Source organism: Petromyzon marinus, chromosome 83 (assembly GCF_048934315.1).
Source record: "Petromyzon marinus isolate PM22_M1 ecotype Great Lakes invasive population chromosome 83, UKy_Petmar_22M1.pri1.0, whole genome shotgun sequence".
In the NCBI taxonomy this organism is placed as follows: domain Eukaryota; kingdom Metazoa; phylum Chordata; class Hyperoartia; order Petromyzontiformes; family Petromyzontidae; genus Petromyzon; species Petromyzon marinus.
Window position 1 is genome coordinate 4,939,723 of NC_133748.1, and position 68,017 is coordinate 5,007,739.

At 46.8% G+C, this 68,017-nt stretch overlaps 1 protein-coding gene across 1 annotated transcript; it reads left to right on the forward strand.

The window, feature by feature from the left end:
* Nucleotides 1-6,843: 6,843 nt before the first annotated feature.
* LOC116958807 (uncharacterized) lies at nt 6,844-56,929 on the forward strand. The gene is made up of 4 exons (XM_032981518.2): nt 6,844-7,374; nt 23,490-23,585; nt 54,741-54,763; nt 56,570-56,929. Exons 1-4 carry the CDS (start codon nt 6,889-6,891, stop codon nt 56,694-56,696), a joined length of 732 nt encoding a protein of 243 aa, XP_032837409.2. The 5' UTR covers nt 6,844-6,888; the 3' UTR covers nt 56,697-56,929.
* The last annotated feature ends 11,088 nt before the right edge of the window (nt 56,930-68,017 follow it).

Consider the following 68,017-nt stretch of genomic DNA (forward strand, 5'->3'; position numbering starts at 1 on the left):
CCTCTACGGGGAGGGATTCCACACATCCTTAAGATCATTCAACAGACTTCGGGATAAGAAGGCTCAACTAATCGAGTCTCTCACCTTTCTGAAGAGATGCCGCGACTCTAAGGTAATACCAACCGCATTTACACTAACCTCTGCTGTTGCAACTTCTCTCAATGCAAAACGAATTCTAGCTAGAACTAGCTTCGCTCTTATCTCGGAAAAAATCAGACTTACACGCACCGAACTCGATCAGTTAGACAAGACACTCTACAAATCACACTTAAAATTGACAGCAACAATGTCTACATCGGATTGGGAACATGTAGACAATATGACTACCTCTTCGGCTGCCACTATGTCGAACAAATGTAGGGACAATTTGATTTCCAAATTCAATCACCTCTCCAGCAAAAAATCGGATCCACACACCGAAAAGATAGACGTCAACAAAGTCGTAATTATTCGCAGTAACAGTTCCATTTCTGATGGTCTGAAATCCGTTTTAGCTAAAGGTCTAAACTTTGCCGTCACACCGAGACACTTACCGGTTAATGATATAATTGCCCATGTCGACGTTGCACTCAAGGGCTTGAGTCACATCTCTGCAGACGTAGCAAGATCTGAAATCGCTGCAACCCTCAAAAACGCTAAGTTGCCACCTAGCAACATCAGCAAAGACGAACGTTTTGAATTATCTCAATTAAAAAAGAGGGATGATATTGTCGTTCTCTCAGCTGACAAAGGCAATGCCACTGTCATCATGGACAAAACAGAATATAACAACAAAATTCAAGAACTACTCAACGATGGCAGCTATACAAAAATAAAAAGAGATCCCACCAACAGCCTGGTCACCAAAACGAACAAAATTATCTCCGATTCAACAGCATTAATTGATGAGAACAAACAGTTCTTGTTGAAACCCTCTGCTGCCAGACCACCAAGATTATATGGCCTTCCAAAGATACACAAAGAAGATACACCCCTTCGTCCCATCGTCTCTACTATCAGCTCCCCCACCTACAAACTGGCACGTTTTCTGGCTGATATACTGCGACCTTTCACTGGAAAAACCACCTCTGCGGTACTAAACTCTACTCACCTGGTATCGACAATCAAAGACATTTCCCTGTCCCCAAACGACCTGCTTGTCAGTTTTGATGTGGTGTCCTTGTTCACCAAAGTCCCGGTACCTGACACCATCGCTATCATTGAAGACCTGGTTAATCAAGGACTGCATACTGATGTACCCCCCCTGGTGAGACATTGCTTAACCAACACATACTTCACCTGGAATGGAACTTTCTACAAACAAACTGAGGGCACCCCAATGGGCTCCCCCCTATCTCCGGTTGTAGCCAACGTATTCATGGAAAAATTTGAAACTGACGCCATCCAGACTGCCACTCTACGCCCGACCTTATGGAAGAGGTACGTTGATGACACCTTTGTCATCTGGCCACATGGCCAGCCTGCTCTAGACCAATTCCGCGACCACATCAATTCCATACACCCAGCCATCAGATTTACCATGGAGGTCGAAAAAGATGGCAAACTACCCTTTCTGGATGTCTTAATTAAAAGGAGACATGATGGTTCAATGAGCCACTCTGTCTACAGGAAAGCTACCCATACAGATGCTTACTTGAAACCGGATTCCCACCACCATCCATCCCAGAAGAACTGCCTCATCAAGACTCTATACCATAGAGCCCAATGCATTTCCGACCAGGAACACATTACCAGTGAACTCAAGCACGTACACCAGGCTCTCAGGGCTAATGGCTACTCCGACTACACAATCCGCAAAGCCATCACTCCAGTCATGAAGAAGGATCCTCTTGTGGAGCCACTCAAAACCATCACCTTACCCTACATTGCAGGGGTCACTAAAAAGATCTCCAAAATCCTGAATAAACACAAGATCCAGGTCCGATTCAACACAGTACACAAAATCCGTGATTTAGTTCCATCTGTAAAAGATGCTCTTCCAGACATACAGTACCCGGGCGTTTACAAACTAAAGTGCCTCTGTGGTAGTAGCTACATTGGAGAAACCAAAAGACATATCTCGGACCGCATCCGCGAACATAAAGCAGACTTGAAACACGGTAAGACGAACTCCTCTGCCGTGGCAGATCACTGTTACAATTCAGTGGGCTCACATGACATTGACTTCTCCAAGACGGAGGTTATTTGCAAACCAACTGGCTACCATGAGAGATTCGTTCATGAGGCCATTCACATATACAAGCACAGAGACAATTTCAACCGAGAAGATGGATTCAGGCTTAGTAACCACTGGAAAGATGTGTTAAATCATTTCTGTTCTTAATTAATTGTAATTTTACGATGACCTTCAGACCGCAGCTCTTTCGCCAGCATTGCCTCTTAATACCTCTCACACCACGGTTAATGGTATGGTTTACAACATGGAGTATACTAGGGCTTCGCAGCTGTCTCTCTCCCCCTCCTCTGTTCCGACCATGGACGAACTCGTCCGTCTGAACGGGGCCCGTAGCTATCCATATAGCATTGTGATATATAACGACTTATGGTTGGTAGCTTAGCTGATTGGAGAATATAGAGTTTACTGATAACATGAAGGTAATTTATATTTTAGTTTTTATTGGTTCACTATATAGTACTGTGAATAGCTCAGATGGGTTAGTCATTTCTGTGACCAGTCACCAGCAAATCACCCAGTTATTTCAATGCTAAATTCGCCTAGTTATTTCAATGCTAAATTCTCCTGTTTTGATTTGTACTAAGTGCCTCGGTGAATGTGTATGCTCTGACTTCAACGTAACTATTTCTGTAGCAGTTACAAGCGAATGCCTTAATTTAGCTATTTCAATGCTTAATTCTATGCTAATTCCTTTTAACAATGGGTGCCTCTGCAGATGTGTATGCTTTAACTTTTAACATAGCTATTTCTGTGACCAGTCACAAGCTAATCATTCAGCCTTTTCAATGCTAAATTTTATGCTAATTCCTTCGTCAAGGCTCTTTGTTCCTCTCACACAGCTTAAAAATCCGTGATCTGAACGTGGCTCTCTCACTCCAGCGCTGTCCTACCAGACAGTCTCGCTCCCTTCACCTGATGAAGGCCGCTTGTGTTGTGGCCGAAACGTCGTGAGAATATTATTGTGTTGTGTTATTTTATTTTATCAATTTATTATTTTATTCTCATTCTACGTGACTTTACCGAAAGAACCAAAGAAGATGAATCAAAATAAAACACCCTCCACCCCACACAAACGCCCTACCACGTACCTCGTAGCCGTACGCGAAAGTCTACATGTTAAACTGTGTAGAGTTGTCCAAAACAAGTGGAGGAATTCGTTTCTTTTTACAGGTCAATGGAAAGCCAACATGTTTGATCTGCGCACAACAAATAAAGGTAGCAACAGTGGTCTGGACAAAGAGTTGTCAGGCACCAGGAAGCAAGCAGCCGCAGCACTAAGCGAGTAGCTAAACATTGTATTTATTAATGTGTTTTGACATTACGTGGGTTTTTTCGGTAAAGTCACGTTGAAGAGAAACAACAAAATAACAAAATATATATAAAACAATAAAAAATTCTCACGACGTTTCGACCATAACTCAAACGGTCATCATCAGGTGTGTCGGTTTGCATAAATTTATTTTGAAAACGGCATATTTATTTATTTATATATATAACGTTTGCGTCACGCGCAACGATTGGCTGTTTGCCAGGACTAGTCCATCTATTTTTTGAAAAGAGGAGGGGGGAGACGAAATTTGTTTTTATGTATGCTGTCTGAAAGCCACTGTAAGCGTGAACAATCAATCAAGAACTGAAATGATTTATCAAATCTTTCCAATGATTGCTAAGATAGAATCCATCTTCTCGGTTGAAATTGTCTCTGTGTTTGTATATGTGGATAGCCTCATGAACGAATCTCTCATGGAAGCCAGATGGCTTACAAAGAACCTCTGTCTTGGAAAAGTCAATGGCATGTGAGCCTACTGAATTAGAACAATGATCTGCTACGGCCGAGGTGTTGGTCCTACCGTGTTTAAGGTCTGCTTTATGTTCACGAATGCGGTCCGAGATATGGCGTTTGGTTTCTCCAATGTAACTACTACCACAGAGGCAACTTAGTTTGTAGACACCAGGGTATTGTATGTCCGGAATCACATCTTTTACAGACGGAACCAGATCACGGATTTTATGTAATGTGTTGAAACGGACCTGGATCTTGTGTTTATTCAAGATTTTGGAGATCTTTTTTGTGATCCCAGCAATGTAGGGTAAAGTGATGGTTTTGAAAGGCTCCTCAAGAGGGTTCTTCTTCATGGTTTGAGTGATAGCTTTGCGGATTGTATAGTCGGAGTAACCATTAGCCCTAAGAGCTTGGTGTACGTGCTACAATACCATACAATACCCTGGTGTCTACAAACTAAGTTGCCTCTGTGGTAGTAGTTACATTGGAGAAACCAAACGCCATATCTCGGACCGCATTCGTGAACATAAAGCAGACCTTAAACACGGTAGGACCAACACCTCGGCCGTAGCAGATCATTGTTCTAATTCAGTAGGCTCACATGCCATTGACTTTTCCAAGACAGAGGTTCTTTGTAAGCCATCTGGCTTCCATGAGAGATTCGTTCATGAGGCTATCCACATATACAAACACAGAGACAATTTCAACCGAGAAGATGGATTCTATCTTAGCAATCATTGGAAAGATTTGATAAATCATTTCAGTTCTTGATTGATTGTTCACGCTTACAGTGGCTTTCAGACAGCATACATAAAAACAAATTTCGTCTCCCCCCTCCTCTTTTCAAAAAATAGATGGACTAGTCCTGGCAAACAGCCAATCGTTGCGCGTGACGCAAACGTTATTTATATATATATAAATAAATATGCCGTTTTCAAAATAAATTTATGCAAACCGACACACCTGATGATGACCGTTTGAGTTATGGTCGAAACGTCGTGAGAATTTTTTATTGTTTTATATATATTTTGTTATTTTGTTGTTTCTCTTCAACGTGACTTTACCGAAAAAACTAAGAATATGAATTACTGCAGTCACGAAAGCTTTAAATCAAAATTACGTGGGTTGTTGACGCGAATTTTACGACAATTTATACAGCCTTTGTTTGATAAATTAATACCTTGTTATTATTTTATACGCCTGATGGTGTTGCCTGCGAGGATGCGCATTCGAATCCAAACCACCCCGCTGTCTCATTGAGTTTGACACCCCTGCGCTAGGATCCATGTGTAGTGGGTTGTATGGATACAGAGTCCTCCTAGGAGGCAACACGTTTTTATTTAATAATAACGGCAACACACGAGGTCCCTAACACGAAGGGGTAACGGCCCCTTACACCCGATGACCTAAGGAGGTATAGCCTCGGGGCTAACGTGCCTTAGTCACTGGGACCACATATCTTAGCCCTCCGGCTAATGGGACCTAGGGGAGGCTGAACCAACCTAGCCAAGGTCCTCGGGTCCCAACCACTGGCCAACTCAGACCTAGCCCTGATAAGGATATCGAGTCCATGGATCTTCAGGGCCCTATTCCTGAGGTGAGCTCTTCGGTCTTCGGCTTGACGCTGACTGGCGGACCCGCTTAGGGGTCCGTCTTTTATGGGGCTCCCAGGGTCACTCCGCCCCTGGCCACGCCCACTCTCTGGAACTTTCTGGAGGAACCTAGATTGTTGCATAATCCCCCAGCCCCCACTGGGGGCCTGGGGTGTCCACCTCCGGTTCACAACTGCCCTCCGGGTTGCCTGACCCAACAGTCCTACTTGGTACAGGACGGACCCGCTATTGCCCCCTGTTGGCCCATGGCTGGAGCTACAGTAGTGACGGCGTATTACACCTAACAATCACTCACCACACATGCAGTCTAAAGTGAGTGAGTAACTGATGGGCTGTATCAACATCGGCAGAGGAAAAAACTAAAGGTGGCAGCGAGTGTCGTTTGCCACTCCATCCCCTTCTAAGTTACGCCGTGCCGGCCTTCATAGCTGCTCAGGTTACAGAAACTGCCCCAGCATTCTGTTAAATACTACATTGGGGATCTGTGGGTGTTTTTGCCTTTCGGCACAGACCCCCAAGTACTCTGTATAGAATGCAACACTGTTAAATATGTCACTCCTCTGTGGCAGTTTAGCAGTAAACCGCAACATGGATGTCAAAACTACGAGTAACAAACAATTTCGATAAAAAAAATCCAAGGCACAGTTTAAGGGTTGTCTCTTCATGATACGAGGTTGGGGGTATTCAGACCCAGACTCAGTGTACGTGAAGTTTACGTCAAAAGAACTGAGTTATTTTCATTTGTGCTTTTCAACAACTTCATTAGAAGCAAGGGACACTGATACAGGGAGGCTATGAACCATTACAAATTATCCAGTACTGTGTTCCTCTGAACTAGATTCCGATTCCATTTCTCCACTCAGCATCTTAGGAAGCTCCAATGAGTGGATCGCCAAACGAGACTTCCCACTCTCAGCTTCTCCCATCGTGCGATTGGACAGTGAATACAAACATACTTAATGAATAACGGTAACCAATAGTTAACAAGTTGCTAAAGAAACTATTTTATACAAGCACAGCCATATTAACATTTAAAGTGACAGGGGCATGTTAAAATGAGGTATGCAGAGAGATGTTACAGACACATATTTGTATGAGGTGTGTTAGGGTGAGGCGTTTTGAGATCCAGGCATTCGTGCCCTTTCACAAGTCAGCACATTCCAGGGCACACCTCAATATATTCAAATAAAACTGAAAAAATGTGTAATTCCCCTACTTCATATTTACATCGCTTGTTCCTGGTTAAGCGTCTGAGCCACAGCGAGTGACTGCCAAAGCTACAGCCCTTTGCCCATCTCTGAGTGAAGGCACGGTCTATGATGGCGAGCGCGGCTCCCAGTGACAGTGAGGCTCCAGGGGAGTTGATCTGCCTCATCTGCAGGGAGATTGATACATCATCCTGCTGCCCGAAGTGCCGAGTGACCTTTCCTCAGAGGCCCCAGCTGAAGGACGTCGCGATCGCCAAGCTGGCGGAGGAGTGTTGTGCCGGAGGGACGATGGCCACGATGGTCTGGTGTAACTTCTGCAGTGATGGCACAACCGCTGCCACAAACACCTGCTTTAAGTGTAAGCTGTCCTATTGTGCTGCTCATATCCTGCCTGATCTGGGTAGACTCAGCATCAATGACCACATTGTGGTGCATCCAGGAAGGAGTTCTCAAGAACGAAAGTGCAAGGAGCAAAGAAAGGAGCTCGAACTTTTCCGCAAACAGGACAAGAAATTGGTCTGCAGAACCTGCACCACGACAGGAGACCACAGGGGTCACAATGTGGCTACACAGGATGAGCGTGAACCACCGAAGGTGAGGCAGTCTACGTGTGAGCGGGAGCCTCTCCTGTTTAAAGTAATAATTTCCCAACACAAACTGAACAACAACATCCGACTAAATACAATATAATTATCTCTCATCCAGCTGACCAGTGTGCCTTCTCATTTTTACTTTTGTTTGTTTATAAATGTAAAGTATGTGGAGGTTCATATTCTTGGTTCGTTCGGTAAAGTCACGTAGGAGGGAAACAAAATAATTTAAAAAAACGCCACTTTTTTCAAATTTTCTTGCTGTGGATTTCACACCTGATGATGAATGCTTGTGTTGCAGTCGAAACGTCGTGAGAATTTTATTGTTTTATATTTTTATTATTGTATTGTTTCCCTTCTACGTGACTTTACCGAAAGAACCAAGAATATGAATCCCTGCAGTCATGAAAGCTTTAAATCAAAATTTATGTGGAGGTTGTTAGAGTGAAGAAATACATACAATTTCAATTTCAGTATCATAATATGTAAGATGTGTAGTGTTCTAAACTCGAGACACTAGTTGGAGGTACTCTCTCTCTTTATTTACGGCCTCAGCCTTCGGGGATAACTCCATACCGGGTCGGGACAGCCAGCATGCTGTCAGACCCACGGCTTGCAGAGTGGCGAAGATCACAACAATGATAGCAGAACCAGTTCCATTCCCCATCGCAGCAGCCCTGACTGTGAGTTGTAGCTCGTCTTATATCCTGAACAGCGTGGCCAGGCTCTGCCCTCGACCCCGCACCCCTATGGATCCCCCAGATTGCTCCGTGCCTTGCCCACAGGTGCAACTGATAGAACGGGCTGTTACCCCTAATTCTGTCTACCAATCTCCCAGCAGCAAGCACTCCGATGACTCACTCCACATCACTACATAACCCGCCCACCCCATGCAAAAAAAACCCAGCCGTCTCGGCTGACCCGCAATACGTCGCGCGGTGAGATGACGAACACCACAATATCCACGCAACACTTAGAAATGCATGGCAACAATCCAGCCCCCAAATTAAGCAAACCAATGACGAGTAGGGGTGGTCATCTGAACTGAACCATCTTGGAATGGGTCCTTATCGCCGGTCCATCGTATGAACCTGGCATGGGTCCCCCAGGGACCACGGGGGTGACTCGCAGCTGGCCCAACGGGCACAGTCTCTCCCGGGACAAAGATGGAGGAGAGGAAGAAGCGGGTGGCGGTTTTACCGTCCACCCCGGTCCGCCTGTGGGCAGCTCCACCGGCGGTTCCATGGGCGTCATGCCCTGGGATCTGCGGATGGAGGAACAGAGTCTCACAGAGGCGCAACCTCTGTACGTCCATCCCCGTCGGACACATCACACACCTGGCCATCAGATGGTGGAGATTAATTTATCTCATAAGGTTGAAAATATGTTTCCAGTCGTGACGGGTGCACATACCAACGCCTGCGACCAACCTGGATCCGTATGCACTGCGGCCTCCTAACCTCAATTACCTCCACCAGGCCCTGCAATGGCCTAAGCAATTTAGGAGATGTGCCCACGGGCACCTGGGGGCAATGCAGCCATGCCCTCTCCCCAGGTTTCCACGATTTCCCTGATTCCTTAAGCCCGGCCAATTTGTAAGTTGCAGCCTGCCGTTTGGCCGTATTTCCCGAGACGCCTCCTGTGCTTCTGTCAACTGCTTTAGGGTAAGGGTCATCAGTCCCAGCACAGCGACTCTCATTTTGCTTGGCTGAATATTTAACGAAGCTTCCATGGGGGTTGCATTCTCTCCCATACATGCAACAAATGGGAAGAATCTAGTAGAGGCATCAGGGGCCATCCTATAGACCGCAAGAACTCCCAGAACGTGTAGGTCCCAATCGGACTGTGCCTCATTGACTTGTTGGCACAACATGGACGTAAGTGTCCTATGTAAATGCTCTACCATCTCGTCAGTCTGGGGATGGTAGGGTGAGGTTCGAATTTTCTTTGTACCCAACAAATCAAATTCTTCTTACAATAGCTTTGAAGAAAAATGTCGGTCCTGGTCTGTAAGGAGACATTCTGAGGCCCAATTATCTAATACATAACCATGCAGGAACGCGTCCGTAATGGACGCTGCCAACTGATCCGGTAGGGGCCATGCCACCGGCCACCGTGACAGGTACTCCACCCCTACCAACAATAATTTATTTCCCCTCTGAGTGGTAGGAAATGGCCCGAGGATGTCGATGGCTACGACCTCGTTTACACGGGACACCCCAATGGACTGCAGCGGTGGTTGGGTCAGTCTCGACGGGGGCTTCCGGCGGGCAAATTCTACACAACCCTTGAGGACGTTGTAAACATCCTCTGCCATCCCACGCCAAAAGAAGTCCCACTTCAACGGATATGCGTCCACCACGGAGACCTTATTCAATTTCCGAAAGTCCACACAGAACCACAAACTCCCATCCTTTTTAACTAGGACAATAGGAGCACCCCACGGAATACTTGACGGGGAGATTATATTGGTGGTCTACATCTCCTCGACCACCTGATGAACATAGGCCTTTTCCTTCAGACTAAACCAAAATTAGTTCTGACGAATGGGAGCAGCACCACCCGTATCAATATGGTGACGCATCAGGGACGTGCGGCCCACATCGAATTTACCCTTACTAAATACATCAGAGAATTCCCGAAGAAATGCCCGCAACTCGCCCCTCTGCTCCCATGACAAATCTGGATTACCCAGGCACAACGGATCCATCCACGAGTCATCCAACACCGCTTCCCGTTCAACTGCAGCCACGACCCGAGCAGTCACATGATCCATATTCCCACAACATGCAGCCGTCGCGTGGGCCAAAACCGTACCAGCCTGTATGACCGCGGTATCCAGCCCAGCATTTAATACTTGCAGGAAGGGCTCCTGATCCTTCCTCACTATAGTCTGCGCCCCTATCAAAGTGAGCCCATGAACTGCTCTATTTGAAGGGGTTAAAAGAATCCCACCCCCAGTGATTTTCTGGTCGAGCCGCTTCCGCAGCCTCAAGGGTACAAGCGTCTGTGCACCCAAGGGAACTCTAGCAGTTTCATGCACCAGGGCCTGAACCACAACGTTAGCCATACACAACCCACCTCAACCGATGCCCCAACGGTAACTCCACACAACCCTGGTCAACTAAAATCCGGAGGGTCATCCTCTTTAAAAAAATCCGTCCCCGATAAACAAGGCACCACCAAGGAACGTGAAACCAACACCGGGCCCGTCCTTTCAATATAGCCAATCCGTATCGATGCCTTAATTTGGCCCACAATGCCATTAGCGGCAACATACGGATTGCGCGTGCTGAGTGCCCACAGCCCTTCTCCAGCCGTCGGTGGCATGGGATTGTCGTCCTTCACCTGCTGCCCTGCCAGGACCGCCACTCCGTGACCCCCCACCGGGGTCCTGGCCACCGAGGCCACCCGGGAACCCTCATCATTCGAGGACATACTGACGCAGGCCCTCTTCTTCGCGGATTTCGACATCCTACTCCCCCTCACTGAGGTTTTGAAAGGAAAAAAAGAAAATTGCTAACAACCCTACAATATATAAAAAAATATTTTTTCGTTGACACTTCTGACACCAAATGTAGTGTTCTAAACTTGAGACACTAGTACGCTCTCTCTTTACTTCCGGCCTTCACAGCCTTCGGAGATAACTCCATACTGGGTCGGGACAGCCAGCATGCTGCCACGGCTTGCAGAGTGGAGGAGATCACGATGACGACAGCATGACCAGTTCTGTTCTCCATCGCAGCAGCCCGGACTGTGAGTTGCAGCTCGCCTTATATCCTGAACAGCGTGGCCAGTCTCCGCCCTTGGCTCTACAGCCCTCTGGATTCCCCAGATTGCTCCGTATCTTGCTCACAGGTGCAACTGGTAGAACGGGCTGTTACCCCTAATTATTTTGTCTACCAATCTCCCAGCGGCACGACAGATGTATAAGTGTGATATTAGTATTTTTGAAAATAACATGACTATATAGACATTGGTTCATATATAAAACACTAGCTTCATTACCCGACTTCGCCCGGGACTTGGATTCTTGTCTTGGATTAATTTCATATTCCCTTATATTTCACTGAAAAACCCTGAGGAAATTTTATTCTTGTAAGAAAGAAAAAAGCCTAAACAAATCAATTTACCTAAATCGGATGTTTTCACTCAAGGAAATTCAACCTTAACCCACTTCTACGTAAGGTCGATTTTGGCCACTCGGGAAGGAATGACTTGGCGAGCTGAAAATAGTCGCGTTCACTTAGAAATTCCAGACAGCATAAGCTGAAAAAATTTCATGACGCCAGAGCTCAGCGTTGGAGAGTTTTTGCTGCTTCACACAAACAAACAGATGTAATTTCTGCTTCATATTTAAGATAGCAGTTGTACCCGTTCTTCGCACGGATATGTATTGAAACTCCGAGAAGCCAATGGCTTCATCGGCCAGGAGCGAAGCGCCACCTAAAATCTCTCGGCACGCTGTTAACAGCTCTAAGCATTGCAGACCGCTTAACTCAGGTGTGTTGCAGGTTGACGCCACACACTTCATTGTCATCCCCCCCCCCACCAAAATACAAAAGTCTATTTTTATACTTTTTTTCATTGTGAACAGTATGGAACCTACCCACATGCCACATTTCAAGTGTGTAGCATGTTGGCAAGTATGCTAAACATTTAGAACATACACACGTATCTACATTTCCCTTTTATATATATAGACTAGCGGTAAGTACCCGGCGTTGCCCAGGCGACAAAGGCAGACACACACATGGACTTACACACAGACATCGACCCATACACATAGAAACACATCGACTTAGATGCACACACACATATGGACTTACAGTGAGGGAAAAAAGTATTTGATCCCATGCTGATTTTGTACGTTTGCTCACTGACAAAGAAATTATCAGTCTATATTTTTAATGGTAGGTTTATTTGAACAGTGAGAGACAGAATAGCAACAAATAAATCCAGAAAAACGCATGGCAAAAATGTTATAAATTGATTTGCATTTTAATGAGAGACATAAGTATTTGACCCCCTCTCAATCAGAAAGATTTCTGGCTCCCAGGTGTCTTTTATACAGGTGTAGTGGATTAACACGCGCATACAGGGGGAAATGGTAAATACGCGCGAGTTATGGACAGTGGGGTTACGTCGGGCCGGCCAGGTGTGGCGGCGGGAAACTGCAGTAATAACGGGCCAATTAAGCTGGAGAGCGATGTACGGCTGTGATTGTCTGGAGTTGTTGTCAAGGGCGAAGTGGCGCCGGGATGTCTGGGAATAGAGGGGGCAAGTAACAGGTGCGGGGGGCGCGGGGCGTCGGTAGACGGGAAGACAAAGGGGAGTTGTGGTTGGGACTGGAACGACGCAGGTGTGAGAGGAGCGGGGAGAAGACATAGGAGACAGAACAGCTAGCAGTGGAGCAGAGACGAGCAGAGACAAGGAGTGACTGAGAGGAGCCGAGACAAGCAGAGCTAAAGAGTGACTGGAAGGGATAGAGACAAGCAGAGATAAGGAGTGACTGGAAGGGATAGAGACAAGCAGAGACAAGGAGCGACTGAGAGTGATAGAGAGAAGCAGGGACAGAGTGAGACAGAGGGAGACAGAGAGACATAGATATGGAGAGGGTACGGAGAGAGACAGGGAAAGATAACCGGAGTGAGTCGTAGAGAGACAGAGGGAGACAGGGGGAGATAACCAGAGAGAGACAGGGAAAGATAGATGGAGTGAGGTAGAGAGAGACGGAGTGAGAGACGGAGAGAGACAGAGATGCAGAGGGGGAGATGGTGTATATGTAGGTAATGAAAATAATGAAAATTAAATGAAATTTGAAGCTGCATAATTTTTCCGAAGTTATGTTAAGTAGTGTAATTATGCGCATAAATTATGCTAATGAGAGATAATCGTATTGATTTATGCGAGTGGGTGTGGTTATGATAATGCAGGTCGTTATGATCATTAGGTCCAGCCTCGGTGACAAAGGTTGGTTATTAATTGGAATAATGCAATTAATCGTATTATGTGTTATGCAGGTGTTGTGAGCGTGAATGAGAGAGAGTCAACTCGGCTCTGTTATTTGACTCCGTATTATCAATAAGGATACGATTATTCTCAATTTAATGCTTATTGATTATGTGATGGATTGTGTAAGTGTGCTTATGATAGGTCCCCCAGAGTTCAGATCTCAATCGCAGATCAATTATTATGCAGAATCATGGAAAGAATCACACACAACTCTTCTGCTTTAATCAATTTTATTTTCTAGCTAAACTTTAATTTTTGGATAATATGAGAACTCTCAATCTCGGAATTTCAACACAGCATTAACACGGTAACTATCACGATTGCGTCGTTTCACTTCGATAACGGCACCTGTGGTTAATTCCCGACGCGTAAATTCCCGACGCGTAACGCAATTAATCGGTTGTTGAGAGAGAGATTAAGACATGCATACTATTCTACCAAACCCTTAACTATATCATATGCAAATTCACATACTTGAATTGTTACACAACACGACACTCAGTCATTGATCATACGCGACCCTTAATACAAATTCTTGTCACGTTGTTAACCAGTAGGACGATTGATTATTATGCAACGCTGTTCATGTGAAAAGACACTCAAACCATTATTATTCCTAAAGGCACAACTATGCGTTCATGGATTCGTTATGTTCATTCATGGATACCAGCATGATTATGCAATAAAAAAACGAACGACTCAAATACTACCAAGTCACCGTATCCACGCAACGTTTTCCTTTGAGATTCTTATCTTGGATCAATCTTTTAATTAATTGTGTTCGGATCCCTGACGGGGTAACCGGTTGAACATGCTATTCACCCCCGTGGGTGGCGCTCCGTTGAAGGTGCCAATAATTAATCCGTATTGATGGATTAGTTAGTAACTTATGCGATCAGAAGTACAGCCCCAATAAAATATTAACGAGGAAAATTATGAACACTTATAAACGACGGATTGTTCACTCGGTCGTTGCGATGCTCTCACAGTCACGGATGGTTTAATGACTTGAGGTTCTAGGCTTTTGTTAATGACCCGCGTGTGTGTTGAGTGATATGAATGATGAAAGAGTAGGCCAATATTCGGAATCGATTCTTTGCGTCAAGCAGACGTCTGGTTTGTCGTGTAGTGGGGGGGGGGGGGCAGTGTATCATACGTATCAGTTGATTCTCCTTTCAGTAGTTGGTTCGGACTCGGCTGACGTTGGTTGACGAGTTGACAGGTTGATACGTTGTTGCAGTTGTGATGACCCGTCCGGTAGATGGCGCTAGGAGCACGCAACGCTGGCAGCGGCGCGGTTGTTGGTGGGGTTGCTTCTCGTGGGCGCCCGCTCCGTCGGTAGATGATGCTCGCAGTACGTCTGAGTTTAAGAGGTCCGTTTCTTGATTGTCTGTGACATATCCCTTGGTTCTGTAAGGTTCTATAATGGAATATCGTTTAAGGTGAACACTTTATTATTAATGTTATGTGTGAACTGTGTATTGAAATTTCTTTAACTTAAAACCTGCTCGCCTGGTTGTTGTGTGTGGGGTGGGGTGTGTTTTCTCATTAAATCCGTCTGGCTAGCTCCAGATGGCCCCATGCCAGGGTGTAATTCCTGTTTCCCCGCGCTGCGAGAGAGACAAAGGTGGTTGGGGTTTCTTGGAATATTGCTTACTCGTTTCGTAAGTTTTCTCGTTCGCCTCATTCCTTTTCGATAACCTTTGATGTGACTCGGTATTTCTGTCCCCAAGCTTGTGATTTAACAGTAAAAGTATTAAAGGTGAAAATCATTTGATATCGAATTAATAATTGGGTACTGATTCACTGATGTATCTGGTGGCCTGGTCTTAATTGGAGTGAGCGTGAGGACCGCTAATTTTAGCTTATTCTTGTTGTTGCCTTTTAAATTTTAACCGTTGTTTTAATAGCAAATAAGAGGAAAAATGGTTTAACCCGTTGGCGTCAACGTGTCTACCTTCCGGAGGGGCTTCCCTCTGCGTGACCTCTCCTTAGGGTACATCAAACACTTGTTCATCTGGAGATCTTCACAGATAGCTGTTAACATCCTCTCCTCGAGTGTTAATTATTTCTTTATTTATTTATGGCTTTGTTTATGATCGACATCTGGTTTTCCTGCCGCGACTGGCTTACGTGTTTTATTTATTAATTTTTGTCCTAAAAATATCTATATGTATATATCGGAAAATATTCCTATGGATATTAATTGTGGAAAAAGGGCCGTATACAACAGAGAGAGACAGAGACAGCGAGCGACAGAGAGAGACAGAGACAGCGAGTGACGGGGAGAGACAGGGACAGCGAGTGACGGAGAGAGACAGAGACAGCGAGTGACGGAGAGAGACAGAGACAGCGAGTGACGGAGAGAGACAGTTGGAGACAGGGGAGGAAGTGGAGCGAGCGAGACGGGCGGAGCGCGGCGAGCGAGCTACGGCAACAGAGGAACTGTGAAGTTATAGACGCAATGTGGGGAGTTGTAATAAAAGTGGTGTCAGAGAAAAGAATAAAGTTGTCCGCATGAAGTCGACCACTACACAGGTAACGAGCTGAGATTAGGAGCACACTCTTAAAGGGAGTGCTCCTAATCTCAGCTTGTTACCTGTATAAAAGACACCTCTCCATTAAGCAATCAATCAGATTCCAAACTCTCCACCATGGCCAAGACCAAAGAGCTCTCCAAGGATGTCAGGGACAAGTTTGTAGACCTACACAAGGCTGGAATGGGCTACAAGACCATTGGCAAGCAGCTTGGTGAGAAGGTGACAACAGTTGGTGCGATTATTCGCAAATGGAAGAAACACAAAAGAACTGTCAATCTCCCTCGGCCTGGGGCTCCATGCAAGATCTCACCTCGTGGAGTTGCAATGATCATGAGAACGGTGAGGAATCAGCCCAGAACTACACAGGAGGATCTTGTCAATGATCTCAAGGCAGCTGGGACCATAGTCACCAAGAAAACAATTGTTAACACTACGCCGTGAAGGACTGAAATCCTGCAGCGCCCGCAAGGTCCCCCGGCTCAAGAAAGCACATATACATGCCCGTCTGAAGTTTGCCAATGAACATCTGAATGATTCAGAGGACAACTGGGTGAAAGTGTTGTGGTCAGATGAGACCAAAATGGAGCTCTTTGGCATCAACTCAACTCGCCGTGTTTGGATGAGGAATGCTGCCTATGACCCTAAGAACACCATCCCCACCGTCAAACATGCAGGTGGAAACATTATGCTTTGGGGGTGTTTTTCTGCTAAGGGGACAGGAGAATCTTCTTTGGTTCTTTCGGTAAAGTCACGTAGAATGAGAATAAAATAATAAAATAAAACAATGAAATTCTCACGACGTTTCGGCCAAAACACAAGTAGCCGTCCTCAGGTGAAGAAACAGGACTGTCCAGAAGACAGCGCTTTACCGAAAGAACCAAAGAAGATTAATCCTTGCAGTCACGAAATTGGGACAGGACAACTTCACCGCATCAAAGGGACGATGGACGGGGCCATGTACCGTCAAATCTTGGGTGAGAACATCCTTCCCTCAGCCAGGGAATTGAAAATGGGTCGTGGATGGGTATTCCAGCATGACAATGACCCAAAACACACGGCCAAGGCAACAAAGGAGTGGCTCAAGAAGAAGCACATTAAGGTCCTGGAGTGGCCTAGCCAGTCTCCAGACCTTAATCCCATAGAAAATCTGTGGAGGGAGCTGAAGGTTCGAGTTGCCAAACGTCAGCCTCGAAATCTTAATGACTTGGAGAAGATCTGCAACGAGGAGTGGGACAAAATCCCTCCTGAGATGTGTGCAAACCTGGTGGCCAACTACAAGAAACGTCTGACATCTGTGATTGTCAACAAGGGTTTTGCCACCAAGTACTAAGTCATGTTTTGCAGAGGGGTTAAATACTTATTTCCCTCATTAAAATGCAAATCAATTCATAACATTTTCGACATGCGTTTTTCTGGATTTTTGTTGTTGTTATTCTATCTCTCACTGTTCAAATAAATCTACCATTAAAATTATATACTGATTATTTCTTCGTCAGTGGGCAAACGTACAAAATCAGCAGGGGATCAAAAACTGTTTTCCCTCACTGTACAAAGACACACATATGGACTCACACACACACATGGATAGACTCACACACACATGGATCTACACACTACAAAAAGACAAAGATCACCCGTATAGCCTTGACAGACTGTAGGGGCAAGTTATGTTAGCGAGCACCTATGAAGGCCAGAACGGTACACGAGGGGATGGGTGGCCAGCACCACGCTCGACCGCCTTTGTCGCCCCAGTGTCGATGTTTACACACCGCACCAGGTACTCATTTGAGGCTGAGTCGACCTACGGGAGGTCCAGGACCGGTTCAGATAATCGTCACTGGTGTTGGCCGTGAGCTGGAATCGAACCCGGATCGCCGAGTTCATAGCGCAGCGCGCTAACCGTTACACTATCGCTCCCTACACACTACACACATATGGACGTACACACACACATATATCGACGCGCGCACACACACATGGACTGTCACACATACACACATTGGCGTACACACATCGACTGACACACAGACTCGCACACAAATACACATGGACTCACACACGCACATAGAGCCACACACATGGACTGACACACACACACATGGACTTATGCACACACACACACGTACGTACACATACACAACAACAACCGGCATTCGCCACTAAGTGGCGTTGACGTGACCACAACACTTGTGCCAGGCTATGTGCACCTTGAGGTGATGTGAAGTGTCGAACGCCCGCTGGCAGGAGGTCACGGGCAGACCCAGTGCCACGGGTCGACTGACCGAGATTACTGGCTGATGCACCACCTGTGCCTTCTACTGTGCTAAATTGCTGTGCGTTAGCCACCTGGCGCTCCGCTCGTTGTTCTGAACGTCTCTCCTCCGCCCTCCGTTGTTGTTGGAGGGCGATTGCCTCCAACTGGCCAGTAGCGTCCTTCACGAGCCTCCTCCACAGAGGCCGATCTTGACACCGCTGGTACCAGTCATCGACAAGTCCACTCAGCTCCACATCATCCTGTACCACATCACTCCATCTCTTCTCCAGCCTGTGCCGTGCCCGTTTAGCCCCCTCGATCCAGCGGAACAAAAACTGTTTAGGCGGTGGCGGGTATGCGGGCTACATGGCCCAGCCAATGCAGCATTGCCTGCCGTAGGAGGTCACCAATGGGACGTTGTGCAGATCTTTCAAGGATTTGTGAGCTCATCACACAATCCAGCGTGGTCAAAAACAAAATGGATGGTAGGCAGGCCAGCCTAAATATTTCTAACTGGCGAAGATGTTCCATTAGGAGGGTCCAAGTTTCGCAAGCGTAGAGAAGGGAGGGAATGACTGTGGTCGAGAAGACCTGGAGCTTCGTGCGGAGCAAGAGAGCAGGTAGCTTCCACACAGTGTTACGCAGCCGATGAAAAGATAATGGCGCTCGACTGATTCGGAGTGAGACCTCTGCTGTTAAACTGGAGCCGGTCATGAGCACACTGGCCAGGTATGGGAAACTCTGCACTCTCTCCACAATTGCCCCATCACCAATTGTGAGGTGCGGGGGTGGATTGTCCGATGGGACAAAATACCCAGGCAGGTGCTTAGTTTTGGTGGGGCTGATGGTAAGGCCCCATCTCTTAGTAGCACGCTCCAGTCTCAGCAGCAGCGTCTCCAACTCCTCTTGTGAGTGAGCATCAATTACCAGATCATCGGCATACATAACGTGGTTGACCAATAGGGAGCCATCCCTTGGCTGCACCCGGGCATTGATTAGCCTCACATTGTTTCTGTAGCAGACGGGAATTATTCGGGTACAGCCATTGAAGGCTTAACGAACTACATGGTCCAAATATATGTAAAAGAATGTGGGAGCCAGAGGACATCCCTGTCGCACCCCAAGGTGTAGAGGGAATGGCTCTGACTCATGGCCACGTAGTTTGACGTGGGGCCGCTCACCATCATGAATCTCCTTAAGGATCGTGAGCAGAGAGTCAGGGACTGGGAAAGCACGAAGAACAACCCGCAGGCCAAGCCTACTGAGGGTAGCATAGGCCTTGAGCAGGTCAAACAGGTCCCTGCAGGGTGGGCTGGTAGGACAAGTCTCTGCGCTGTCTATTGCTGAGTTTACACCCAACAGCACGAGATTTTACTTCGTTAAAGTATTGAAAGGGGACGGACGGACGGACACATTAATCTATTGCAGGCTGGTACACTCAGTTTACAACTTCGTTCCTACCAGTATAAAGCACACACATGGACTAACACGCACACATGGACCTACAGCCACGCAAATAAATGGACATAGACTGACACACACATTGCCGTATACACACATATGGACTCACACACAGACATATACTTTAGATACACACACATGGAGTTACACACACATATATACACACACACATCGAGTGACACGCACACATGTATGGACTTACACACACATGTGGACTAAAACACACACATATGGACTCACACACATACACATGGACGCACACACACACATTGACTGACACACATAGACACACAAACGCACATTGACTTACACACTGACATGGAGCCATGCACACACATCGACTAACACACACACAGCGCCTGATACACACAGCGACTGATACACACACATGGAGTGACACGCACACTTGGACTGACACACACGCACAAACACATCGACTAACACACACACACATCGGGCGTTCTCGGTTCGAAAAAGGACACACACATGGACTTACACACAGACGCATGGACCTACATGCACACACATATGGACTGCAACACACACATCGACTCACACACAATACATGGACGTGGACAGCAATCCCCGATGATGGCACAGCTATCAGCATCGCAGTACTACGTATGAGTAAATAGCGGGACGTGAGCAATCGAAACAATAGAAATGCATAGAAGAAATGTGTAGTTAAAGAGCAGCAGTACGCATAGGTAATTTGTTTTGCAGGCTACAGTCTAGATTATAGACTGCCAGTACGCCGACTCAATTACATAAGCATTGCTACAGTCGACATGAAAATCTGTCAATATAGGCAGCAGTTGAAAAAGGAGGATACAATCGACATGAAAGGCTGGCAGTACACTGAGTGAGGTAAAGAAGCAGGCACCAGATTTTAGACTGGCATACACTCATAATGGCCAAAAGGCAAATTAGCAGTGTAGATAATAGTGCGAGTGCACTGACGTTAATTAATGAGCAGGCAGCAGGCGACATCACAGACTGGCAGTAGACCATCGCAGCACCATAAAAGCACAGCAAAAAAAGGGAATATTTAGCAACCTATAATGCAAAATTAATTTTGTGCACACAAACATTATTATTGTAATATCTGCCAACGTATTTGTTTAATAATAGAAAACAAGAATACTACAATAATGATATCTAAGCCTCATGATAATATTAATATCTACTGACTTTATAGCAGTAACTGCACGCAACTTTTTTTTTTGGGGGGGGGGGGCGAAGAGGACATCACACTGTGAAGAAATAGGCGCAGCGTTGTGTATTTTTATTGCATGTGAAACGCGTAAAAGAAAATGTCCCTCGACTGAACGCGCATCACTTGGCAGGGTCCGCCCCCCCCACCCAATTGGCGTGAGCTGGTTCGGCCGATGTCGCGCAATAAATAAATATAGCTAAATGCCACTAAATCGCTAATTTAACTAATTTAAAGGTGACGGACGTGAAAAAGGAATAGCCTATTCCCACCGCGGGTCTTAGGGCGTGCCGGCCGGCACATTTTTTTCGACGTAAAGCCCACCGTTCAAGAGCCAAATCCCTCGCAAGCGCGTGCGCACGGAGACTTTTGTATATAAGAAGAAGACCAGCAGGAAGTACCCGGCATTGCCTGGGTAAAAAATATATTTCAAAACTTATCTTAAAAACCTTACATACACAGATACTAAGGTATTGTGAAAGCCCGGTGGGCCATTTGTCCATTTCTCCACCAACAAAATTATAAGAGGCTTGCACAAGTGAAAAAAGTTATAGAAAGTGTGGGTTAAATAGGTGATCTCAAAGGTTTCTGAAAATTGTCTACCCACCCCCTCAAAAAATATATTCATCCCCGCGTAGGTATATATACCTACACACCTTACATACAACAGAGTAAGTATTATCGATTGACTCTGTAGTTGTATCTACTGACTGTACAGTAGTATCTACTGAGCCAGTAGTAGCTACTGACTGTTTAGTAGTATTTACTGACTGTAGTAACTGCTGACCGTAGCAGTATTTACTGGGCCTACAGTAGTATCTGCCGACTCTATAGTAGTAACAACTAACTGTATAGTAGTATCTGCTGACTCTATAATAGTATCCACTGACTATAGTAGTAGCTACTAACTCTATAGCAGTATCTACTGACTCTATAGCAGTAGCTACTGACCGTAGTAGTATCTACTGACTGTGTAGTAGTATTTGCTGACTGTAGCAGTATTTACTGACCGTAGTGGTATATACTGACTGTGTTAGTATCTACTAACTCTATATAGTATCTACCAACTCGATGATTACAGCATCTGCTATGATTACAGCAGTGCATACTGACTGTGGTGGTATCTGCTATGATTACAGCTGTGCATACTGTGGTGGTACCTGCTGTGATGACAGCAGTGCATACTGTGGTGGTACCTGCTATGGTGACAGCAGTTCATACTGCTGTGGTGGTACCTGCTATGATTACAGCAGTGCATACTGCTGTGGTGGTACCTGCTATGATGACAGCAATGCATATTGTTGTGGTACCTGCTATGATTACAGCAGTGGAAACTGCTGTGGTGGTACCTGCTATGATTACAGCAGTGCATATTGTGGTGGTACCTGCTATGATTACAGCAGTGCATACTGTGGTGGTGGGACCTGCTATGATTACAGCAGTGCATACTGACTGTGGTGGTACCTGCTATGATAACAGCAGTGCATACTGACTGTGGTGGTACCTGCTATGATTACAGCAGTGCATACTGTGGTGGTACCTGGTATGATTACAGCAGTGCATACCGAGTGTGGTGGTACCTGCTATGATGACAGCAGTACATACCGAGTGTGGTGGTACCTGCTATGATGACAGCAGTACATACTGTGGTGGTGGGACCTGCTATGATTACAGCAGTGCATACTGACTGTGGTGGTACCTGCTATGATAACAGCAGTGCATACTGACTGTGGTGGTACCTGCTATGATTACAGCAGTGCATACTGTGGTGGTACCTGGTATGATTACAGCAGTGCATACCGAGTGTGGTGGTACCTGCTATGATGACAGCAGTACATACCGAGTGTGGTGGTACCTGCTATGATTACAGCAGTGCATACTGTGGTGGTGGGACCTGCTATGATTACAGCAGTGCATACTGACTGTGGTGGTACCTGCTATGATAACAGCAGTGCATACTGACTGTGGTGGTACCTGCTATGATTACAGCAGTGCATACTGTGGTGGTACCTGGTATGATTACAGCAGTGCATACCGAGTGTGGTGGTACCTGCTATGATGACAGCAGTACATACCGAGTGTGGTGGTACCTGCTATGATGACAGCAGTACATACTGTGGTGGTGGTACCTGCTATGATTACAGCAGTGCATACTGTGGTGGTGGTACCTGCTATGATTACAGCAGTGCATATTGTGGTGGTGGTACCTGCTATGATTACAGCAGTGCATACTGTGGTGGTGGTACCTACTATGATTACAGCAGTGCATACTGTGGTGGTGGTACCTGCTATGATCACAGCAGTGCATACCGACTGGTGGTACCTGCTATGTTGACAGCAGTACATACTTTGGTGGTGGTACCTGCTATGATGACAGTAGTACATACTGTGGTGGTGGTACCTGCTATGATGAGAGCAGTACATGCTGACGTTATGTATCTTAAATGTAAAAGGTTAATTTGTGAATGTGTTTGTCTGTTCGAAATGTTAAGCATACTTGGCGACATGCAACCAAGTTTTTAAAACGGGAATAGGCCGATTCTAAAGGAGCCGTCACTGCGGAGAGGAATATGTGGAGCGGGGGTGAGAGGGGGTGCTCAGTGAGTGGAGTCTCTCCTGGTGATGTTTTTTTACAGAAACAAGTCAGGGAGGAGAAGCGAGCAGTGGAGGAGAAGAAGTGGAAGGCGAAGGAGTACGTGAGCCAGATGGAGGCCGCTCGCAGGGAAGTGAAGGTACCGTGCCTGGGCCGGACTCTCACCCCATGTCTTTACCACCCCGAGTAGGGTTTTTGATGGAGGACAACTCCCTTAATTCACATAGACTTCCAAAAGCTTGAACCCATGGTGGGACTAAAGACAATGGTCAATGCGATTCAATACCTAGACGAAAGCAGCGGATCTTATCTCCAATGAGGAACTAAATCGATTGTGGAAATTCTACATGCCATGCAGTCAATATCCCCAAACAAACAAACATTTCAAATTCTATATTGGCCAGAGATGGCACATACCTCAATTTCAACACAGATACCTCCGTTAACAAATACACTGGGAATCAAGCTCCTTTGTAACGAAGTCAGCTGTGGAAGGATATTTTTTGCTAAAATATTGAAATAAATATCTTTAAAAAATTTGCAAAGCGAGTCAAGAGTAAAAAGTCTAATGCTGCGGCATGCCCTGTAAACACGACTGAGTGGATAAAGAATTAAAGCTTTCGTGACTGCATAAATTACTCATTGGTTTTTTCGGTAAAGTAACGTATGTAGAAATACCATAAAATTATATTAAAATAAATCAATCACGACGTTTCAACCACAACACAAGCGATCTTCATCAGGTGTAAAAAACAAATAGCGAGGGAGCATATAGGGTGACATCAACGCAACACATAGAGAGCGTTAAACTCCACGGTGGTAAACACAACAAGAAGATGAGAGACGAGAATTCAGCAAACCTAAGAAAAAATTACGTGATGCAAAACCAGTCAGGCCAACAACACAGTTAGACACTTGTCTGGCGGACCACGAATTTCAGAAGAGTGATAAATTTCGTGTTCATCCTCTTGGTTGAACATACCAGCATAGACATAGTGAACAAATACGAGGTACAAGTCAGCAGAAATACATATACAGGGAAAGACGGACAGAGAAGCAAGAAAAGTGGGCCAGAGGGATGAACAGACAGAGGCTTAATATAAGCAGTAGAGGTGGGGGAGGGGCCGAAGAGTAGATGTTGCGGGAGGGGGAGAGGCCGAAAAGAGCAAGCGACATGGTAGCAGAGGAGGGGGGAGGGGTAAGAGAAAGCGAGGGGCGCAATAAGTTTAGTACAGAATTGTAAAGGTAACTTCCCCGTATAAGTGTGTTAATAAAGAATTAAAGCTTTTGTGACTGCACAAATTACTCATTATTTTTTTCGGTAAAGTCACGTATGTAGAAAAACCATAAAATTATATTAAAATAAATCAATCACGACGTTTCGACCGCAACGCAAGCGATCTTCACAAAAATCCGTGACCTGATCCCATCCGTGAAGGATGTGGTTCCTGACTTACAGTACCCCGGGGTTTACAAATTGAGCTGCACTTGTGGTGATTGCTATATCGGGGAGACGAAGCGACATGCCTCTGACCGAATTCGCGAGCACAAATCAGATTTGAAACACGGCAGAACGAATTATTCTGCCGTAGCTGACCACTGTTACAACGCTGTGGGTGATCACGATATAGTTTTCTCTGATACCAAGGTTCTCTGTAAACCCACGGGTTTTTATTAGAGATTTGTCCACGAGGCAATTCAGATTTACAAACACAGACACAATTTCAACCGAGAGGATGGTTTCAAATTAAGCAATCATTGGAAAGATGTTCTAAATCAAACCAAACATTAAACTAAGTTTCAAAGGTACAGTAAAAAAATTTCAAGTAGTGGTATCCCAAACTTTCACAGCTTCTTATTTCTCTCCACTCACTCACTCCACTCACTCACTCCACTCACTCTACTCACTCACTCCACCCACTCACTCCACTCACTCCACTCACTTCACTCACTTACTCTACTCCCCCCCCCCCCGCTGCTGGTCCGTCATGGTCCCCAACCGCCCCTGGTCCATCATGGCCCATGCACCTCCTACGCACATCGTGCTCATTTTTATGCTAATTCCTTTGTCAAGCGTTTTGCTTCCTCCCACACAGCTTAAAGGACGCGACCTGAGCTTGGCTGCTTTCACTCCAACGCTATCCTCATGACAGCACGGTCCCTTCACCTAGTGGTATCCCAAACTTTCACAGCTGCTTATTTCTTTCCACTCACTCACTCCACTCACTCACTCCACTCACTCACTCCACTCACTCACTCACTCCACTCACTCACTCCACTCACTCACTCCACTCACTCCACTCACTTTACTCATTCCACTCACTCACTCACTCCACTCACTCACTCCACTCACTCACTCCACTCACTCCACTCACTCACTCTACTGCCCCCCCCCCCCCCCGCTTCTGGTCCGTCATGGTCCCCACCCGCTCCTGGTCCATCATGGCCCATGCACCTCCTACGTGCATCGTGCTCATTTTTATGCTAATTCCTTTGTCAAGCGTTTTGCTTCCTCCCACACAGCTTAAAGGATGCGACCTGAGCTTGGCTGTTTTCACTCCAACGCTATCCTCATGACAGCACGGTCCCTTCACCTAGTGGTATCCCAAACTTTCACAGCTGCTTATTTCTCTCCACTCACTCACTCCACTCATTCACTCCACTCACTCACTCCACTCACTCACTCCACTCACTCACTCACTCCACTCCACTCACTCCACTCACTCACTTCACTCTTTCCACTCATTCCACTCACTCACTCCACTCACTCACTCCACTCACTCACTCTACTCACTCCACTCACTCACTCTACTGCCCCCCCCCCCCCGCTTCTGGTCCGTCATGGTCCCCACCCGCTGCTGGTCCATCATGGCCCATGCACCTCCTACGTACATCGTGCTCATTTTTATGCTAATTCCTTTGTCAAGCGTTTTGCTTCCTCCCACACAGCTTAAAGGACGCGACCTGGGCTTGGCTGTTTTCACTCCAACGCTGTCCTCATGACAGCACGGTCCCTTCACCTGATGAAGGCCACTTGCCGATACGTCGTGATTTTTGTTGTTTTATTTTTTACCTACGTGATTTTAGTGCATAGAACCAAAGAATATGGATCCTTGCAGTCACGAAAGCTTCAAATCTAGAATGTAATTATTTCTTAGGTTTGCTGAATTCTCGTCTCTCATCTTCTTTTTGTATTTACCTCTGTGCCATTTAACGCTCTCTATGTGTTGCGTTGATGTCACTCTATATGCTCCTTCGCTATTTGTTTTTTACACCTGATGAAGATCGCTTGTGTTGCGGTCGAAACGTCGTGATTGATATATTTTAATATAATTGTATGGTATTTCTACATACGTGACTTTACCGAAAAAACCAATGAGTAATTTCTGCAGTAACAAAAGCTTGAATTCTTTATCAACACACTTCTACGGGGAAGTTACCTTTACAATTCTGTCCTAAACTTATTGCGACCCTTGCTTTCTCTTACCCCTCCCCCCTCCTCTGCTACCATGCTGCTTGCTCTCTTCGGCCTCTCCCCCTCCCGCAAACACCTACTCTTCGGCCCCTCCCCCTCCCCCCACCTCTACTGCTTATTTTAAAAGCCTCTGTCTGTTAAACCTTCCAGCCCCCTTTTCTTGCTTCTCTGTCCGTCTTTCCCTGTATATGTATTTCTGCTTACTTGTACCTCGTATTTGTTCACTCTGACTATGCTGGTATGTTCAACCAAGAGGATGAACACGAAATTTAGCACTCTTCTGAAATTCGTGATCCGCCAGGGAAGTGTCTAACTGTGTTGTTGGCCTGACTGGTTTTGCATCACGTAATTTTTTCTTAGGTTTGCTGAAATCTCGTCTCTCATCTTCTTGTTGTATTTACCTCCGTGCAGTTTAAAGCTCTCTATGTGTTGCGTTGATGTCACCCTGTATGCTCCCTTGCTATTTGTTTTTTACACCTGATGAAGATTGCTTGTGTTGCGGTCGAAACGTCGTGATTGATTTAATTTAATATAATTTTATGGTATTTCTACATACGTTACTTTACCGAAAAAACCAATGAGTAATTTATGCAGTCACGAAAGCTTTAATTCTTTATTAACACACTTCTACGGGGAAGTTACCTTTACAATTCTGTCCTAAACTTATTGCGCCCCTTGCTTTCTCTTACCCCTCCCCCCTCCTCTGCTACCATGCTGCTTGCTCTTTTCGGCCCCTCCCGCAACATCTACTCTTCGGCCCCTCCCCCTCCCCCCACCTCTACTGCTTATTTTAAGCCTCTGTCTGTTAATCCTTCCAGCCCCCTTTTCTTGCTTCTCTGTCCGTCTTTCCCTGTATATGTATTTCTGCTGACTTGTACCTCGTATTTGTTCACTCTGTCTATGCTGGTATGTTCAACCAAGAGGATGAACACGAAATGTATCACTCTTCTGAAATTCCTGGTCCGCCAGGCAAGTGTCTAACTGTGTTGTTGGCCTGACTGGTTTTGCATCACGTAATTTTTTCTTAGGTTTGCTGAATTCTCGTCTCTCATCTTCTCATTGTATTTACCTCCGTGCAGTTTAACGCTCTCTATGTGTTGCGTTGATGTCACCCTATATGCTCCCTCGCTATTTGTTTTTTACACCTGATGAAGATCGCTTGTGTTGCGGCCGAAACGTCGTGATTGATATATTTTAATATAATTTTAAGGCATTTCTATATACGTGACTTTACCGAAAAAAAACAATGAGTAACGACTGTGTGGAGTTTGTTTACTGTACATAGCCAATCAGTGAAGAGCTTTGCGAGTCTGCCTCTTCTGCCCAAAATTGAACGAGCTCCGTATGGTGGTAAACTTTTTATTGGGTTTTTGGCATTGAGTTATTTTATTACCCCTCTAGTGAGTTCAACTGAGTCACAGATGTATATTTGGAGGCAACACATTTATTTAACTCCAATACAAAAGGGGTAACTTTCCCTTAACAGAATAATAACCTATGGTGGTGACCACCAGGCTAACTACACTAATTACAACGTAACTGCTACTGTAGACCGGGACCACAGCTCGGATCCAGGTCTACATGTTGGAGACTCGTTGATCGGTGAATGTAGAACGTAGACATAGACGAAGGTTTCTTCAGGATGAACAACAACGCCAGTCTTTCTGGGGACCCAGCTTATATTCTCTGTGGCATGGCTGGCTCCACTCTTGGCCACGACCACCTTCCAGAATCCTGGAGCAGGATCTGGTCCCCGACCACGTGACCACCCCTAGCCCCCATTTAGGACCCCTTTGTAGGCTTAACGGGTCACGTGTCCTCTAGGGTCAACCAGAGTGCCATGGCCTTTAGTAACTTCATTCCTATGGCCGACACTCCCACACCCTGTCCTCTAGGGTTGGCACTGCATGTCAAGCGTGGTGCCATCTAGCACTATCAATCAGCGCTCACCAGGCCCCTCTAGGGCCAGTACTACACCCACACCATTGTGGTATGCGCGATGTCATTACACCGCACGCCGTGCCTTTCTAGGGCCAGTACTACACAGTGACATCCCGCGATGTCACTACAATTTTGCACCGATCAGTCAAAAGACGCTCAGGGGCACCCTTGTCCATCACATCGCCATTGAGAAATGCCTAAGTGATGGCCGCCGCCGACTGGTTGGGAAGTGGCCAGGCCATCGGCCAGCGTGAAAAATATTTGACGCCCACTCGTAAATATTTATTCCCATGAGGGGTAGTAGGAAATGGACCAAGGATATCAAGCGCGACCAGCTCATTTATATGGGAGACCTGAATGAATTGCAATGGTGGACAACAGGGTTTTGATGGGGGTTTCTGCCACGTGCACTGCACACACCCCTTCAATGAATTAGCGACATCAACCATGCCAGGCCAGAAGAAGTCGAGCTTAAGTGTGGCTAGCATATTCTTAGTTCTTTCGGTAAAGTCACGTTGAAGGGAAACAACAAAATAATAAAATGTATATAAAACAATAAAAATTCTCACGACGTTTCGACCATAACACAAACGGTCGTCTTCAGGTGTGTTGGTTTGCATACATTTATTTTAAACGGTGTATTTATATTTTTTATTTATTTAAAAAAAAACGTTGGCGCCATGCGCAGCGATTTGACAGTTTATTTAGGACTAGTCCATCTATATTCTGAAAAGAGGAGGGGGGGAGACGACATTTTTTTTTAATGTATGCTGTCTGAAAGCCACTGTAAGCGTGAACAATCAATTAAGACCTGAAATGGTTTATCAAATCTTTCCAATGATTGCTAAGATAGAATCCATCTTCTCGGTTGAATTTGTCTCTGTGCTTGTATATGTGGATAGCCTCATGAACGAATCTCTCATGGTAGCCAGATGGCTTACAAAGAACCTCTGTCTTGGAAAAGTCAATGTCATGTGAGCCTACTGAATTATAACAATGATCTGCCACGGCCGAGGTGTTGGTCCTACCGTGTTTAAGGTCTGATTTGTGTTCACGAATGCGGTCCGAGACATGGCGTTTGGTTTCTCCAATGTAACTACTACCACAGAGGCAACTTAGTTTGTAGACACCAGGGTATGTATGTCTGGAATCACATCTTTTACAGACGGAACCAGATCACGGATTTTATGTAATGTGTTGAAACGGACCTGGATCTTGTGTTTATTCAAGATTTTGGAGATCTTTTTTGTGATCCCCGCAATGTAGGGTAAAGTGATGGTTTTGAAAGGCTCCTCAAGAGGGTCCTTCTTCATGGTTTGAGTGATAGCTTTGCGGATTGTATAGTCGGAGTAACCATTAGCCTTAAGAGCTTGGTGTACGTGCTTGAGTTCACTGCCTATGTGTTCCTGGTCGGATATGCATTGGGCTCTATGATACAGAGTCTTGATGAGAGAATTCTTCTGTGGTGGATGGTGGTGGGAATCCGGTTTCAGATAAGCATCCGTATGGGTAGCTTTCCTGTAGACAGAATGGCTCATTGAACCATCAGGTCTCTTTTTAATTAGGACATCCAAAAAAGGTAGCTTGCCATCTATTTCGACTTCCATGGTAAATCTGATGGCTGGGTGTATGGAATTGATGTGGTCGAAGAATTGGTCTAGAGCAGGCCGGCCATGTGGCCAGATGACAAAAGTGTCATCCACGTACCTCTTCCATAAGGTTGGGCGCAGAGTGGCAGTCTGGATGGCGTCAGTCTCAAATTTCTCCATGAAAATGTTAGCTATAACCGGAGATAGGGGGGAGCCCATTGAGGTGCCCTCAGTTTGTTTGTAGAAAGTTCCATTCCAAGTGAAGTATGTATTGGTTAAACAGTGTCTCACCAGGGGGGGTACCTCAGTGTTTAGTCCTTGATGAACCAAGTCTTCAATGATTGCAATGGTGTCAGGTACAGGAACCTTGGTGAATAAGGAAACTACATCAAAACTGACAAGCAGGTCGTCTGGGGACAGGGAAATACCCTTGATTGTCGATACCAGGTGAGTAGAATTTTGTACCGCAGAGGTGGTTTTCCAGTGAAAGGACGCAGGATTTCAGACAAAAAACGAGCTAGTTTGTAGGTGGGGGAGTTGATAGTAGAGACGATGGGACGAAGGGGTGTATCTACTTTATGTATTTTTGTAAGCCGTATAATCTTGGTGGCCTGGCAGCAGAAGGTTTCAACGAAAACTGTTTAGATTGATCAATTAATGCGGTTGAATCAGAAATTATTTTGTTGGTTTGTGTGACGAGGCTGTTGGTGGGATCTCTTTTTATTTTTGTATAACTACCATCGTCGAGTAATGCTTTAATTTTGTTGTTGTATTCTATTTTATCCATGATGACAGTAGCATTGCCCTTGTCAGCTGAGAGGACTACAATATCATCCCTCTTTTTTAATTTATATAATTCAAAACGCTGATCTTTGCTGAGGTTGCTAGCTGGCATCTTAGCGTTTTTGAGGGTTGCAGCGATTTCAGACTTTGCTACGTCTGCAGCGATGTGACCCAGGCCCCTGAGAGCAACGTCTACTTTGGCAATTATATCATTAACTGGTATGTGTTTAGGTGTGACTGCAAAGTTTAGACCTTTAGCTAAAACGGATTTCAGACCATCGGAAATAGAACTGTTACTGCGATTAATTACGACTTTGTTAACGTCTAACTTGTTGGTGTGTGGGTCCGGTCTTTTGTTGAAGAGGAGGTTAAATTTGGAAATCAGGTTTTCCTTACATTTGGTCGACATAGTAGCAGCTGAAGAGGCAGTCATATTGTCTACATGTTCCCAACCCGATGTGGACATTGTTGCCGTCAATGATAAGTGTGATTTTTAGAGTGTCTTGTCTAACTGATCTAGTTCGGTGCGTATAAGTCTGATTTTTTCTGAGATAAGAGCTAAGCTAGTTTTGAAAAGAATTCGTTTCGCATTAGAAGAAGTTACAGCAACAGAGGTCAGTGTAAATGCGATTGGTATTACCACAGAGTCGCGGCATCTCTTCAGGAAGGTGAGAGACTCGATCAGCTGAGCTTTCTTATCCCGGAGTTTGTTGAAGGATCTTAAAGTTACGTGAAAACCCTCCCCGTAGAGGCGGTTACATTTTGATTCAAAGCTTTCGTGACTGCAGTAATTCATATTCTTAGTTTTTTCGGTAAAGTCACGTTGAAGGGAAACAACAAAATAGTAAAATATATATAAAACAATAAAACATTCTCACGACATTTCGACCATAACACAAACGGTCGTCTTCAGGTGTGTTGGTTTGCATAAATTTATTTTTAAAGGTGTATTTATTTATTTATTTTAAAAAAAAAGTTAGCGCAACGCACAGCGATTTGGCAGTTTATTTAGGACTAGTCCATCTATATTCTGAAAAGAGGAGGGGGGAGACGAAATTTTTTGTTATGTATGCTGTCTGAAAGCCACTGTAAGTGTGAACAATCAATTAAGACCTGAAATGGTTTATCAAATCTTTCCAATGATTGTTAAGATAGAATCCATCTTCTAGGTTGAAATTGTCTCTGTGCTTGTATATGTGGATAGCATCTTATGCAGATCCAGGTGCAACAGTCGCTCGTGCACCGCCCAGATGACTTTACCCCACAGGGCAGTGGGCATGACAATGTTGTAATGGCGCAACCCTCCATCCCAATGCATGAGCAATCCGCCTCTGAAGATGATAGAGGCTACACCCCGTCGATCCCCACCCCCATATGCCTCCTTGACATGGCGTCGTAACTTAAGCAGGGAAGCGTCCTCAACCTGGAGGTGCCCCTACTTTGCAAGGTCCAAGCCAATGACAGTGTCACTTGCCACCGGATCCCCAAACAACTCAGATGTGACACCGTCGGCCGATGCTGTGAAGGAAGGGAATGAGGGCTCGGCGGCCAGCTTACAGCGTCCGGAGCCCGAAAAGCAGGCGCATCCGCCGCTCGTTGTTAATCGCGACAGAGCATTGGCGTTCGTGTGACGGGAGCCCTTGCGATAGGTAACCTTAAAGGAGTAATTCTGGAGGACCTCCAACCAGCGTGAAAGCTGGCCAGATGGCTGATCAACATGCAGCATGTACTGTAGCGCTGCGTGGTCAGAGCACACCTCAAAGTGTCAAATAGGGATGATACTGTTGCACAAAAACCACGATGGCCAACAGTTCCTGGCGTGTGACATAATACCGTTGTTTGGCCAGAGACAGCACCCTGCTGCCGTATCCAACAACACCCTCGATGCCATTGATGACTTGGGACAAAACGGCTCCAATTCCGGTGTTACTAGCGTCCATATCAAGGACAAACGGCAATGCAAAATCTGGGTAGCGGATGGGAGGGGCAATCACCAAGCCATCCCGGAGCACAATAAATACGGCCTCCTCCTCCTCTTCCCAATGGAATTTATGACCCTTAGCCATCAATGCGTGGAGAGGCTTAGCGATGGTAGCAAACCCGGGGACAAAACGGTGGTAATAGGATGCGAATCCAATGAAACTGTGTACTTCTCCCACCAACGTGGGGGTTGGCCTAGTTCGAACACACACGGTTTTGTCCGGGTCCGTCGCAATACCCGATTCACTCACTATGTGGCCAATATACCAAACCAATTTCTGGAGGAAGTGACATTTCTGCGGTTTAAACTTCAGGTTTTCCACGCCCATTTTGAGAAAGACATCACGTAGCCGTTGCAAGTGTTCGTCAAATGTACGGCTGAAAACGATGACATCGTCAAGGTATATTAAGCACGAGTCCCACTGGATGCCAGCCAGAACCAGTTCCATCAATCACTGGAACGTGGCCGGCGTGGAATGAAGACCCATCGGAAGCTGATTGAATTCGAACAAGCTTAGAGGCTTCGTCTAGTGGCAACTGCAAGAGCCCGGGTAGGAGATCAAGAGTGGAAAAGAACCGCGCTCCGACTAGAGTATCCAGTGAGTCCATTCGAGGTAAAGGGTACGCATCAGCGACAGAGACCTTATTAAGCTTATGGAAGTCCATGCAGAATTGTAAGGTACCGTCGTGCTTTTTACAATCGGTGCTCCCCATGTGCTGGTGGATGGCGAAATAATGTCCGCGGCTAACATTTCGTCAACCGCTAGCCGAACGTGTTATTTTTCTGCAGGGCTCAGCCGGTAGGGATTCTGCCGGATGGGAGCGGCGTCACCCATATCAATGTGATGACTCAATAGCATAATGCTCCCAATATCAAAATTTCCTTGACTAAAAAATTCGCGCAAAACCGCCTGCAGTTTCTCCTTTCTAACCACGTTCAAGCTGATGTCTTCAAAAGACGTTTTATTTATTTATTATTCAATCACTTCACATGAAGTCATCTCCACTCGACGTCCTCCCAGGTTCCCTGTTTAAGCAATGTGCTCCGGAACTCGCCATCATGATCAGGAACATCGCAAATGCCTCATTCTCTATGGTGTATTTTCCTCCAACCTCAAATCTGGCCTGGTTTCCCTCTTGTTAAAGAAACCAAGTCTCAACCCTGATGGCCCGTCTAGTTATCGTCCCATCACTAATCTCTTGAACCTCTCTAAACTCCTCAAAAGGCTCAGCCCTCGCCAAACAAAAACCCCACATCACCTCCGCCCCAAACTACTGCTCCTTCCAGTCAGCTTACCGTCAAAATACTCCACAGAAACAGCACTCACCAGAGTGCTTGATGACATTTTAATGATTATTGACTCCGGCTCCATCATTGCACTTGTAAGTCTGGACATTTCATCAACCTTTGACACCATCCTTACTTCCCTCCTGAAGTCCGACTGCGGTATATGTGGCTCAGCACTCAAGTCGATACTGTCGTACCTTTCTGATCGGCAATCCTCAGTCAGGGTGGGCTCGTCCACATCTCCTGAAACAGAAGCATTATGTGGCGTCCCCCAGGGCTCCCTCCTCGGTCCCTTGCTGTTCACAGCCTACACTTCCCCGATCGGCCGCCTCATCCCAAGCTTCGGTGTTAAGCACCACTCATATGCGGACGACACTATTCTGTTCACCGCCATCAATTCTACCAATTAATCTGGATTTGAGATGCTCTCGGAATGCACCACTGCCTTGCAACAGTGGTTCTCTGCACACCCATGCCCTTGAATCGTCAAAGTCAGTGGCCATCATGTTAGGGACCAGGCAAGGTCTCAACTCATCTGCGCTCCCAACACACATATACACATCTTTGGTCACAGCATCAGGTTCACCAATCACATCAGCTACCTCGGTATCATCCTAGATTCAACTTCGACCATCAAACCAATCATATCATCAGTTCATGTAACTTTCACCTGAAGGCTCTCAGACACCTATGTCCTCTCATCTCCACTGAAACTGTCAACACATTGGCATGTTGCATAGTTGGGTCTCGCCATGACTATTGCAACTCCGTCCTAGTCCGTTCATCCTCTGGCAACCTCAAAAACTGTAAAGACTATAAAACAACCTGGTATGCTTCGATTTAAAGATTTCGTGACTGCAAGGATTCATCTTCTTTGGTTCTTTCGGTAAAGTCACGTAGAATGAGAATAAAACAATAAATTGATAAAATAAAATAACACAATAATATTCTCACGACGTTTCGGCCACAACACAAGCGGCCTTCATCAGGTGAAGGGGACGTCCCTCTTATTCTACGTGACTTTACCGAAAGAACCCAAGAAGATGAACCTGGTATGCGTCGTCATCGGCCGCACTCATAACCGTCTCGATTCACTTGTTTGTCTCTGTGCCCTCCACTGGCTACCCATTGCCAGCAGGATCACATACAAGATCTCCTGCCTCTGCCACCATGCCTTCACATCTGTCTGCCCCCCGTACCTCTCTTCATTATTGACGACTTGCAGCAAAGCACACGACAAATGCCTTCGCAGTGCGACTCACGACCTCCTCTTGATACCAAGATCCAGGATGGCCACGTCTATGCGCCGCTTCTCGGTGGCTGCCCCAACAGTCTGGAATCCCTCTGCACATTTGCAGCATCACCTCAATCGTCTCCTTCAAGAGACACTTAAAGACTCACCTCTACTCACCTCGAGTGACTCTGAGCTTGGCTCCACGCCTCTGAGTTGCAGCCATTACGTCCACAAATTTGCGCCCTTTATAAATTGCATTATTATCAGGTTTCTGGTGCGGCCGCGCATTCGCCGCAGCACCTACGTTCCCAACAATGCTTCCCTCAGGAAGCGCTGGCGACGCATGAGCTAGCACGGTGCCTTCCTGGATGACCGACGTGTCGAACCCTGCATTAAGGACTTGAATGAAAGGTTCTTGGTCATTGGAAACCAACGTCTGCGCCCCCACTAACTTCAAACCACGACTGACTTTATTAGCGGGACCCAAGAGAATTCCTCCCGCCGTCGCCCCTTGGTTCAGCGGCTTCCGCAATCGCAGGGGAACAAATATTTGCTCGCCAGGGGGAATCCGCACTGTCCTACACGCAAGTGCTTGCACGGTAGCATTAGCCGTGACTAAGTGAGTGGGGGAAGGCAAACATGCTATTCGACGGCCGGATGATAATTCTAGGCACCCCTGATCAATCAAAATTTTCAGAGGCATTTTTCCCAAAAAATCGGTCCCGAGCAAATAAGGAATAGCAAGGTGACTTCGAAACAAGGACCCGTCCTGTCAATTTAACATCCCCAATGCACACCTCTGCAGTAATTTTCCGAATAATGCCCAATGAACCCCCGTTTGCAGTGAAGCACGGAGCAACAACAGGGCATAAGGAACGACATTTAGGGGGTAAGATGTTGTAAATCAGTTAATAAATGGTCGCTGATGCACCATTGTCAACGAGCATCCTCATCTCCACCCCTTCTATTAGCCCAACAACGTCGGATGAACCCGCCTCCCCCCTCACCCCTCACCCCTCACCCCTCCCCCCTCCTCCCTCGTCCCAATGGAACTTCTGACCCTTTGCCATCAAGGCTTGGAGAGATTTGGCGATAGTGGCAACCCCGGTGACAAAATAGCGGTAATAAGATGCTAAACGAATTAAACTGCGCACCTCCCCCACCGACGTGGGGGTCGGCCAAGAATGCACACACGCGGTTTTGTCCAGGTCCGTCGTTATCCCTAATTTACTGACTATGTGATCAAGATATTGAACAGATTTTTGGAGCAGGTGACTCTTCTGTGGTTTAAATTTGAGGTTCTCCGCACGCATTTTAAGAAAGACAGCACGTAGCCATTCCAGATGTTCTTTGAACATACGGCTAAAAAGGATAACATCTATAGGAATAGGTTTTACCCTTTTAACTGGCACAAAAACTGACAAAAAATACAACACTCTGATGGTGCGCTGTTTTTGAGTTGTACGCCTTTTGGCGTCTTCTGGTCCAACACCAATGGAGACTAGGCTCTAAGAAAAGCTGTCTCGGGTGTGGACCAATCAAATTCAAGGACAGTGCATATTATCAGATTTGTCTTTTTTGTTTGCATTCTGACTGCTTGTGTTGTGGTTTTTGCACACATGATGCCTTGAATAAAGGTGTCAGTTTTTGTGCCAGTTAAAAGGGTAAAACCTATTCCTATATCTTGTTTCTGGCAAAGGAGGTCTCATAATGTAAATGCTCACCCCGAGCCCTCAATACTCTGATGGTGCGCTGTTTTTGAGTTGTACGCCTTTTGGCGTCTTCTGGTCCAACACCAATAGAGACTAGGCTCTAAGAAAAGCTGTCTCGGGTGTGGACCAATCAAATTCAAGGACAGTGCATATTATCAGAGTTGTCTTTTTTGTTTGCATTCTGACTGCTTGTGTTGTGGTTTTTGCAAACATGATGCCTTGAATAAAGGTGTCAGTTTTTGTGCCAGTTAAAAGGGTAAAACCTATTCCTATATCTTGTTTCTGACAAAGGAGGTCTCATAAGGATAACATCGTCGAGAGATATCAGGCACGAGTCCCACTAGAGGCCAAATAGATCCAGTTCCATCAATTGCTGGAACGTAGCCGGCGCAAAATGAAGACCCATCGGAAGATTAAATTCAAATAGGCCTTGTGGTGTACGAAAGGCTGTCATGGGCTTAGATGATTCATCTATCGGCAACTGCCCAAAATTCGGATAAGAGGTCAAGAGTCGAAAAATAACGTGCTCCTGCTAGAGCATCAAGGGAATCGTCCATCCGAGGAAGAGGGTAAGCGTCAGGCACAGAGATCTTATTAAGCTTATGGCAGTCAACACAGAAGCGCAAACTACCATCCTGCTTTTTAACCAGAACAATCGGGGCTCCCCACGGGCTGGTAGATGGTGAGATGATATCGGCGGCCAACATTTCATCAACCGCCAGCCGTACGTGTTATTTTTCCATAGGGCTCAGCCAATAGGGGTTTTGTCGGGTGGGAGTGGCGTCACCCGTATCGATGTGGTGACTCAAAAGCATGGTGCGGCCGATGTCAAATTTGCCCTTGCTAAACACATCAGAGAATTCACGCAAAAGCGACCTCAACTCCCCCCTCTGGGACTCGGACAATTCCCCATTCTCGGAACAAAGCTTCCCTATCCATCCCTCAGCATCGCCAGCAAGTGGGAGCTCGACATGTTACATTCACTGTTGCATTCACTGTTCAACACCATTTTTCATCAGAAATCTGTTGCGGCTTTGTATTTGACGCGAACCCCACACCGCCAACAATTGTTAACCTCGCGAAGCGCGGGTGATGTGTGGGCTAGCACAGTGCCCTCCTGAATGACATACGTATCCAACCCTGCATTCAGGACTTGAATGAACGGTTCCTGGTCATTAGATACCAGAGTCTAGGCCCCCACCAACGTCAACCCACGAATGGCTTTGTTTGAGGGTCCTAGGAGGATTCCTCCCTCAGTCGCCTCCTGTTCTAGCGGCTTGCACAATCGTAAGGGAACTAACTTTTGCGCACCGGGAGGAATCTTTACGGTCCTACTCGCAAGCACTTATACAGTAGCGTTGTCCATGCACATTCGAGTGGTAGAAGGAAAAAAGGCCATTCAAGGGCCCGATGGTAACTCAAGGCAACCCTGATTGATCAAAATTTTCAGGAGCATCTTCCCCAAGAAGTCAGTCCCGAGCAAGCAAGGAATAGCAAGGGACATTGATGCAAGAACTGGTCCCGTCAATTTGACATCCCCAATGCACACCTCCGTTGTTATTTTCCAAATAATGCCAATTAAGCCACCATTCACGGTAAAGCACGGAATCCTGACGGAACATAGGGTACGACATTGAGGGGGTAGAATGTTAAAAATTAACTCAGAAATGATAGTCGCGGACACACCAATATCATCCAAACCACCACTTGCTGCAGTCGCCTTACTGTGACAAATGTGCAGAATAAATACATTTTTGGAAACTAAAAGTGCTGACCAGGAGAAACTAAAGTGTACCTTTCATTGGAGTTCGTTCACTTTAAACCAAGCAAACAAAGTAAAGGCTACTGCGCAGCAATGTTTTCCTATTGTAACCCCTTTCTTTGTCCAGGAACGCATTCTTATCCCTCTGTTATTACCTCTGGTAACGACGTTTCTTGTAACGAATTTATGTCATGGAACGTATCTACTTTATTAAATGAGGAATGACTGTACACTGGTGGCAGAGGTGATAGATCAGACAATATTGTATGCCATCATACTGGGTGGCCAGGTTGGTTCAGGATCCCTTCTATTTTGATGTGGGTTGTCACATTCAAAACTAATTTAAAACGGATATTGCAATGCAATATCTTCATGAAAAGGCTCATTAAGGCTTTACTTGAAGGCAAATTAGAAAGTTATCTTGCTTCTAGTACACTGTGGTAGAAATAGGTTTGCCACCTACGTGAAATCGCATTAACCTAACCACATAAAGGGAAACCAGTATTTATGAATTTAATATTCCATTTGGGAAATCATATATCACATTTGCAGGGCACTGCAGGTTAATGGGGTCAGTGATGGAGTGGATGACCTATAAGCTTAGTCATACATGTTCGAGTCCATGCCATGACTTACGTTCAATCATGAATAACATCTGCACATTTGTAGTGTACTAATTCAGAGATACTGGTAGGAGGCGTAATCCCTCTTGTTTATTCCGGCTCTCACTGCCATAGGGGATAATGCCATACCGTGTCGGGACAGCCAACATGCTTCCAGACCCACAGCTTGAAGAGGAGAAGACCACGACGACAGCAGCATGATGAGTTCCATTCCCGATGGCAGCAGGACCCGACTAGGATTCGGAGCTCACCTTTTATTCTCCCCAGTGTGGCCAGGCTCCGCCCTCGGCCACGCATTTTTCTGGATCCCCCAGAAGGGTCTGGGCTTGGCCCATGGGTCCAACTGGCAGAACGGGCTGCTACCCCTAATTCCATTGCCTACCAATCTCCCAGATCCACGCGCTGCAGTGACTCATTCAATGTCACTACATCACCCCCACCCCCCCATGAAAATAAAACAGCCGTCCAGGCTGACCTTTATACATCGCGTAGCAGGACGACAAACACAACAATATCCACGCAACATTCACAATGCATGGCAACAATACAGCCCCCAAAATAACAGCAACCGAACAGCGAGTAGGGGCGGTCATCTGAACCGAACCGTCTTGGAACGGGTCCTTGTCGGTGGCCCCTCGTTTGGGCCCGGCATGCATCCTCTGGGTACCTCGGGGGTAACCCAAGGATGGCCCAATGGGCGCGGTCCCTCCTGGGATGAAGATGGAGGAAAAGAAAAAGCGGGTGGCAGTCGTCTCGTCCACCCCGATCAGCCTGTGGGTGGCACTGCCGGCGGTTCCACAGGTGTCAGGCCCTGGGATCCTGCAGATGGAGGAACAGAGCCTCACTGGGGTGCACCATCTGTAACCGTACGGCCATCAGATGGTGGAGATGAAATGCCCTCATAAGGTTGAAAATAGGGCTTCAGTCGTGACGGGTGCACATACCAACACTGGCGACCAACCAGGAATCGGCACACTGCAGCATCCTCACCTCAATTACCTCCACCAGGCCTTGCCATGGCCTATGTAATTTAGGAGACGTGCCTCGAGGCACCTGGGGGCAATGCAGCCATTCCCTCTCCTCAGCCTTCCACTGGTTTCCGGACTCCTAAAGCCCAGCCAGTTTTTCATTTGCAGCCTACCGCTTGGCCGAATTGCCACGGGATGCCTCCCGTGCTTCCGTCAACCGCTTAAGGGTGAGGCTCATAAGTCCCAGCACAGCTGGCTCTCTTCTTGCTCGGCACAATATTTAACTGGGCTTCCATGGGGAGTCGCATTCTCTCCCGTACATTTAAAAACCGGGGAGAACGTGGTAGAGCCATGATGGGACATCCTATAGGCCACAAAAACCCCCGGAAAGTGTAGGTCCCAATCGGACTGTGCCTCATTGACTTGTTGGCACAACATGGATGTAAGAGTCCTATGTAAACACTACCATTTTGTCAGTCTGGGGATGGTAGGGCGAGCTTTAAATTGTATTTGTACCCAACAAGTCATGTACTTCTTGCAACAATTTTGAAGGAAAGTTTCGACCTTGGTCTGTAAGGAGACGTTCCGGGGCCCCGTTAGCCAACACCCAACCATGCAGGAATGCGTCTGTAATGGAAGCCGCCGACTGATCGGGCAGGGGCCATGCCACTGGCCACCGCAACAGGTACCTGACCCCTACCAGCAAGAATGTATTTCCCCTTGACCCGAGGATGTCGAGGGCAATGAGCTCATTTACAAGGAACACCCTGATAGATTGCAACGGTGGTCGGGCCAGCCTCGGTGGGGGCTTCCGGCGAGCACATTCCACACAACCTTTAAGTACGTTCTGGATGTCTTCTGACATCCCGGACCAAAAGAAGTCACACTTCAACGTCGATAATGTTTTCTGCACCCCTAGGTGCATCAGCCACACATGGGCAGCTCTCATTACCCTACCCCGCAGAGCAGTTGGCACAATGATTTGGGGGCCTCCCTAAAGGTGAAATAGTTTTAGTGGGTGATCTAAATTGGAATTAGCTAAACCCGCCGGCCGTGGCCACAAATTTTGCAAATGAATTTAACCTGTTTCAATTAATAATTGTCCCCACAAGACCCAACCTAAAAAATCCGGGACAGTAATCTCTGCTTGATGTCGTATTGACAAATTCCCCTCACAATTTCACACTGACTGGTGTTCTGGGTAATAACCTTAGTCATCACTCCTTCATTTTTGGGGTAAGATCATCAGCCAGACCCAAAGCCCCCCCTAAATTGGTTGAGAATCACTCTATGATACACTTCAGCACTCAGGCATTTACTAATGATGTGCTTCACTCGGATATTGACAAGGTCTGTGATATCTCCAACCTGACTACGGCTTGGGAGACCTTCAGGTACACGTTTCTCCAAATTCTTTAAAAAAACATGCTCCGTTGGTTAGATTTAAAACTAAAGGCCACCGCCCACCATGGTTTGATCCTTTGATTACAAAGCTCATGAAAACTAGGGACAAGGCTTGGGCATGTGCTCAGAAAAGTAATTTGGTCAATGACTGGCTAGAATACAGGATTTTAAGGAATAGATGCGTCAAAAAAATACGGTATGCAAAAAATGCCTACTTTTCCTCCACTCTCCTGGAATCACATGGAAATGCCAGGATTCTCTGGAAAACAATAAAATGTATCGAAAAGGCATCCAAAACAGATAATCTGCCCGTTGAGCTTAACTTAAATGGGGATTATTTTTCAGATCCCAAAAAAATAGTTGACAATTTTAACCTTCATTTTTCTGAAGCTGGTAATCTTTTTGATAATGTATTGGGAGTCACCCCTGCTCATGCAAAAACCTACACCCCTGTCCAAACATTAAACGAATTTAGTTTCCAGCCAATCTACGAAAGTAATGTTCTGAAACAACTGTCCTACCTCAAAGGGTTCTCCTCTACTGGAGCAGATAGTATGCCTGTATTTGCTCTACTAACTGTTGGTCACCTAATATACAAAACTATAGCCCATATTTTCAACCTGTCCATCAAAAGAGCATCAGTTTCTCTAGAATGGAAACATTCCTATGTCCGTCCACTTCACAAAGGGGGCCCTAAATATGATCCAAATAACTACCGACCTATCTCAATTTTCTCCCCGTCGACTAGCAGTTTCCTGTCCACCAACAATCTACTACATCTAAAACAATCTGGGTTCCGAAAAAAATACAACACCACATCTGCTGCAGTAGACTATCTGAATCACATTTACAGTAGCCTTGATAATAAGGAGTATTGTGCCTCTATTTTTCTTGACCTGTCCAAAGCTTTTGATACAGTCGACCACAACACCCTGCTTAGTAAACTAAGTTGCCTCGGTTTTTCCGAAAACGCAGTAAAATTGTTTTTTTAAAAATACCTCTTTTCTCGCACCCAAACTGTCTTCACAGATGGTTGGAGGTCAAACAGTGTTAAGATAACGAAAGGGGTTCCACAGGGTTCCATCCTCGGCCCCCTCTTGTTCTCTCTTCATGTCAATGACTTGGGCACTGACCTGGATCATTCCAGGGTAAAAAAATTTGCAGATGACACATTACTGGTTACTACTGGCCGCTCTCCGGATGACGTGATTGCTAAGCTCCAGGGTGATTTCAACAAACTACAACATCAGCTAATTGCTCTTAAACTAGTCCTGAATACCTCCAAAACCAAGGTGCTATGCTTCTGTCCAGGACTAAAGCAGGAAGTTATTTTCCCCAATTTCATTCCTTAAATAATTATCAAATAGAGCAAGTCAAGATCTATAAGTATCTTGGGGTCATCCTGGATTCAAAACTGAATTTTGAAGATCACATTGATTATATTGGTAAAAAGACAAAAATAAAAATGTGTTTTCTGTATCGACACAAGCACTGCTTACCCCCTATGCTCCGTTGGAATTGATCAAAGCTACCATACTTCCTCTACTTGATTACTGTGACATCGTGTATAAATCAGCCCCAAGTACTGTATTGAAGAAGCTTTATTCCATCTATCACTCGGTCTTAAGATTTACATTGAACTGCCCATATGGGACTCACCACTGTGATCTCTACATTGGGTCAAACTTAACATATCTTAATGTTCGACGGCTTGTGCACCAGATCTTATTTATTTACGATGTACTTACAAAAGAATCCGCAAACTACCTGCTGGATCTCCTCTCTGTTTGAAAGAACAAATTTGACCTAAGGTCTTCGCTCATTTACCAGCATCACATTCCCTATTGCCGTACACATACTGGAGAAAGGGCCTTTGCTATTGATGCCCCCAGGGTCTGGAATGCTATTACCAATAACGAATAACTATATACGTTGCACTCATGTATTTTTTTTATTGTATGTTGTAACTTTAATACGCCCCTCCTGGGACATTTGTGAAAAAAAAACCTTCAAAGGTCATCGTATTTCTCCAGGATAAATACAGATTCTGACAGCTGGACACCAATGCCTCAGCCATTTCTACAGTTTTGATACCCTGAAGTTGAACTGTTGTGTAGCATAATCAACCAGTGTCAAGGTACCCCTTGGCTGCCATGGGCAGTGGTCCGATTATGTCAATCGCCACTCTTGAATGGTGAATCCATAACAGGCATCTGTCCCAATGGTAATTTCGAGACTCTGCCTGTAGCAATGGTATGTTGACACATCACATGAACAGCTATATCGCTTTACTTCTCTATTAACCCCAGGTCAGTAAAACATAGTTTATCCAAAGGTCTATTGACAGCCATGTGTCCACCAACTTAGAAAAGATGCGAGTCTAATAATCAAACATCTCAATTGACGCAGTATTGATAATTGCGAGAACTTCCCATACTCTACTTGCTCATATTTTAAACTCGCAATACAGCACTATGTTGTATATATAGGACTTTTTCCAAAATTGATATTAATAATGATTTTGCTACATAGCGGGTTATTACTTCTCATATATAATATGAATACTAACATAAACCAAAATAATAATTATGCAGTGTTAAACCAAGGGTTGTCCAGAAGAGATGAGGCGAAATAGGTCAACTTACACAACCAAGATAGGCTCTATCCCACAGGGAAGGAGCCTCCCAACCGTCTTTGTCTTTCCGCAGCACGGGATAGCAAGGAATGTAACACCCAGAGCGAGGGAAATTACTTTTTATTGCAGGGGGGGAATCTGTGTCCCACGGATGAAAAGATGGCTTGGGGAGAGACACAGATGGCTTAATAAATGACAATAACAACCGCCATTCGCCACTAAGTGGCGGTGACGTCACCACGACGCTTGTGCCAGGCCATGTGTACCTTGAGGCCACGTGAAGTGTCGAACGCCCGCTGGCAGGAGGTCACGGGGCAGACCCAGGTGCCACGGGTCGACTGACTGAGATGACTGGCTGATGCACCACCTGTGCCCCCTACTGTGCCAACCTGCTGTGCTTTAGCCACATGGCGCTCCGCTCGTTGCTGTAAGCGTCGCTCCTCCGCCCTCCGTTGTCGTTGGAGGGTGACTGCCTCTAACTGCCCAGTAGCGTCCTTCACGAGCCTCCTCCACAGAGGCCGATCTTGACACCGCTGGTACCAGTCATCGGCAAGTCCACTCAGCTCCACGTCCTCCTGTACCACATCACTCCATCTCTTCTCTAGCCCGCGCCGCGCCCGTTTAGCCCCCTCGATCCGGCCGAACAAAAGCTGTTTTGGCATGCGGTGGCTGGGCATGCGGGGTACATGACCCAGCCAACGCAGCCTTGCCTGCCGGAGGAGGTCACCGATGGGACCGTGCCCAGATCTTTCAAGGATTTGTGAGCTCCTCACACAATCCAGCCTGGTTAAACCCAGGATGGATCGTAGGCAGGCCAGCCTAAATGTTTCCAACCGGCCAAGATGTTCCATTAGGGGGGGTCCACGTTTCGCAAGCGTAGAGAAGGGAAGGAATGACCGTGGCCGAGAAGACCTGAAGCTTAGTGTGGAGCGACAGACCAGGTAGCTTCCACACAGCGTTACGCAACCGATGAAAAGATATTGCCGCTCGACTGATTCGGAGTGAGACCTCTGCTGTTAAACTGGAGCCAGTCATAAGCACACTGCACAGGTATGGGAAACTCTCCACTCTCTCCACAACTTACCCATCACCAATTGGGAGTTGTGGGGGTGGAGTGTCTGATGGCACAAAATACCCAGGCAGGTGCTTAGTTTTGGTGGGGCTGATGGTAATGCCCCATCTCTTAGTAGCACGCTCCAGTCTCAGCAGCAGCGTCTCAAACTGCTCCTCTGAATGAGCAGCTATTACCAAATCATCGGCATACATAACGTGGTTGAGCAATAGGGAGCCATCCCTTGACCGCACCCGGGCATCGATCAGCCTCCCATTATATCTGTACCATATGGAGATTCCCCCGGTACAGCTATTGAAAGCTTCACGAACTACGTGGTCAAAATAGATGTTAAATAATGTGGGAGCCAGAGGACATCCCTGTCGCACCCCAAGGTATACAGGGAATGGCTCTGACTCCCTGCCACGTAGTTTTACCCGGGCCCACTCACCACTATGAAGGTCCTTAATGATCGTGAGCAGAGGGTCAGGTACTCCAAAAGCACGAAGAACAACCCAGAGTCCAGGCCTACTTATGGTATCATAGGCCTTGACCAGGTCAATAAAGCAGAGATGTAGGTCTTGCTGGAATTCGCTACACCTCTGCTGTAGCAGAGCGACAGAAAATACGGTATCTGTGCAGGACCGCCCTTTCTTGAAACCGCATTGGGGCTCTGCAAGCCTCTCCTCAGCGTGCCTGGCAAGGCGATGTTGAATAATCCTTGCCAGGACCTTTCCCGGCACACTGAGGAGTGAGATGCCCCTGTGGTTGTTACAGTCTGTGCGGTCCCCCTTCTTAAAGAGGGGGACCACCAGGGCATCCTTCCAATCCTGCGGAACCCGTCCATTGGTCCAGACTGTTGTGATGATATCATATAGGGCAGTTTGTGCACAAACGCCACCCTCTCTCAGCATTTCGTTTGGGAGATCATCTCTGCCCGCTGCCTTTCCTGGTCTCAGACTAGGATCGCCTTCAGCACTTCCTCAACAGATGGCACCTCAGCCAGCCACTCACAGGGGGTGACTTCTTCCACGATGTTTTCCTGGCTGAGGGATTTCCACTCCCCCAGGACCTCACAGAAATGCTCAGCAAATCTGCAAACCTGTTCTTGGGGGTCGGAGATTGGATCACCGTTTTTTACCCTAATGATGGTAATAGGTGTGGCGCTGCAGGTTGCTTTTTTGATGGAGTTAAATTGAGATTTGTGATAGCGGGCCACTGAGGCAGACTCCATCTCCTCAGCAACCCGCGACCAGCACCCATCCTTGCAGCGCCTCACGGCTCTCCGAACCTCCGAGCGAAGGCTGTGGTAGGCCTATTCATTCTCTGACGTGGGATCCTGTAGCCGATGACAGTGGGCCTGTCGCTTTTTCTCAACTATCCTGAACACCTCCTCTGTCAGCCAGGGTCTCTGGGGAGGTCTGGACCGCATACACAAAGCAGCCATTGCAGCTGCATGAGTCACAGTCCTAACCCTCGCCCATTTACTCTCGACATCCGGAGGAGTGGGGGATGATGCCAACCCCAGCCGCAGGCGATGATGGAATTCTCACTTGCAACTTTCATCAGATAACTGAGACCAGGCCACTTTAGGTTGGAATGGGGTCCTGGGTGTACACCCACCACCGGAGTGGAAGAATGGCAGGCGCATCTTACAGATGACAAGTCGATGGTCAGAGGGCAGATCATCTCCACGGTAGGTCCTGGTGTCAAGGACATGGGCTCGCATCCGCTGGTCCGTCACTATGTAGTCTAGCAGATGTTCTTGCTTGGACCCGGCATGCATCCATTATGTTGTGTGGATGCGCCGATGCTGGAACAGCGTGTTGGTAATTACAAGCCCATGGGCTGCACAAAAATCTAGCAGCCTCCTACCGTTGTTATTGAGCTGATCTGGCCCATGCCCCCCAATCACTCCAGATCAGGTGCCAGCATCATGACCCACTCAGGCATTGAAGTCACCAAACAAGATGACTCTATCCCGAGGGGCCACTTTAGCCAGCACCTGTGACAGGAGGTCATAGAAGGCATATGACTCATCGGCTTTGCCTGAATCCCTCCACGGATGTTCGTCTTTGGTGGGGGCATAAGTAACCACGACCACCACTCCTCGCCTCCGATTGATGGGAAGGCGAGCCCAAAGTAGCCTGGGGCTTACAGCTTCCCACACCTCACCGCCACGCTCCCACGCCCCCTTCATTCTTTTGTTCATAAGAAGAGCCACACCCTGTTGTTTGGCAGTCTGCTGCCCTGAGTAGAGGACTGTCCACCCCTCATGGTGGCAGGAGCCAGAACCGGTCCACCGGACCTCCTGAATACCACAGAGATCCAGGCGGTACCGGTCCAGCTCCTGACAGAGGAGCGGCAGTCTCTCCTCCGCAGTGAGCGTTCGAACATTCCACGTGGCCACACGTAGTGGCTTTTAGTTGTTTCTGGAGGAGCCCTGAGGGTAGAAATTCAATCTCCTGGCTCCGCCAATTGGGATTTGGCCAGGAGACGTCATAGACCCCTTTCTCCCCTTCTTAATAAATGACACACACATGGACACACGTACAACCCCCCCCCCCCCCCCCCACAACACAGAGCGAGATCAAAGGAACTTCCGGTCCTTTGTGAGAAGGCGAGCCAGAGCAAGAAATTTGGCATAAAAAGAGAGACACGGGCCATGATTTACACAGCCACCAGCGGCAGAAGATGGCGACCAACTATCGAAGATGCTTAACACCCGAAGATAACTGTCAGCCACCGACGCAGGAGATCACCACTGACGCAGAAGAAGACTCCGCAACTCATCCAGGATGGCGAGGCTCGCTGAGTAGCGACATGCTACGCCATGCGAATTGAGCGCCATCAGAAGAAGTATCACTCGAAAAGCATTCCGCTCTGGGCATCGACTCACAAGAGCCACTGCAGTTTGAGCTAAGCTGACGAGAATTCTATCATCATCCACGAGAGAGGGTGGAAAGCGCCAAACGCCGACCAAGCCTGCCATCAACGAACGAACGCATCGTTCATCGCCAGAGAGTCGAGCCAGAGAGGGCGCGCAGTCGCGCCGCCAGCGCCACCGAGCAAGGGTGTCAGCTGCCAGTGGACGAGCTGTGGGTGCTACCTGACGGCGGGATCATCGCGCACCGACGGCGAGCATTGTGTCAACTCTTCCAACCAGCTGTGGACCGAACTCCGGCCGCCCGTGTGAAAGAAGGAGAACCCAGCTATCCATATGATACGCACACTGCCACACATTACAACGCATCACCTGGGGTCTGCCTGACGTAAAGAATTGATCACTCAACCCATACCATTCCCACTCAACACATACACGAATCATTAATAAGAAGACTCATGATAAATGCGTCAAGTATCAACTGATAACGAGGAACACGGTTGCCATTGGGTTACGGGGAAACGGTCGTTTAGAAGCATTTTAGTAGTTATGTTTCTTTTTGATTGCATGAATATTATCAACGAATTCATCGATGAAAACTAAACGTTTAAAAAAAAACCTAAGTTACGAATCCACACACTCACAGGGAGAATATTGTGTTGAAATCTTCTTTTGATCACAGAATCTGCCCGTGAATTTATTGAAACCTCAGCCAATTAATGATGATTTGCTGAAGCAGGCCTACTACTGCACACCATGGTTTCAGCATTTCGTTAAATTACATAATCTTGCCCTTGAATTCATTGCCGTATACGTTTTGCCTTCAGGACATGTTTCTTTATCGCCCCTCGTATATGCTCGTGTTACTCTGATGAAGTAATCGTTTGTTCTGTTACCCAATTAACAATCGTTGCATGCATTTTAAGGACTTTTGGTTCCTATCGCCGTATATGCTCGTGTTACTCTGAGGAAGTAATCAATTGTTCTGGAACCCAGTTAACAAACGTGATAATTGAGGGTTAAATGTATGGATCAATGAGTGGAACATCTCCTAGAGTACTGTGTTGACAATTTCAAGCATACGAATTCGCATATTAGAGTGGTAAGGTTTTGTTTAGAAATAAAAATTTCTTAACACGGAAGTGTTTGAGTGTTTCTTTCCTAAGTTCATGCTTAACAATCTTAATTATAAGAACTGTATCCTGCGGTGAGATTTGAATTTGGAGACCTGACATAACACACTAATACATAATCAGTAAATGCTAAAGCGAGAATAATTGTATTATACCGATCGATAATACGAACCTAGACAACGAAACCGAGCTTAATCTAGCATACTTACAGCACACCTGCATAACTTCATACAATTCATTGTACGAACCCGATTGATAATACTACCCTCATCAGCGAGGCAGGTCCTAATTATCATAACGGCTTTCATTAGCATAATCGCACACATTCGCACAAAACAATACGATTATCTCGCGAATTAGCATAATTTATTAAATTAACATAATTTTGGATAATTAAGCATTATCCAAATTTCATTAATTTTTTTATTATTTTCATCAAATTTTCAATACCCTGCATATACAACAACTACCCTTTGCACAATTATTCTACTGGTGTTACTTCTCCCATTTTGCCAGATTTGTTTTGTTGTGCCTGCTCCCACAGTTTCTTTAAACGAAAAATCTTGCTCCTGTGTTTTGGTACACGCTATCCTCAATTGCTTAGTGGGGTTTCCATCACGTTCTTTGGCCATTCTCGTTATTGCTGCCCAAGCTACGAACTACCATAAGCGATCGATCCAGAACTTCGTCCGGTCTTTGTAATATTTCTAATTTCGAAGCACCTGGAATATTTTCCACAAAAAAACGTAATTTAAAGTTCCTCCATGCACATGGCATTAACACCTGAAAAGTAAGGAGACTTCAATTCAATCTTCGCATTGATGATTGTGTGCTCTCCCATACATTAACACGGTCTTTTCCAATTAATCGTGAGTCAGAAACATTGTCCCGTTTCAAAACAACCCCACTACATCCCCTGCCTCTTAACACCTTCACTTGCCTAGGACCCCAGTAGTCTGCTCTCCATCCCTGGTCGGACTGGATTTCCAGAAACAGCAGCCCACCTACACAAAACTGGAATTGTTATTTTCTCTTTCGACAGGACCCATTGATTTATCCCCTACAGTTGTGCATGTGTAGTGTGTTCTTTTATGGAGACGGAGACGATAAAGTAGAGGCAACACGGTGTGTTTATTTATATTGTTATGATAACTCTCTTACGCCCTCTAGCTAGGAAGGTACAGCCTTCGGGCTATTGTGACTTAACACTGCCCCCTGCTGGCTTCCCGCCTTCCAGCTATCCATGACCTAGGGGAGGTTATCCTGACCGACCCTGGTACGGTACTGGTCCGACCACTGGTCCAAGCTCGACCCGGCCCTTAGAAGGGCAGCGGGCTCGAGGGTCCAGGGTCCTAGTCTAGCTGGCCTTCAGTCTTCGGTCTTCAGCTGCAACCGCCCCTAACCTCTCCAGAGGCCCTCCTTATATACGGTTTATAGCCAAGGGGTGGAGCACAATTTTAACCCCCGTACAGCCGTGTTTGAGGGCCCCAGCAAAATACCCTCGGATGCATCGTCCGAATTAAAGGGTTTCCGTAGCCTGAGTGGGACCAACATCTGTGATCCGGCCGGTATATGAACCGTGTGTGTCGCTAACGCTTGCACCATAGCACACGCTGTACGCACCGAAGAAGGAGAGTGTAGGAAGGTCATTCACCGGCCGGAGGGGAGTTCAATACATCCCTGATTTACAAGGATTTTAATGGGCATTTTTCCGAAAAAAGTCAGTACCAAGCAGGCAAGGCACTGGGAGTGTGGATGAAACAAGCACCGGACCCTCCAATTTGATATTGCCAATTTGAATTTGCACGTTGATAATATCCATTATTCCCAACAATCCTCCATTAGCGGCAAAACACGGGACATCAACTGGCCACAAGTAACGACAGGACTCGGGAAGTATATTGAAAATTAGGTCTGAAATATTAGTTGCTGATGCACCCGTGTTGACTAGCACACGGACCTCCACCCCTCAATGAATCCAATTATCGAGGAGGATCCTGCTGCCGCAGTGACTACTTTATGGGCTAACTGGGACCACTGACTCGGTCCCAGCGCTCGATCTTTACTCCCATTTATCAGCTTTCCCCTGTCCATCGCACGCCCAACCCATGGAATGTGATAAATTGCATGTGTGTCGTGTGGGGGCCGAGAGCTTGATGTGCTGCTACTTGCCTGTTGCGGGTTTGATGGTTGTCGCTGGTCCTGATCCCGAGGTCCTGCGTTGCCGCGACGTGGAGCCCGGCAGCCAGAGGAGACATGGCCCCGCAGGCTGCAGTTGTAACAGATCACCGATGAGCCGTCCAAGGGCGTGATCCTCCGTTCCGGGCAGCGCATATCTTCACGTGGTCGGCTGATGCTTGATCGCCAGCCACTTGTTGAGGCAGACGCAAAGGCCGCGCAGGCTGCTGGTCATCCTCGGAGTCGCCGTTGTTGGTGGCATCGACACAGGCTGTGATGGTTTCATCCCGCTGCAGGAGGAGGTGTGTGTGAATACTTCGTGCAGCTCGCAGGAAGGAGAAGTCGTCATCGTCAGCCGCTGGGAGGACGACATGAAGCTCACGAGCGAGGCGCAGCAGCTTCTGCAGGACGAGGGAGTCGATGCCTTCCTGGTCCATGCGCGGGTATGCGGCCCGCACCAGGGCCAGCAGCGTGCTGCGGTAGGCAAGGGCCAACTCCGAGGTGATCCGTGGCCGAATGTCAAAACGGTGATGGGTGTTGGACGGCGGACCATAAATCGCCTGCATGTTGCGAAAAGCACCTTGCAATGTGGAGCGATCCCGCAATGGCAGCGTGATGAATGAAGCCAAGGCGGCGTCGTCCAGCAAGGCCGGGAGGGCACGGAGGGCCTCTGCCTCCGACCACCCGGTCATCTCCCTGTGGGAGTCGAACCAACGATGGAAAGCAGCCCAATCTCCACCGGCACCTGAAAACACTTTTAGCGCCGGCAGGCATTGCTGTACAGGATGCTGATGTCGTAGCCAAGATGGAGGCCGCGGGTAGTGGTCGCACTTGTGATGATGAGGCTATTGCAGATTGGTCGCCGCCCGGCCCTGACATGATGTCAGGTCCAACGTGCACCGCAGCACCGGCGGAAACGGAAACGGCGATGGCGGCGGCCTCGGTTTTGATTGCGGGAACCGGCTGCGCGTCTGAGGGGGCCGCAGCCTCCATTCCCAGCGCCACATCCTCGTGATGGATGTCGCTGAGGATGGTTGCGGCAGAGTTGAGCAGCTCTGCAAGGTGGAAATGCGCCTCCTGGAGCGAGCGACGAACAAGAGGTAAGGCAGCAAGCGGCAGCGCGGGCAGCTGCCTAGCCGGCAGCAGCTCATCGCCCGCGGCCGGGGTCGCCATGACCCCGGTGTCCCGCGCGATATCGTCGCCGTCCGGACCCAGAGTACGGCGTCTCCTTCTAGTCTCCATGACCACTTCTGACACCAAATTGAAACGGAGACGATAAAGTAGAGGCAACATGGTGTGTTTATTTATATTGTTATAATAACTCTCTTATGCCCCCTAGCTAGGAAGGTACAGCCTTCGGGCTATTGTCACTTAACACTGCCCCCTACTGGCGTCCCGCCCTCCGGCTATCCATGACCTAGGGGAGGCTATCCTGACCGACTCTGGTACGGTACTGGTCCGACCACTTGTCCAAGCTCGACCCGGCCCTTAGAAGGGCAGCGGGATCGAGGGTCCAGAGTCCTAGTCTAGCTGGCCTTTAGTCTTCGGTCTTCAGTCTTCAGCTGCAACTGCCCCTAACCTCTCCAGAGGCCCTCCTTATATACAGTTTATATCCGAGGGGCGGGACTCTGTGGGATCGTAGAACGCCCCACAGCCCCCACCCATTGGGAGGGGTCTGCAGGGGATCGTAGAATACCCCGCAGCCCCCACCCCCCCCCCAGGCTAGGAATTAGAAACGGTTTTTCCCGCCATTTTAGTTGTACCGCCCCTGATGGGCACTGTCCGCCATTACGGATATTTGCAGCCCATTTACGGCACTACACATGTACAGGTTTTAAGACCATGTCCTGATTTTGGCAACCTCGCCTGAGTAATCCTACCTCGCATTCTCTCTGCGTGTTCTTTTTGGTTGTGTCAATCTTCCTTTCTCTGGCTCCGTTTCCTTTTGAAGTGTTCTATGTGTTGCCTTTTATACCCCCCTCATTTGCATCATCTGGAGGGGATTAGACCTGGATGTTGTTTAGAACGAGGCACACCCAGACTTGTATATCACTTTCCTAACATGCATAGGCAAGATCTAACTCCTACTCTCACAAAACACGCCAAACAAGTCACAGCCCTCAGATACCACATACACTCTATGGCAGGGGATGAGATTCTTCTTCACCTCGTCATAAAGGTGCTTAACGAAAGACAAGCTCAGATATGGTAATTCATGATAGTGTGTATTAAACATCACTTCTGCTCCCATTAATCTTGTTCGTCTTGCCTTACATTCCCTTTTCCATGTAAAAAGTGTACATTTGCTTTTCCTATGGAAGTGGAGCAGTAAACCCACTTTTCTCCCTCTCCCCCAACCCGTAAGGATTATGTTCCGGCTTCTGCTCGTGGAATTTATTTGCCCCCTTCCCTTGATATTTTTCGTGTTCTGTACCAGGTTCTTGTGCAATTAATTATCAGTCCGAAGTTACTCTCAATACAGCAAAGAAACTGGTTCTACTAAAATGTCTGCCCCGTAAATCAGTTTTGTTACTCATGGGGCAATAAGGCTAGACTTTCGGGTTTATATTCCACCTGTGGTGCTGCAGTGGAAACTTTACTAATCCCATGGGAATTTAAGCAGAATCAGTAACACATCTCTCTATCTCCCACAGGGGCACCTGGAGGGGATGCGCAGGTAAAGACGACTATCTCTCACGACTCGACATGAAAATGTGGGACTGAGTCTGGAGCATGGGCTCTAAGACATTGGCTGTGTGTGGTGTTGCTTTGCGTGGTGATGCTATGTGTGATGATCCTATTTGTGATGATGTTGCGTGTGGGGATTCTATATTACGATGCTGTGTGTAATGATCATGCGTTTTATGATCCTGTGTGTGAAAAATATCAAACGTAAATTAGCACGATTGGCTATGTACGGTGCGAAAGATATTCAACATATTAACATGTATTAAATTACCGTGCATTTCGGAAGTAACTTACAAACGTGCTAGATTTTTGGAAAAACAAGATGTATTTCCAAAGCTATCAACGGAAGTTGTGTACCGGATTAATTGCTCCTATGAAGCTACCTTGTCTGTCTATAATCACGAAGCTTTGGGTCTTCTCAGCCACAGTCATGCCCGCCCTTCTTTCATGCCCTCCCATCCTGGGTTTACCCAGAATATATTGTGTTAGTAGTTCACATATCCTTTAAATGTCTCGACATCATCCTGTCGATGAGCACCTCTAGCAGGAAAATGCTGCGTTGGTTCGGCACATGACCAATCAGTTTTTGCTTGTCCAGTTAGAGGGTGGTAAACGGGCATAGCACGGGCGAGAGAAGAGTTGGATTGATGTGGCACAGTAGGATAGAGTTGAGCGGACTTGCGGATGATTGGTACCAGCTGTGTCAAGACCGGCTCTCTGTGGAGGAGGCTCGTAAAGGACGCTAATGGGCAGTTGTGGAGGCAGTCGCCCCCCAACAACAGCGAAGGGCTGAGGAGTGATGCTTACACCACGAGCTGAGGGCCGGGTGGCTAAAAGAGGTCAAGTTGGCAAATGATGGGGCACAGATGGTACATCTGTCAGTCATCTCAGTCAGTCAACTCATCGAGCCTGGGTCTGTCCCATGACTTCCTGTTGGTGAGCTGTCGACACTTCACGTGGCCTCAAAGTGTACATAGCCTCAATTTTTACTTACAAATTTATTGACTGCAGGAATTCATATTCTATGGTTCTTTCGGTAAAGTCACCTAGATAGAAAAAATAATAACAATAAAATGATAAAAATGCAAATAAAGTGAATAAAAAATATCACGATGTTTCGATCGCAACACAAGTGGTCATCATCAGGAACAGGGAGGTGAGCCTCTGAGGGCAAGCTGTTAATAAAGGTTTAGAGATGTGCGGGGCAGCTAATGTTCATGTAGGAGAAGGCACCATCACCGGCATTAGGTCTACACCAATCAAAGCATTGCACCGTACTCCACACACCCACACTGCTTACGCTGGAGTTGGACAAGAAAACACAAATCAAGTCATGACCCAAAGTGGTTGATAATATCTTGCCAATGCGTGTTGAATTTAAAACCGTCGTCTTGGTTGAAATTGTGTCTGTATATATGGATGGCTTCGTGAACGAATCTTTGTTAATAGCCAGTCGGCTTGCAAAGTACCATCGTCTTAGAGAAATACATTTAATGTGAGCCAGCCGCATTAAATTTATTATCAGCCACGGCAGAAGTATCGGTCCTGCCATGTTTCAGATCTGCCTTATGTTCACGAACACGGTCCAAGACATGTCGTTTGGTTTCCCCAATGTAACTGCGGCCGCTTAGCTAAGCTGTATCTTAGCTAAGCTGATGATGCAGTGCGTAATGATGCTGTGTGTGGTGATGTTGTGAGTAATGGTGATGTGAGTCATGATGTTTGGTATGAAGAGTGGCTATGCAATGGTGATGCTCTATGTGTGACAGTGGCCGTGTCTGCTGTGCTTTCCCAGGACAGGGAACGTCAAGCGAGCTCCACCCTCAGCTCACAGCCAAGATGACATTGCCTCGCTTAGAGGTGTGGAGGGAACTTTGGCCAAATTCCTTTGTGAGTTCTTTAGTGTGAATCATGGGCCATGAGCCATCTTGACAATAAACCCCGTGTGCGTGCTCTAGTGTGTGTATACATCCCAGAACCTGGTGCGGTGTGTAAGCAACATCGCTATTGGGGATACAAAGGTAGCATGGTGCCTACCAACCAGCATGCCGTGTGCCATGCCGGCCTCATTGGCACTGCTACTCACGAACAGCACTTGCCCCAACAGTCTATTAATGTGATGGTCGTGGTGATGGTGATGATGACGGCTATCGTGGTGGTGAAGATGATATTGGTGATGGTCATTGCATCACGCACTTTCAGGTCGGTTTCTGCGAGCTTCTGGAATGCTCTTCCTTCCGATATTAGGAAGCCACTGGAGCCATGCAATTTTTAATCTAGATTGAAAATTAAGTTATTTAAAACTGCTTTTTGTGTTGAGTTTGTTGTCCTTTCTCCGCACCTCTGATTATACGGTTGGCTACTTATGGTGCAAAATAAGTTCAACATATATACGCGGTGATGGTGGTTGTTTATGGTCGAGGTGATTGTAATAGCGATGAGGGTGGCGTTCGTAATGTTGGAGATAGTGATGATGGTAGTGGTAATCATGTTTGTGATGGTTCCTGGTGGTAATGATGGTCATGATGGAGGTGATGATTGTGGATGGCAATACTTATGACGTTAATGAAGAGGATCATTGTTGGTGATGATGATGATGATGCTTATTATGTTGACATTGATGCTATTGATGAAAATTATGTTGGTGATGGAGGTAATGATAGTGATTATAATCTCTAGTGATATCGTGCTCGCCGTTGTCACAGACGGACGCTCACCAACATCTGAACACAAACTCAGCCCATGACCTTCTTCAGATCTCCTGGGATCACAGGACAATGGCGCGGACCGTTGACTCCCAGGGTCGCCCTGATCACCCACACCGATTTAAATACTGTCACCAAGCCCTGTGCTGCGAGATCTTGGCATCGGGCCAGCACTACTGGGAGGTAGACGTGGGGGACACAGAGTGTTGTCGGGTTGGATTCGCGTATGGGACGATCCCACGGAAAGTGTGTCGTGATGTAGAACTGCTGGGAAGGAACGACGCATCCTGGTGTTTATGTAAAAGTAACGACAGCTTCTCAGTGCTTCATGGTGGAGTGGAGACTGCACTTTCAATGATGGGGGCCCCCCGCAGAATCGGGCTTCACTTGCACTGGGAGGGGGGACTCCTGACATTTTACCGCGCTGACCCAATGGAGGTGATCTAAACGATTAGGCAGAGATTCAAGCAGCCTCTCTACCCTGCGCTGAGTGTGGAGTGAAATTATAATGAACCATTGCAGATCGTGGATCTGCGTCGTGCATGCTGAGAAATATGAGGTGAGGATGGATGGGAGCGAGAAAGGGAGGTTAGAGTGTAATGGTGAAGGGTGAGAGTTCGTTTGGTTGCTTCTACACCTGCAGTGCGCGCTCACGTCACCATGCCTACTCCTCCCTCCTCCTACTCGTGCATCACCATCCCCACTATCTTCACAATATTCACTTCCTGTCATCACCACCTATCACCATCATCACCATCACCAATTATCACCATTATCGCCATCACTATCACCACCACTTTCACCATCCCCACTACTATCACCAATTATCACCATCACCAATTATCACCACAATCACCACCATCATCAACAACAATCGCAAATTGCCACTAAGTGACGATGACGTCACCACAGCGCTTATGCCAGCTGATGTGCAACTCCATCGACTTCAACACCGCGTTCGCCAAGTTCGACCTCAAGTCTAACAGCGCCTTGTTTGCGACTATAGTCACCTTGAGGGCCTTCTACCTGATTCTGGCGGTTATCCGGTGCCCATGCGATTGCCACGGCAAGCGAACAGTTGGTATTTTGTCTCTTGATATCATATTTTTTCTGTTCCCTGTAATTTTTCCACTGACCGAGGTCGTGCTGAGCCGACCTTGTGCAATTAAGCAGGTTGAGGACGCTCAGCTCTGCTTCGCAAGTGGAAAAAGAGATATGTGATCACTTTTTCTTGTCCCGCGCCATCTCCTTCTCTACATCTACTCGGCCGCCTCTTGGGCTCTGCCTCCATATGCATCACCTTTCTCGTGGGTTTCCTCCCTTGTTATGGCATGATCCCTGCCATTCAACATTCTCGCAGCTTGTCAAAGATTGGAACCACACTTAGCTTCTTCCTTGTCTCTCCATTCATAAGCCGATCTAGCTTTGTGACCTCTGAGATCCATCTCGCCATCTTCATTTCATGCTGACTTATTAAACGACGTCTGTCCTCCGTTCTGTTTTTTAAGTCGAGAAGCAAAAGTGGTTCAAGGAGGAGCCCCCCTCCCCTCCATGTGCTTGTAATTTGTCCATGTCGCGGCGACAGCTAGGGGAGGCCTACCCTCAGCAGCAGATAGAACGTGGGTGATGAATGAGATCTGACTGTAAGGTTCTGCATCAAGTGGGAATTTAGTCACAGCTCTCGGTCTGCACTTTGTGCAATCTCAGTCACAGTGCAAGCAGCCCAGATGTGTATGTGTGTGTCACATGACCTCCTCACGGCACACCGAGATGCTGGGGCCTGTGTCTAGACGTGCCGTCTGTGCACGGAGATGGTGGTTATGCACGTGATCTATGATCGAGCGGCAACGATGGTTGGTGGATCGCACGAATGGTGTGAAACCTTTCTCGTGAGTGACGAGGATCCATACCCTGTCTTGTCAACAGGGGCAATAGAGCGAACACGTGGGCTCCACCTGATCCGGACTCCACCTGTTCCCTCTGTATGGCATCGAGGGTTGCTCCTTCACACTCGTGGATTTTCTCTGGTTGCTCCAGTTTCATCCAACATGTAAACACTGATGACTGAAAGCACCTTCATGTAGAGAGGAGACCAGCTCACTGCCGGGCTGCCTTTCCTGCTCTGAGATGTTCCCTCTCTCTCTGTGAGTGAATTTTGTGCGGCCCGGAACAAGTTTAAGTCATTTTGTTCTCAGCATCTATCATAAAAAAATGCACATAGACTAAAACAAATTTAACTTTTGTGTGGAGGTGCAGAACAGGGGTCGATTTCTTAATGCAACAGCTGACAACGCGAGCGTTCTCGAACCGCTCTCTTTGCCACCCGTGTGCAGGAGTCCGCCAGCGTGCGCTGCTGCCTGCTGTGCACCCCACACTGCTGCGGGAAAACCATTCAGCTCAGCATCTGGTTGGACAGAAATCAAGATGACGATAGTGACAGGAGCGTGTTCCTCAACGAAGTTGTCCAGTTTTAAATATAAACCAACAGTGAGGGAATCCACCTTGCTCACAATCACTTGCACGCTCGCGCACATATTCACTTGTACACTGACACTCACTTGCACACTCACAATCACTTGCACACTTACACTCCCTTGCACAATCACACTCACTTGCACACTTACACCCACTTGCACACTTACACTCACTTGCACACTCATACTCACTTGCACACTTACACCCACTTGCACACTTACACTCCCTTGCACAATCACACTCACTTGCACACTTACACCCACTTGCACACTTACACTCACTTGCACACTCATACTCACTTGCAAACTCACACTCATTTGCACACTCACTAACACACTTACATTAACTTGCACTTACACTTACTTGCCCTCTCACTCCCTTGCACAACATACTCATTTGCACACTCACACTCGCTTGCACACTCAGAATAACTTGCGCACTCACACTGCAGAGCAGATTGAGAACATACAAGCTCTAACAACAACAGCCGCCGTTCGTCACTCAGTGGCAGTGGCGTTGCTGCTGCACTTGTGCCAGGCTAGGTGCACCGTGAAGCCATGTGAAGTATGGAAGGCACGCTGACAGGAGGCTACGGGACAGACCCATGTGCCATGGGTTGACTGAGACGACTGACATGCCCCACCTGTGTCCCCTACTGTGCCAACTCGCTGCCTCTTATCCACGCGGCCCTCTGCTCGTTGTTGTGAGTGTCTCTCTTCCGCCCTCCGTTGTTGCTGGAGGGCGATGATGATGGGTGGTGATGATGGGTGGTGATCATGATGGGTGGTGGTGGTGATGATGATGGGTGATTATGATGGGTGGTGATGATGGGTGGTGGTGGTGATGATGGGTGGTGGTGGTTTTGATGGGTGCATTGAGGTGGTGATGGTGGGTGGGAGTGAAAATGAGAGTGGGTGATGATGACGGGTGGTGGTTATGATGAGTGATAACGGGTGATGATTGTGATGGGTGATGGTGGTGGTGATTATGATTGGTGGTGGTGATGGGTGGTGATTATGGTGGATGGTGATAATGATCGGTGATTATGATGATGGGTGGTGGTGATGGTGAGTGCTGCTAATGATGATGGCTGGTAATGATGATGTGTGGTGGTGATGATGATGGGTGGTGTAGGTGATGATGGGTGGTGGTGTTGATGTGGTGAAAATGGGTGCTGGTAATGATGATGGGTGGTGATTTTGACACGTTTTTTTTATTCCTGGGTAGTAGGTGTTATTTACTAATTGCTTATGCCTAAAAAGTATAAAAATGGCTATTATTCCCCACAAACTTTGCTTTTGTGACCAGGACAGTGGTATTTTGAAATTTATCTATTTTCAATGAGAATACTGGCGAATTTGTGTATTTTCGTTCAAATAAAGTCAGAAAAACAACAACATATGAATCAAAATTAACATGTATTTATACTTAAGTAATATAAAAATGACTACAAAAGATTTAGAAGTGAGTACTCTTTGGTTCTATTCGGTAAAGTCACGTAGGTAAAAAATAAAACAACAAAAATCACGACGTTTCGGCCACAACACAAGCGGCCTTCATCAGGTGAAGGGACCAGACTGTTTCGAAGACTGCGCTGGAGTGAAACAGAGCCAAGCTCAGACCACGGCTTTTAAGCTGTGTGAGAGGGATTAAGGTGCCTTGACAAAGGAATTAGCATAAAAAAATTGCATTTTAATAGGCGGACTTAGCATGATGAAAGGTAGGGAGGGGGTCGACCTGTGCAGGTTGGCGAGGTGACACGGCAGCGTCCACATGCTGGTGGTGTGAAAAGGGGATTTTAAGCTGCGAAAGTTTGGGGTACCAATGCTTGAAAATTTGCATTTTAATAGGCGGACTTAGCATGATGAAAGGTAGGGAGGGGGTCGACCTGTGCAGGCTGACGAGGTGACACGGCAGCGTCCACATGCTGGTGATGTGAAAAGGGGATTTTAAGCTGAGAAAGTTTGGGGTACCACTACTTGGAAATATACTGTACCATTGAAAAATTAGTTTAATGTTTAGTTCGATGTAGAACATCTTTCCAATGGTTGCTTAATTTGAAACCATCTTCTCGGTTGAAATTGTGTCTGTGTTTGTAGATCTGAATTGCCTCGTGAACAAATCTCTGATAGAAACCCGTGGGTTTGCAAAGAACCTTGGTATCGGAGAAAATTATATCGTGATCACCCACAGCGTTGTAACAGTGATCAGCTTCGGCAGAATAATTCGTTCTGCCGTGTTTCAAATCTGATTTTTGCTCGCGAATTCGGTCAGAGACATGTCGTTTCGTCTCCCCGATATAGCAATCACCGCAGGTACAACTCAATTTGTAAACCCCGGGGTACTGTAAGTCAGGAATGACATCCTTCACGGATGGGATCAGATCACGAATTTTGTGTACTGTATTGAACCAGACCTGGATCTTGTGTTTGTTTAGAATTTTGGAAATCTATTTAGTAACGCCTGCTATATATGGTAGTGTGATGGTTTTGACCGGAGTATCAAGTGGTTGTTTCTGTATGGAGGGAGAAAGAGCTTGGCGGATGGTACGGTCAGAGTATCCATTCTTTTTGAGGGCCAGGTGTACATGTTTTAATTCACTGCTCAGGTGGTGTTGGTCCGAAATGCAATGAGCCCTGTGGTATAAAGTTTTGATGAGAGAATTATTCTGAGCTGGGTGGTGGTGGGAATCAGGCTTCAAGTAGGAGTCGGTGTGGGTGGGTTTCCTGTAGACAGAATGCCCCAACGAGCCATCAGGTCTCCTCTCAAACAGAACATCCAAGAATGGTAGCCTGCAATCCTTCTCCACTTCCATGGTGAATTTGATGGCGGGATGTCTGGAATTGGTGTGGTGTAGGAAAGGTGTCATCTACATATCTCTTCCACAGGGAAGGTCTGAGGGTGGAAGTCTGGATGGCGTCCGATTCAAATTTCTCCATGAAAACATTGGCTATCACTGGTGACAAGGGGGAACCCATGGGAGTACCCTCATTTTGCTTGTAGAAGGAACCATTCCAAGTAAAGTAGGTGTTGGTGAGGCAGTGCCTGACCAGAGTAGGTACCTCGGGGTTTAGTCCATGTGGTACCAAATTTTAAATTATATCAATGGTATCAGGTACCAGGACCTTGGTGAACAAGGAGACCACATCGAAGCTGACAAGGATATCGTCAGAGGACAGTGCAACGTCCTTGACCATCGAAACCAATTGGGCCGAGTTAAGTACTGCTGAGGAGGTCTTGCCAGTGAAAGGTAGCAAGGTATCCGACAGAAAACGTGGCAGCTTGTAGGTAGGGGAGTTGATCATGGATACGATGGGTCGTAGGGGGTGCCTTCCTTATGTATCTTTGGAAGACCATAGAATCTAGGTGGTCTTGCAACAGAAGGTTTTAGGGAGGGACGTTTAGTTGGTTCCATTAGGGAGGTCGAACTTGTGATGATCTTGTTAGTTTTCATAGTTAGGCTATTAGTAGGGTCATTTTTGATTTTTTAGTAACTACCATCATTGAGTAGGTCCTGAATTTTATTATTGTATGAGTTTTTATCCATAATTACAGTGGCATGGCCCTTGTTGGCTGAGAGGATGACTATATCATGTCTCTCTCTTAATTTCGCGAGTTCAGAGCGTTCATCTTTGCTGATGTTGCAAATGGGTTTCTTAGCATTTTTAAGAATAGTAGCTATTTCAGCTCTCGCGACGTCTGCTTGGATGTGTCCTATACCTTTGAGGTGCTGCTCTGATTGATAACAACCAAATATAGCAGGCGTTACTAAAAAGATTTCGAAAATTCTAAACAAACACAATATCCAGGTCCGGTTCAATACAGTACACAAAATTTGTGATCTGATCCCATCCGTGAAGGATGTCATTCCTGACTTACAGTACCCCGGGGTTTACAAATTGAGTTGTACCTGCGGTGATTGCTATATCGGGGAGACTAAGGGACATGTCTCTGACCGAATTCGCGAGCACAAATCAGATTTGAAACACGGCAGAACGAATTCGTCTGCCGTAGCTGATCACTGTTACAACGCTGTGGGTGATCACGATATAATTTTCTCCGATACCACGGTTCTTTGCAAACCCACGGGTTTCTATCAGAGATTTGTTCACGAGGCAATTCAGATCTACAAACACAAGACGCAATTTCAACCGAGAAGATGGTTTCAAATTAAGCAACCATTGGAAAGATGGTCTAAATCGAACTAAACATTAAACTACATTTTCAATGGTACAGTATATTTACAAGTAGTGGTACCCCAAACTTTCGCAGCTTAAAATCCCCTTTTCACACCACCAGCATGTGGACGCTGCCGTGTCACCTCGCCAGCCTGCACAGGTCGACCCCCTGCCTACCTTTCATCATGCTAAGTCCGCGTATTAAAATGCAAATTCTTCAAGTATTGGAACCCCAAACTTTCGCAGCTTAAAATCCCCTTTTCACACCACTAACATGTGGACGCTGACGTGTCACCTCGCCAGCCTGCACAGGTCGACCCCCTGCCTACCTTTCATCATGCTAAGTCCGCCTATTAAAATGCAAATTCTTCAAGTATTGGTACCCCAAACTTTCGCAAACTTAAAATCCCCTTTTCACACCACCAGCATGTGGACGCTGCCATGTCACCTCGCCAGCCTGCACAGGTCGACCCCCTCCCTACCTTTCATCATGCTAAGTCCGCCTATTAAAATGCAAATTCTTCAAGTATTGGTACCCCAAACTTTCGCAGCTTAAAATCCCCTTTTCACACCACTAACATGTGGACGCTGACGTGTCACCTCGCCAGCCTCCACAGGTCGACCCCCTCCCTACGTTTCATCATGCTAAGTCCGCCTATTAAAATGCTAATTTTTATGCTAATTCCTTTGTCAAAGCACCTTAATCCCTCTCACACAGCTTAAAAGCCATTGTCTGAGCTTGGCTCTGTTTCACTCCAGCGCAGTCTTCGAGACAGTCTGGTCCCTTCACCTGATGAAGGCCGCTTGTGTTGTGGCCGAAACGTCGTGATTTTTGTTGTTTTATTTTTTACCTACGTGACTTTACCGAATAGAACCAAAGAGTATGGATCCTTGCAGTCACGAAAGCTTCAAATCTAGAATAGAAGTGAGTAGTTTCTCGAGATGTACGATTATACTGTAAATCACTTTTACGAATCAACCCCCAAATGTAGTCTCCCATCACTTTCTCGTTATACTGTCCTTGGTAGCGGCGTTCAAAGTCCAGTATATATTGGTGGAAGCACTCGCCTTACTCCTCCGAGTACGCTCCAATGTTCTCCTTGAATTTATCAACATGAGCATCAAGGATATGGACTTTGAGGGGCATCCTACAGCCCATTGTGCCGTAGTTCTTCACCTGTCTCAACCAGCTCCACGTAATTTTCGACCTTGTGATTGCCCAGGAAGCCATGAACCACTGCGACAAAGCTGTTCCAAGCCACTTTCTCCTTACTAGTGAGCTTCTTGTAGTGTTCCGACGAAGACACCTATTTGACCTTTGCCTCAGAAGCTTAGCTTCGTACTCCTAGGCTGCCGACTCATTATCTACAGCTCTGACAAATGGTTTCATAAGGCCCAATTTGACGTGCAGTGGTAGCATCAGCATCTTCTGGGGGTCCACCAGTGGCTCCCACTTGATGTTGTTCCTCCACACAGAGAACTCTGTTTGCTGTGGCCAGTCCTGCCTGTGGTAGTCCGCCTTGGTGTCCCTGCTGTCCCAAAGGCAAAGATAGCAGGGAAACTTGGTAAAACCGCCTTGGAGACCCATCAGGAATGCCACCATTTTGAAGTATCCGATGACCTCCCAGCCGTACTCATACTTCAAGGCGTCCAGCAAGGTCTTTATGCTGTTGTAATCCTCTTTGAGGTGCACTGAGTGAGCCAGGGGAAGAGACGGGTACTTGTTACCATTATGGAGCAGCACGGCTTTGATGCTCCTGGATGAGCTGTCAATGAAGAGGCGCCACTCATTCTGGTTACAGGCTATTCCGATTGCCTCGAACAGACTGGTCACATTGTGGCAGAAGCAGAGCCCATCTTGACGGGTGAAAAAGCTGCAAAAAGGTTGGTGATGCTCCTCTGATCTGCGACTTGAACACTTTTATCCAAAAAGTTACACTGCTTGAGCCGAGTCGTCAAAAGCTCGGCATTGGACTTGGTGAGATCTCTGATAAAGTCGTTTAGGTCTTTTTGGTTGGGGTAGTATGGGTTTCTCTCCTCAGCCTCCACCTCTCAAATTGTCATCTGGATTTACAACGTCTTCCTCGCTCTCTGACTTGCTGCTCTCTTCTAAAGATGGCTGCTCTCTCTCCGGAGGAGTGGGTACAGGGAGTTTATGGCAGTGTGGCACCGGGGCGATGGATGAAGGAAGGTCCGGATACGTGAGAGTAGGTGCATTCTTGCCAGTCCAACGTTTGGAAGAGTCCACCATGCAGAAGTAGCAGTTGCTTGAGTGGTCAATGGGTTCCCGCCAAATTCTTGGGATAGCGAATTTCATGGCTCTCTTTTCCTCTCTATACCATCCTACAAAATTACATTTCTTTCACCCATTACTAATATGTGAGCGATTCTCGCAACATTTTTCAAAATTTTTATCCTTTTTCAATAACATTGAAAATTGTTAAATATAAAAAAATTACAATTTAAACATTTTCAACAAATTTTATAACAAAATTCCGAGCAACAATTGTCCATCTTATCTTCCACAATGTTTTTGCATTGCTCGCAGGTGAAATGAGGTGCCCAGGGTTTGACTTGGTCTACGACAGGCATGCCGAAATATGCCTTGTAGGCGTCACATATCTTAGCAGATGGTTCCACAGATAACTTTTTCGCTCTTATCTTAATAAATTGGCCGAGGACATAGCAAAATGCATCTGCCAGATGCTTGCAGACTCTTTATGCCATCTCAGAAAAATGCAGATATATCCACTTAGGCAGCTGGAACTAAACTGAATTGGTGGGCTTAAGGCCTCTGTATTTATACTACTATTTATATTACTGGAAAGTTCTAGAATGTTCTAGAAGTTACTCCAAGTTTACTCAGCACTGAGTCTATCTGGAATGTTCTGGAAAAAAGGTAAATTTCAAAATATCGCTGTCCTGGTCATAAAGGCAAAGTTTGTGAGGAATAATAGCCATTTTCTGTACTTTTGAGGCAGAGGCAATTAGCAAATAACACTACCAAGAGACAAAAAAATAATAAAAATGTGTTACACAGTGTTCTGATGGTTGGTGATTATGATGGGTAGTAGTGTAGTGACATATATTGGGTCACTACGGCGCATGGCACCAGTTGCTGTTAAAGAGGAGAACCGGAGTGTAGATGGCCCTCTCTGCTAGCAGGGTGTGCTAAGGCACCAAAGAGGGTCCCTGAGGGGCATGGCTCTGGTGGCTGTCGGGGTGAGGGCATGTGGAGGAGTAGGCATGTGACAGGACGTGGACCGAAATGTGATGTAAAGGACACGTGGTAGAAGTCCACGACCTTCTGGTAAGTGCCAGAAGGTGTGCGTGGCCAAGGCGGAGCTAGCCACGCTGGGGGCCATAAAAGGAAGGTGCCGAGGTCCGATCCGGGCTGCCTTCTGGAATGGAACCCGCCGTGCTACGTCTCTTCAATCTCCGGTCTTCACGCTCGGCATCGTGGGTCAGGCAGTGTGTTAACTGAACTGACCCGGTTATATAGTTACCCCGTGGTGGTTACCACTATATAGTTATCCCGTTGTATGTTAATATAGTTACCCCGTTGTGGTCAGAGAATAAACGTGTTGCCTCATATGTCAAGTGTGTCTCTCAGGTGAACCCACTACAGTAGTGATGATGATTATGATCGGTGATGATGGTGGATATTGGTGATGATGATGGGTGGTGGTGATATTGGGTGGTTGGTTGCTTGATGATGATAGTTGGTGATGATGGCTGTTGGTGGCGGTGATGATGGGTGCTGCTGATGATGATGAGTGGTGATGATGATGTGTTGTGGTGATGATGATTGGTGGCGATTATGATGGGTGGTGATTATGATGGGTCGTGATGATGGGTGTTGATGATTATGGGTGGTGGTTATGA

Bases quoted from the DNA above. Each gene is read 5' to 3' on its own strand.
- LOC116958807 (XM_032981518.2), top strand. From the start codon at position 6,889: ATGATGGCGAGCGCGGCTCCCAGTGACAGTGAGGCTCCAGGGGAGTTG. The intron at 7,375-23,489 runs GTGAGGCAGTCT...GTTTTTTTACAG, and splicing joins ATGAGCGTGAACCACCGAAG to AAACAAGTCAGGGAGGAGAA. The intron at 23,586-54,740 runs GTACCGTGCCTG...TATCTCCCACAG, and splicing joins CCGCTCGCAGGGAAGTGAAG to GGGCACCTGGAGGGGATGCG.